This window comes from Pholis gunnellus (genome assembly GCF_910591455.1).
Source record: "Pholis gunnellus genome assembly, chromosome: 2".
Taxonomy (NCBI): domain Eukaryota; kingdom Metazoa; phylum Chordata; class Actinopteri; order Perciformes; family Pholidae; genus Pholis; species Pholis gunnellus.
This window is the reverse complement of record NC_136536.1, coordinates 5,359,541-5,431,629: the sequence shown is the minus strand read 5'-3', so window position 1 is coordinate 5,431,629 and position 72,089 is coordinate 5,359,541. Positions and strand designations below refer to the sequence as shown.

General features: G+C 42.1%; 4 protein-coding genes across 4 annotated transcripts; 2 read left to right on the top strand and 2 right to left on the bottom strand.

Annotated features, from left to right (window-relative positions):
• Positions 1 to 23,607: 23,607 nt before the first annotated feature.
• Positions 23,608 to 26,575, top strand: LOC306707897 (uncharacterized protein; the record flags this gene model as incomplete). The annotated part of the gene is made up of 6 exons (XM_079175548.1): positions 23,608 to 24,098; positions 24,201 to 24,339; positions 24,438 to 24,576; positions 24,675 to 24,861; positions 26,001 to 26,142; positions 26,450 to 26,575. 6 exons carry the CDS (start codon positions 23,608 to 23,610, stop codon positions 26,573 to 26,575), a joined length of 1,224 nt encoding a protein of 407 aa, XP_079031674.1.
• Positions 26,576 to 28,114: 1,539 nt separating this feature from the next.
• col9a3 (collagen, type IX, alpha 3) lies at positions 28,115 to 42,827 on the bottom strand (the record flags this gene model as incomplete). Its single annotated transcript, XM_079175534.1, has 32 exons — positions 28,115 to 28,299; positions 28,522 to 28,599; positions 29,300 to 29,482; positions 29,575 to 29,629; positions 29,756 to 29,902; positions 30,558 to 30,590; positions 31,034 to 31,078; positions 31,225 to 31,260; positions 31,979 to 32,050; positions 32,144 to 32,197; positions 32,838 to 32,891; positions 33,019 to 33,072; positions 33,164 to 33,208; positions 33,337 to 33,390; positions 33,500 to 33,553; positions 33,638 to 33,691; positions 33,778 to 33,831; positions 33,959 to 34,012; positions 34,131 to 34,184; positions 34,272 to 34,325; positions 34,444 to 34,497; positions 34,627 to 34,683; positions 34,777 to 34,818; positions 34,955 to 35,008; positions 35,936 to 35,989; positions 36,172 to 36,195; positions 36,615 to 36,650; positions 39,400 to 39,453; positions 39,607 to 39,678; positions 40,498 to 40,533; positions 41,815 to 41,883; positions 42,762 to 42,827. The coding sequence occupies 32 exons, from the start codon at positions 42,825 to 42,827 to the stop codon at positions 28,115 to 28,117; spliced, it is 2,037 nt and encodes a 678-aa protein (XP_079031660.1).
• Positions 42,828 to 44,417: 1,590 nt separating this feature from the next.
• On the bottom strand, positions 44,418 to 49,662 carry ogfr (opioid growth factor receptor). The gene is made up of 7 exons (XM_079182873.1): positions 49,373 to 49,662; positions 48,757 to 48,822; positions 48,572 to 48,653; positions 48,409 to 48,487; positions 47,550 to 47,616; positions 46,952 to 47,100; positions 44,418 to 46,859 (listed from the first exon to the last, which is right to left on the bottom strand). The coding sequence occupies exons 1-7, from the start codon at positions 49,499 to 49,501 to the stop codon at positions 45,761 to 45,763; spliced, it is 1,671 nt and encodes a 556-aa protein (XP_079038999.1). The 5' UTR covers positions 49,502 to 49,662; the 3' UTR covers positions 44,418 to 45,760.
• Positions 49,663 to 56,108: 6,446 nt separating this feature from the next.
• Positions 56,109 to 57,635, top strand: kcnk15 (potassium channel, subfamily K, member 15; the record flags this gene model as incomplete). Its single annotated transcript, XM_079182895.1, has 2 exons — positions 56,109 to 56,397; positions 56,626 to 57,635. The coding sequence occupies exons 1-2, from the start codon at positions 56,115 to 56,117 to the stop codon at positions 57,633 to 57,635; spliced, it is 1,293 nt and encodes a 430-aa protein (XP_079039021.1). The 5' UTR covers positions 56,109 to 56,114.
• Between the last annotated feature and the right edge of the window lie 14,454 nt (positions 57,636 to 72,089).

Below are 72,089 nucleotides of genomic sequence, written 5' to 3'. Positions count from 1 at the left end.
CTCTTTTTAAACCCCCTTTACTGCTGTTCCTCCATCACACGCCCCCAAAGCTTTCATGTCCTTTGCATATTTACCACGGTCTAATCATGTCAATACCCCAACGTTTAATTGTGAAACACGAGCACCCTCTACTGGCCAAACAAGTAATGTGCAACCAAAGAGAAAACACTGCTGACACTCACAGTTTCTGAGAGAATATGCCGTCGCTGTATTTATAAATGCTTGTTCCTTGTCCAATTTAACAACAGAGATGTAGAATAGTACAGATGATGTAACCTCAAATATTCTCCAGCGTTCTCAATCCAAAGTATTAGTGTTGTTGTATAACTGTGTTGTATTTAACACAGATATATGATTAAATAGCCACAATCTCTGGTGGCATTTCTGGAGTGATGTGTGCTCCTAGAGTAGAAAAAAATCCACTCAACATATCACCTTCCAGTCATACACACGGCTTGAATACACACAGTCCATATTCTCCCTCAAAACCTCACGTGACTCAAAGCACTAACCAAGTACCAACCTCTCAGCCTGACAGATTACACTGAGTGACATCTTAGTGCAGCAGCTTGACATGTACACAAACTCTCCATCTCCCCACAACAGTGAGACCCGACATCCTGTTTCTAATTCATCCCGACAGCCGATTGTCCCTGAGGAAAATAAATCCCCTCTAAACCACGGAGCATGTTTTTATTTTGGCACTCATGATGTCATGAAAGGACTAATCATAGCTCCCCCTTTTAAGACCCCGTTGTCCTTCAGTGAGCCCTCCAGTGATGAACTGTCTCATGTGTCACATGTTAACTCGCATGTAAACGGGCGGAACGATGGAGGAAGCGAAACAAAAGATTCTGTGTTGTTTTTTTTTAAAGAGGGAGATTCCCACATTTTTGTCTCCAGACACATTATGAAGTACTTTACAGTGAGATTTAGTCTCATGTGAAACACTAGTGTAGACTGTAATGTAAACAAAAGTTGTTAAAGGTTAAACCCTAATCTTTTTCGTGGGAGTTTGATGAGAAGGTTGATGCTGCTCTCCATTGTCTGTCTGTTAAACACAAAGCCTAAAGAGAGCTGCAGCAATGAACCCTAAAACCCGGTCACGATTCCATCGTCTTGAAGTCATTTGATTTTTTTTTTTTTTTATGGTTTTTTTGGCCTGAAATATGGTCTGTGGTTAACACATGTTTTATGAGATTTTAATGTTTTGTTCCACAATATAAAATAGTAAATATCCCACTCATGGCTTTTTAAGCTTATACGTGGCTAACAAGTAGCTGCTCCACTTTTATCTTGGGGGTGGTGACGTGAAGTCATGTGACTGTGGTGTAGTTAAACATATTATGGCGCAAGTATTAACACTTCACAAATCATAAAAGTGGTGTTCACTTGTGAAGGTTATCTTTCTGAAACACACTTGTTTGCCACAGAGCTTATTTTCAGCAATGATCCAAAAATCCAGTAAAAAATGTCGAGGGAACCAGTGTGACGCTAACTTCTGGAGACATTGCATTTGAAGACAGACATCAAACAACAGAACACACAAAACAAGAACAAACAAACATATCTGACATTCCACAGACACCCGACGCCACCGTGAAGCGCTGAACTATTGGTCTGTTGGAGCTTCGGCATTTCATGAATAGTGAACTACCTAATATCTGTGTAGGGCTTCATTTTAGGCCGTGCTGTTGGAGCGACTCTATGGACGGCATCTCGATCACTCCACCACTTTGTTCCTGACTGAAATATATTTAACAACTATTGGATGGATTACCACACGTTTTTTACACTCATGGTCCTCAGATGATGAATTCCACCGACTCTGGTGATCCCTTGCATTTTCCTCTAGTGTAACCATGAGGTTGACATTTCTGTTTTTTAGTGAAATGACCCAACTATTGGTTGGGTTCCCATGACATGTGACACACACAAAATCATGATCCTCTTCAGGGTGAATTGTATTAACGTTTGATTCCTTAACCTTTCATCGAGAGCAGTGGCCCTCTTTTGGTCCTCTATATACCTTCTGTTGAAACAACTGTCCTCGCATTCGCACCTAACAAATCTCTTGGTATATGAAGTGTAAAATAACATCACACCCAAGATTTCGGTTATGTAATTAGAGCAGTTATACTCATTAACTAAACTAATTCTTTCCACAATATTTGCAAATGTTACAGCCAAAGGCAGATGTTAAATATTAATAATATCACACACAATGGTGCATAATACCATTTGTAAATAGTTTTGTATGTTTTTGAAATGAGAAATTCAGTCGGTGTCTTAATTATTTAAGGACAGAATACTTGTCTAATGTGCTACGTCAGCTGCCTCAATACATCACATACGACTGCTCTTATTGTCTTTCCAGCTGTTTTCATCACTGCAACATATCACAAGCACTGAGCCATGAAACATGAGGCTTAAAGGTGCACTGTGTAAGATGTAGCTACATGCTAATAGGGAAACGCATTTCCTCAGTCTGTCTGGGTCCATTGAATCTAAATTTACAGTCATCGGTTATTAAAAAATATTCTGAGAGACGGTCAAAATAACATTCTTCCTGCGTAGCGTCAGTCTATAGTTTTACGTTTGAGCTTGCTTTGCTCATTTTTAGCAGTGTAAAAGAAGGGGCTAGCTGGTTAGCATGCTCTTTTCAGTAAATATCGTTGCAGCACAACACAGATGTCTTTGACATAACGTCAATAATTGTAAACTCTTCACATTCAGTTGACAATATATAATTAAAAAAAAACGTTTTACACAAGAATTCTGTCCAGATTGCACCTTTTTAGACGAGCTGTGAAAATAAATTAATTTTAATTCTTATAGGTCCAATCAGTTTGCCTGACAGCCTAGTTTATGACACTGGTCCTTGTTTACTGATGGTCCATTCAGAAATGATGAAGTGTGTACATCCAGTATGTTCACAGGTAGAGACCCATGACGACAACCACTCGCGAGTTTGAGTTGGTCAAATGAAATAAGTTGAAGTGTGACGTTGTGCAAAGGGAGGCTCGTTAAAGTCGATATTACAGATCAGTCTTTTGATTTGCTGTTGTTAGTATCTATTGACAAGCACACTGATGTGACATTTAGTTTTGCTGAACAAATCTGAGAAGTGAGCAGTGATTCAGAGGTCTGAAACCAGGAGAAGTACCTACAGTCATCACAAGGAACTTCCTATTTTAAATGTCAGAGAACGGACGTTATTACATCTTTATCACCAGCGTCTGAGAAAACGTCCGCAAGCCCGTAATCCCAAAGCTTCAGAGTCATAAGTGGTGACGACATGAGAGTTATTTTTGTGAGTCTCCTCCTAAAAATACATTCCAGGAAAGTAGAAACATCTTGAAACTTCAAATTGCTTCTAATGTGAACAGTTGTTCAGAGAGAGACGAGGGCTTTTATGGAGCTGATTCAATTGAAGTGGCGACAGGGGAGATGTTTTATGGAAAAGAGAACAGCACCACTGCAAACACGAGTCTGGGGATGTTTTTAGTTGATCGTGATCTCATTACGGATACAACACTAATTAGTTTAACGCTACTATTTACTCAACTGAGTTTTTAGGCCATAATGTGATTTAATGGATGTGTACATCTGGCAGCACAAGAAAACAGCAGTAAAATGTGAATGTTTAACAGGGAGGAGTCAGTCGGAAGTGTATAACAATATACATTGAGGGTAGTAACACTATAAATGTGAAGCTTCTTCATCAATCATAAAGTTATATGACGATAAGAGGTAGGACCGGATCCCCGGAGTCAGGACGCTGCTGGTGGTGGAGTAAAGCCCAGCAGGTGGTTGATGGAAACTGTCAGGTGAATCTCCTGGAGGTGATGGTGGTGGTGGCGAGATGCTGCGCTGCACAGTGGCAGCTCTGATAGAACGACGGAATACATTTTGATATTTAAAGAACAGCAGCCAAGGACCGATTGGCTCCAAGAGAGATGGTTGGCTGGGACATGTTGTGAGTGAAGTGACTGAGAAGATTAGAATTAAAGGAAACGTCACTCACAGAGGAACAAAGGCAAGATGGGAAAGAAAATATATTCTTTTACCTTTCAATGAAGCTTCATTAAGAACACCCGGAATAAAGAATTGCATGCATATAAATGATTTAGTTTGACTTGTTGAGTTGATCTAAATGTTAATTAAGAAGGATTTTACCTGATTATGCACCGTATAGTTTCATGGGTTGTGTAGTCTTAAAGATTTGTGCTGAGATTTACCTTCATTGACAAATGATGGTGTCTCAAAGAGTGCATCATACCTAGAACCCAGACATACTCACTGAGACAAATGCTCTTGTTGCTTCCTCACACACACACACACACACACACAAACAATAGCTTAATAGCGTACAAATAAAGATTCTTCATTCTTTCTTTCCCTCATAGATACAGAAAGTGCCTCCCTTAAATATTTGTCGCTTCCTTCTTTCATTAGTTAATTTATATCCGTTTTAGATTCATTCATAGTTCGTCTCCCTGTCTGTCGGTGTCTAAAGGCAGCAAGTGTCTACAGATGATCCTCTGAACCAGGATCATTCACTTCCTGTTTTCCAATCTTGTAAAAGGATGTGTCCTTGTTTCTCTTTTGAACAATGCATTTTTTTTTTTTTGCTATGGCACTGCTTCAGCGTATTAGTCTGTTCGGTGTGCTATGAAGTGCTAAGAAGGCAGATCTGCACATATTCCTTCTATGATAATCATCTGAGCACCGTCATTAAAAAAGGTTCGGAGTGGGAACTGCACACCACGGATGCGACTTGCTTACTGCATCTCCATGAGGCTCAGCCTCACACCTCTACGCTCATGTTCTCCCTGTGTTTGTGTGGGTTTTCGGTGGGCGCTCTGATTTTGAGTAACACTACTCCACATTATCTCACCCTCCAGGTGTGACTGTTCACTGCTCCTAAACAGTTCTCATGGATCAGATACAGAGGATGAATTTAAAAGGATAAACAGTGTCACTTCGCTTAATGCCTAATCTTAGCTCAGGGTATCTCACCCTGCAGTGTTCATCTTCTCCATGCTGGCTTTTTTTTTTAAGCAGCCGTCCATCTCCTGACCTCAAATCCTCAAACACTTGATCATGTAATGGATGAGGCTGATAATCCATTACACACAACTTCTGCAGGGCTCACTGTGGTTGCACAGATGCGATGCTTGAGGTCAGCTTGAATTTCAGTGTATCTAAGCTTCTCACTTACTTATTGTGCTTTCTAATGCTGTCCAGTAAAACCAGATCTAATTCTGTGTGGGACTTTGTTCACTCACACTAGAAACCAGACATTAAAGACCTTTAATATTTCAAAATACATATTAGTATCTTCATGGTTAAATATGGTGGTCAGACAACCAATATTTTACTGTATTTACATTCATAGATATGTAGAGGAGAACATTTGTGTCAGTCAAACTTGTTATCACCACTTTCCTCTCCCTAAACAGAGTTGGGAAAATGCATTTCTCACGTCTGGGTTGACAAACAGCAAAAAACTAATTGTTCTCGTCAAAGTTACTACACGGAATTTTCTTTTTCATGTCATTCTTGGCGGTCCCTGTGGATGAAAGCGGTAGTGTTTCTGAGCACCAGATTCCATTCAGACAACCTCTTATCTTTACTGCAGTAGGGGTCTGACCGTCCTGGTTCTGGTTCTCCCGTGCCTCTCTTTCCCTCCAGCAATACGTCCGGGGTCTCCAGCAGCGTGGTGTCTCTGGTGTTAGCTCCCAGTGGGGACTGGCAGAGCAGCGAAGCGAATCTCCTGGCCGGAGGAGGAGGAGACACTGCTGCCGGGCATGAAGCTCTCCTCCCCCTGCCGGAGCTTACGAGCGCAGGTCGAAGGCTGCAGCGAAGCCCGATCTAGGTCTGCCCTCGGTGGGCTGGTCCCCCGCTGAGGGGCCCCAATGGAGTCTGAGCTGAAGGAGTTCCTGGTGAAGCTGCATGACCACAGAATCCGACCAGGTGGCACCGATGACGAGCATTAGGAATAACTGTATAGAAACAGCCAATCTTCTTGTTGATGGTCTTGTTTACTTATGAAGGTCATCTAGAGGAATCCGTATTAAATTCACAGTAACTTTAAGATGGATGGCTCTAGAAATAACAGGATTGTCTGTTTCTCTGCTATTTACATGTGGAGTTATTAAGATATTAGCCGGAGACTTAGCAAGAATATGTTGTCCATATTTGCGATTTCAAATCAAGGCATCTTCTTGACTCACACCTGTTTTATCTTCTGCATACAAATACAAATGATAACTACTGCCATATTAATCAAAAGTTTGAAAGCATCATGTACTATTTGCCTTTGTGGATACAATTCAAATATGTAGTCAATGTGAAGTGCATTCACAGGTCTTAAACTATCATTATGTAACATACTGGTTCTGCCTCAGTAATCACATATTTAATGCTCATCATTCATATCCTCCAAAATATCACTAAAAACAAAGTCACATAAAGCCAACAATGTCTTGAGAGACTTTACAGAGTCTGCCAGAGAACTGTGCATCACTGGAGGAGACCAGGAATAACTCCAAACCACATGTTTGTGCCTTCACTGCAGACGTGTTGCTCTCTGAGATTGTTCCATGTGGGATGATGATTTTAAATGCTCGCCCTGAAACTCTTCTCTGAGTGATGGTCTGTCAACTGTCGGCAGGTCAAGCATGCATTAATTACATGAAAACCCATCTACAGCTAATTCTATTTATAATAGGCAGGTTCAAAGAAGCCCATTTAATGACAGGTTTTCTTATTAAAGGGGATGCAAAAGATGCTTAACCGGTTATATCAAGGAAGTCTTGATTTCATTTTAAATAAATGGAGAATTTAAAACGCAATCTAAGTGTAGTTTAGGTTCTCATACATTTCCCTTCCATGACCAGACAAGTTGCAGTCACAAAAACTTGAATGAATATCCAGGAATCTATTTAATATCAGTACAAACACAAAGCAGAACTCAAACACCTATTGATCAGCATCTCAAATAGCAAGTATGCATGAAAGGATTTAGTGAGCAGGAAGCTTAACTGTGTCTTGACTTGTTTTTTCCAAATAAAGAAACATAACTGCACAAACATTAATTTGATCAATTATGACGTGAAGCAGATTAATAGTTTTAAAAGAATTGTCTTTTGTAAATCCAGTGTGTTGAATCTTCAATGCATTAAATCTCGGCATTCATTCAGTGTAACAAATAACGAAGAAGTGTCAAGAATGTGGTTCATTCTTGTTACTGTAAAAACAAAATATAAGTATGTGTCATAGTATTCATAAGGTTGAGCTTCCTGATTACAAGGACACATTATAATTATAAATGAAAATTCTGTAAATATCTTTGATGTGTTAAAGGCCAGAGAAGTAGGATTTGAATTATCCAGTAAAGAACAGGAAGGCACACCAGTATTAATATTCAAGTTAAAAAGTTAAGTTGACTTGTAAAAGTTAAGTACATTATAAACCGAGGATCAATGTGTGCTTAATGACAGTTTTTCGGTTTTAAACACCAGAAAATAATATTTAACTTGACAAGAAAAAGGACAGCTACGTTTCCTTTGGTCATTGTAATGGAAGTGTGTTATAATACAATAAATTAATATGCTTTAGTTCATTCATCCGTGATTTATGTAAACTGTATGTTTGCAGATGGAAAATCAGCATTTTGTGTATATCTCTGCTGATCATAATTCCAAATACAAGGTCTGTTTACACAACATTTATGATACAGACAAACATGTAAATTCACTTTTTTTTTTTAATTTAAAAACTCTTTTCGATTACATCCCTGTGCCATATTGTGCACCTATTTACTATGCAAAACAATTTATTAAGATTCAGTTTTTTCATATTTTTTTGATTCCGATCATCTTTTCTTACTGTAAATCATAATATTTGTGCTTACATAAGGTAGTACCAACCAATTTCAACCAATAATATGATATTCATCCATTAATCTGCAACTATTAACAACAAGGGAGGTCTGTGTGCAGCGCTACAATCTAAACGCGCCCACATTTCAGCCGTAAATACAAAGGATTAGATTGAACTCCCTGTTGTAACTGTACACCGCTCTTAAATTCAGTTTCACTGGGAAATAGGGCACAGTACAAAAGATAAATATGTTCTAACTTCTGTTTCACTCAGAATGTAACTAATACTTACTCATGTAGTGTGATGTGTGAGTCCTGCATAGGGAAAATGGATAGCCGATTCGATTAATACGTGTTTTAACTTTCAACTGATTTGCATATGTTGTGACATGTTGATTTATGTCAGTTAGTAGATTCATATTCACAAAATGCCCTGCTGTTCTTTTTTTCTAACAGCTATAAAGGACAGTAAACAGGAAGAGGCTGACAGTGATGCTGCTACTCCATTGAAAGAATCTCCAGAGGACACTTCAATAGATGCAGCTCCCTCCACCCAGCCTGCATCTGAGCCAGCCCTACCACCGAGCCACTCTCAAGGAAAGGAGCCAATCGACCGTGGTGTGCCTGAGCAGCAATCGGATCCCTCTATACCACCCAAAGCAGCAAAATCTTGTCCGTCTCCAGCTACTCCATCCACCTCAGCGACCAGACATCACGAAACAGGCGCTCTTATGGTCACGAAGACTACATACGTCATACCGAAGAAGCAGCCTGCACCCCAGCCTTCGTCCAGCCACGTGTCATCCTCAGCATCGGGCCAGAAGCCTTCGTCAGCCCCCACGCTGCTGAACGAAACCAGAAATCTGCTGGTGCCACCTGCACCAAGTGCTCCCTCCTCCAGACCCTCTCAGCCCAATAACCAGATCAGACAGAGCATCCAGCGCTCCCTCTCCAGCATCCTGTCTAAAAGGTGAGATCCGTCTTTTTATTTACACATAATACACTCTCTTGATGGATCTGATTTGCAAATTGCAAATGAGCACTATGAATAGTTAAAGTGATGGTTGCAGGAGCCAAAATAGTGAATTCTAATAGTTTTAATGAGTAACTGCACACTTCAACTTGTTTTTTAAGCCATAGACTAAAAGATATGATCTTACTGTGATGAAACATATTAAAAAAAAATGCATGTCATGGTTGAAACTGGCCAAAATCAAATTCAGTGCCCCATGCCATATTTCTATTTTCGAAGCTGCTGCAGCTGTCATATTTGTCAACGTTGCTTCATACGGGAGTGGGCGTGGTTTCCTGACACGATATGATAGACTCCAGGAATAATTTCTTTTGCACTTATACAACAGTTAAAGTGTAAAAATTGCATCTTGATTTGTTAGAGCAGTGATGCACAACAAATTCATCGACTAACTGCCTTTTTGTTTGTAAAGGTTATCTGATTGTGACGATTTGGAGATGTCCGAGAGTGAAATCGCAAAGCTTGTCGCGAGCATTGAGATGGAGATGTTCGACATATTTCGCAACACAGACAGCAAATACATGAACAAGTACAGAACTATAATGTTCAACCTGAAAGACCCAAGAAACAAGGTTTGTTTGAAGTTGTTCTGCGGCCTTCCTTACTTTTCATTTAAATACTACTCACAACAATGCAGAAATTGTACAAGTTATTTAAGTAATCTCATAGTTAATTATGTTTTAAGCAAACTGACAGTCCAGCTATGGGTTCTCTCTAGGGTTTGTTGTGTCGGGTTGTACGTGGAGAGATCAGTCCCTTCAGACTGGCTAGGATGAGCCAGAAGGATATGCAGGCTACCAAAGCATCAGAGCCAAGTGCAAAAGAAGCAACAGAGGTAAAGTGTAATAGATGTAAAATACAACTACCAACACAAAATCAGATATTATGCTTGAACTTGAAGGTTGAAGGAGTGTTTGTTCTAGAGGTGATTATCTTTCTCCATGGTGTATCTAGGTTAAGGATGCTGCTGCTAAATCGACAAGTTTGCTGCAGAAGCCTGAAGCAGTGAAGGTTGATTTGCCCAGTTTGAATCCTGCTAGACCCAATAGAAGCACGGTGGGTACTTGTTTCATTTGCATTCAATTGGTGTAATATAAAAAATGATGTATGATCATTATTTTCTGTCTCCTGCTTCACATAAAGACTTCCCATGAAAGGCCATGGATATGATACCATTGTGGGTTAATTCTGTGTGTGTGTGTTTGTGTCTGTCTAGGTTGCTTTCCAGGAACAGAAGAAAAGTCTTCCTGCTCCCGCGCTCAAGACCAGAACAAGCCAGCTAAGCCAGGGAAGTGCTATACCAGATATTCTCACCTGTATGCTGAAGGACACAACGTCGGAGCACAAAGCTCACCTCTTCGACCTGAAATGCAAGATATGCACAGGTGATTTAAAAAAGATGTTTTAAAATAGCTGTGTAATAGACATTATTATCCAGTTGCCAACTATTGCTACCTTTAGTGTTTTTTAATAGATTCTTATTTCTTCCCAAAGGCCAAATGCTCGTTGGGGAGGAAGAGGAACCCACAAAGAAAAAGCCTAAGCTTTCTGAAACAAGAGATAAATATGAACCCCTTTGGAGAAAGACTGCAGGAGATGACTCCCCTCTGCGGGCGCCACCTGACTCACCTGACATGGATTCGCCAACATTGTCCCTAATTGACCCGTCATCCCGCCTTATCATTGACGCTCCACCACTAACTATTGTAGAATCCCCTGCTTCCCCAATAATGGACTCTCCAGCCTCCCCTACTTTAGACTCCCCTGCTTCCCCTGTCATGGAGTCCCCCGCATCACCAACTCCAGACACTCCTAAGACTACTATACGAAAGAGAGCATACACACCCGTTGTGATCCCTGCTGTCTCCACAGTAACTATCACAAGGCGTGACCCCCGCACTGCAGCAAGCAGGTTCTCTGCTTTGTCTAGTGGCACTTCTGGTCCCAGTAACACAACCCGTAACCAATCAGTCTCTTATGCCCCTCTTAAAGAGACTATCTCGGCATCTCCCTCAGCACCAGCCCCCTCTCCGCGACCCACAAGACCATTACCTAAATCTATCTTAATGAAGCCATCTTCCTCTGTGGATCCCAGACTCTATGGCACATCCTCAAGGTATATGAAGAACTGTAGAATAGAATAACAATGTTATTCTGTTTTAAGTGGTATACATTTGTGCATAATGTGTGGATATGATTGTCATTGTGCTGTTGTGTTTTGTGTCTCAGGACCGTGATCTCTGAATCCCCAGCTGAGGGCGAGACTTCTCAGTTCTTGGCGAAGCAAGACATCGTGTGGAAAGGCTTCCTGAACATGCTCTCTGTGGCCAAGTTTGTCACCAAGGGATATCTGATTTCAGGACCTGCTGAAAACCTCAAAATGGTATAGTACCGCACAATAATAACTTTTACTGTATCAAAAAGATCTGTCATTGAATTGACTAAGATATAAGAATGTTCTTTCTCTTGTGTGTAGGATCTACCTGATACCATACAAATTGGAGGACGAATCCTGCCTCAAACAGTGTGGGACTATGTTGCAAAACTAAAGAGCTCTCTTACAAAGGCAAGCAGTAGATTTAGTATTTCTTTATGTGTCTTGTACTATAATATTGGACATCTAATCAATATTTTACATCTTCTTTTTTTTGTTTTTTGCTTATTAGGAGTTATGTGTGATCCGTTTTCACCCTGCAACAGAGGAGGAAGAGGTGGCCTATGTCTCCCTGTTTTCCTATTTCAGCAGCAGAGGACGTTATGGTGTGGTCGCCAATGGCAGCCGTTCCATCAAGGATGTATACCTTGTCCCACTCAGTGCAAAGGAATCAATCCCATCCATGCTACAACCTTTCGACGGACCAGGTGTGCTAATGATTTGACTACCGCTTATAGTTATGATATGATAGATTTATGCATTATTGGGCCTGGGCGAGTATCTATGTCAACACATCCAAGGCCCAAGAATAACCACTGCAAATTCTCACCAAATTATTTTATCCCATTTTATTAATTTGGATTTGTTTAAGGGGGTCAGAGTGAGGGAGGAGGACGGGAGAGTTGTTTCATCTACTGGAATAAAATAGACAGATGTTATCCCTTGTAAAACACCACCGCTCTCTTCCATCTCTTATGATAGAGTAACCCATTACCTTCTACGAAATAAAAATATTTGATTATTATGCCAATATTTTATCAGTGCTTTGTTATTGTATAGACCGTGTTCAGTAGAATAGGCACAGTCCTGGGCCACATAGGTTTAAGCACATTTGTCTGAGCCACTACAAGGTCTTGAGAACTTAGAATTTTAGTAAAACATTTGCACCCTCTTTTTTGTCTAAATAAGGGGCTATCTTGCAGGATGGGCACAAGTCGTTTTACCTCTAAGAAAAGAGTACAACAATATATAATGAAAACCCTAATATTTTTTATCAACAAACTGTAGCATATGAGCATTGTGTTATTGCCAGAATGCATCCAGTTATTACTCAAGCAAACAGCTGACAGTACAGACACCAGCTGGTAGAGGTGTTTACCAAGAAACAGTTTTATTTTATAAATGTGTCAATTATGAGATTATGGTTCGTTTTGGTGTCAGCTGAGCATGTAGACGGTTTTCATCTTAATTATTAGTCGTTCTGAGTTTCTGTAATTATTGATAAATCAATTAGTGGTCCCAACCCATATATTTTGTGTATCTAAATAATTATCGAACATTTTTGACAATACTTGCCAGTCAAGCATTTAGACAAAAGGGAATTGTCATTGTTAACTTTAGACTTGTTCTAATTATTTATTTATTCATATATTTCTTTATGTCTTTATTTCACAGGGCTTGAAAAAAACAGGCCCAACCTTCTCCTGGGTCTGGCAGTCATCCAGAAGGCGAAACGTCCAGGAAGCTTGCCTCAGGAAATTGAAGAGAAGAGACCAAAAGTGAATATGTCCAAAGACCCTATGTGGATTCCAAAACCCCCAGTCCTCTATGGTTCTGACAAATTGGAAATATTCCAACCATACGATCCAGAGACTCCTGCTAGCAAAACACCTCCTGGCACACCACCTTGCCCTGGATCACCATCGGACTCGTCCTCTTCTGGCTCAGTGACCATGCCACCTTTTTTGACTTCCACTAGAAAACACCCTCCTGTTTCTACCTCAGCTGCTGTTGCTGCCACTCAGTCCACCATCTCTGACAAGAATCCCTCAACAACATCCGGTAATAAGACACCGTTGCAGACTATCTTAAAGAGTTTGTTTGGCAATAATGACTCTGTGGTCTCTTCTGACAGAAGTTCTACAACAACAAAAACAGCTAGTGTTAAGAAGGTCCCAGTGTTTTCTCAGGTGTCTGGATCAATGGTGGATCCAATTGTCCAACAGTATGGACAGAAATCCAAAGTGAAAAAACTGGAAGAAGAAGAACAAAATGAATTTGACCGACCATATGACCCAGAAGAGGAGTATGATCCAGCAATGGGATATGGACAGGTTGCCCCTAAGAGCATAGCCACAATTAAGGCAGATGGCCCTGCAACATCAGGCTTTGTAGATGATGGTGTGGCCTATGATCCAGAGGATGAGACCATCTTTGCAGATATTCAAAGTGATGTTGTAACAAAGCCACCCGTTCCAACTCAAACGTCAGATTCTCCATCATGCCCAACCACAATTTCTACCCAGATTGTAACGCCAACTCCAGCACAAACCTCCACCCCAGCTGAAGTAATTCAGAACATTCCTACAGGCACTGTGGTGGTCTCAGCTGCAACACTAACTGAACAACAGCGGATGCTTGAGGAGCTGAATAAGCAGATTGAAGAGCAAAAACTTCAGTTGAAGGAGCAGGAAGAAGCACTACGTCAACAGAGAGAGGCTGTGGGTATGTTCATGGCTCACTTTTCTGTTTCTGATTCCCTGATGTCTCCCCCACAAAAATCTTTGCCTATCAGTCAACTGTCAGGATCAACAGACAAGACCAGCAACCTTACAGAGACTGTGGACAGTTCAAATGTGGATTCACAAACTGTTAAGCTAGAAGACTCAACTGCCATCCCTAATTTAGAAAATGATACAGATACTGTTGCAGAGCAAGATGAAACACAGGACAATGTTAAGGAAAATGACAATTATTCCTCTGCTGGAGAGATTGAAGATTCTGATGTAGCTTATGATCCTGAGGACGAAACACTTTTTAATGAAATGCAAGATGATGTATTTCAAGGAGGCAGTTTAAAGACTTGTGATTCATCTTTGTCTAGATCAGGACATAGTTCCGGCCGCAAGGGCACTCTTAATTCATACCACAGCAGAAAGCGAAGGCTATCACCAAAGAAGCGAAGTCATCGTGAAAGAGACAGCCATAGAAGTCCTTCAACAAGATCACAGCAGCGTTCTCCTTCACATTCCCGGAGACGTAGGCAAGGGGATAGACACAGAAGAACTGAAAGGGAAAGGTCAAGGCATAGAGCTAGAGAGCAGTCTGAACGCCAGGGTCGGCACCGTAAAGAGCATACTACACGCCGCCATTCTCATGGCCGTAGAAGATCTCCATCTTCTCCTAGAAAAAAAGATTCAGGGTCCCTTTCACCAAGGCAGAGCAGAGGACCTTCCCCACAAGTCCTTGAGAAATCAACTGCTTTAAATGTTCTATGTAATGCTCCAGACTCTTCAGACTCTGTTGTTGGACAACTTACAGAGAGTAACAAATCATCATTTACCTCGGTTACTATTAAAAATGACCCTGATGGACATAAAAGTAATCTTGTCGAGAGCGCTGGTAAAGGCTTTTCTCCCTGTACAAATGAACTTCGTCACAATGTGAAGCTTGAAACTTCAGAACCACCACAATCCCAGGAGCCTCAAAAAACTTCAGTCAGTGGCCATGATGACACAGGTAGTGGTTCTTCTACACACGTCGCTAAACCCTCTCAACAGGAGACTCTGTTTATGAACAAAATCGACAGTGCAGTCCCTTTAAGAGAAATTGATCCACCCATTCGAGATTCTCCTCATAGCCCTGATCCAGAACCCCAATTTTTGAAACCTAGCATCATAGCAAATAGTAACTCTGTAAAAATTGAGGAAATCGGAGATCCTTTGATGAATATCAGCGTTTCAACGCAACATGTTAAAGTTGAAAATGATTATCTGCCTGATGGAGGTCAAACAACAATGTCCAATATGCTGTGGCCTTCTGTTGGAGGTCTAAATCTTAAAGGCCCAGGTGTCAGAGAAAAGGATATGATAGAGGCAGACAAACGAATAGAAGGGGAAATTCCAGGTTTAAAGCATCAAGATGTTCTGCGTCAAGGGGGAGGACTTTCAAACCAAGCTACAGGCACAGATGTTCAGGGCTCAGGAACTGAAATAGACCCTCTACGAAAGCATCCAGCACCTGGTAAAGGTGGTCCAGGTATCAGGAATGCAGGATTAGATGTGAAAGAACTTGGACATAGGACTCCACAGATAGATTGTAGAGAAACAGGAATTGGATTCCCAGGACCTGATATGAGACATCCAGGCATGCAAGGAATAAGTCCCAACATTTGGGGACCTGGATCACATACACGAGACCTATATAGTATGCAAGGTGTGAACCCAGAAATAAAAGGCCCAGGCCCTGATATGAGACTCAGCGATACAGAAATGAGAGGACAAATTCTTTTAACAGCTGTCACACAGGCTCCAGATATTATAGGAAGAGGTAGCAGCCAAAAAGATAGGGGTGAAAGTCCACATACTGGAGGTATGAGATCTGCTATGAGGGCTGGTGGTGTAAGAGATCCAAGTCCAGATACAAGGAGACCAGGTCCATCTTTTAGGGGTTCAGGAAGAGTTCAAAGGCAATCGAGGCATGATGGCAGTCCAGTTTTAGAGGAAAGGGGCCCTTCGAAAAGGTATTTTCAGGCTCATGGAAGAGATGCAGTCTTGAGCAGGACGGGTGGTGTTCGAGAGAGGAGTTTAGATTCAAATGCAACTACAGGTTCAGAGGGTAGAGTTCTAAGAGCAACGACAAATGAAAGGTGGGGCTTACAAAGAGGGCAAGATTTACCCATGAGAGAACCAGGGCCAACCATAAAAAATGAAAGTGGTGGACAAGACAATAGTGGATCTAGAGAAATATTCAAGGAGCCACGGCCTGATATTAGGGCTGAAAGGAGTGTGCATGGCACTGACCGGAGAGAATCAGAAACTATGCATGAATTAAGAAGGCCAGAAAGCAGTTATATGCCACCTGGTCAAGATATGGATAGTGTGGGTAGCTCAGAAACAAGGAGTGGTGGCTTTCCAAACATTGCAAATCCAGATTGGAGAGTCACAGTACCCGGTGTTGGTCCTGATATGAGGGGCCAGAGGAGTCAAAATATAGGCCTGGGTCCACATATGAGGGGTCCAGATTGGAGTGGCCCAGGATCAGACACAAGAGATGATTGGAGAGGATCAGGTCCAGTCAGAGGGAAGCCATTTGAAGAAGAACTGAAAATTCATCAGCCTGATAGAAGAGATGCTAGAGACCTAGCCTTTAGAGAACCAGGGTCTGAAATGAGTGGCCCAAACATGGAGGACCTCAGGCATGACAGGAGGAGAGCAAGAAGTGCGGATTTCATGGGACAAGAGCCTGAAAGGAGAGGTCCAACTAGGGGCAATTTAGGACCTGGTATGCAAGGACCAGGTGGTCCAGACATTTTGGGACCAGGACTTGAAAAGAGAGGGCTAGCTATGGAGGGTCCAGGGCCTAACAATAGAGGACCTGGGGGTCCACATTTCAGAGGACCAGGACCTGAGAGAAAAGGTCCAGCTATGGAGGGTCAAGGACCTGACATGAGAGTACTGGCAGGTCCAGATTTCAATGAATCATGGCCTGAAAGGAGAGGACCTGATATTGTTGGTCCAGGGCCTGAAAGGAGAGGTCCAGCTTTGGAGGGTCCTGGGCCTGGTCCAGATTTCAGTGAAGCGGGACCTGAAACAGGATTTTTATCTATGGAGGGTCCTGGTCCTTACAGGAGAGCACCTGGAGTTCCAGATTTCAGGGGACAGGGGCCTGAAAATAGAGGTAATGCTATGGAGGGTATTGGGCCTGACAGGACAGGACCTGGAGGTCCAGATTTCAGAGGACCAGGGGCTGAAAGCGGAGGCTTTTCTATGGAGGGGCCTGAGAGGAGAGGACCCCGAGGTCCAGATTTCAGGGGTCCAGGGCCTGAGAGGAGAGGAGCCGGAGGTCCAGATTTCAGGGGTCCAGGGCCTGAAAGCAGAGGCTTGTATATGGAGGGTCCTGGGCCTGACAGGAGACGACCTGGAGGTCCAGATTTCAGAGGACCGGGACCTGAAAGAAGAAGTCCAGCTATGGAGGGTCCAGGGCCTGTCAGAAGACGACCTGGAGGTCATGATTTAAGGGGACCAGGGCCTGAGAGGGGAGGTAAGGCTACAGAGGGTCCAGGGCCTGAAAGGAGAGGACCTGGAGTTCCAGATTTCAGGGGACCAGAGCCTGAGAGGAGAGGACCTGGAGTTCCAGATTTCAGGGGACCAGAGCCTGAGAGGAGAGGTCCACCTATGGATTGTCCAGGGCCTGACAGGAGAGGTCCTGGAGGTCCAGATTTCAGGGGACCAGGGCCTGAGAGGAGAGGTCCAGCTATGGAGGGTCCTGGGCCTGAAAGGAGAGGACCTGGAGTTCCAGATTTCAGGGGACCAGAGCCTGAGAGGAGAGGTCCAGCTATGGAGGGTCCAGGGCCTGAAAGGAGAGGACCTGGAGTTCCAGATTTCAGGGAACCAGAGCCTGAGAGGAGAGGTCCAGCTATGGAGGGTCCAGGGCCTGACAGGAGAGGTCCTGGAGGTCCAGATTTCAGGGGACCAGGGCCTGAGAGGAGAGGTCCAGCTATGGAGGCCCCAGGACCTAACAGGAGAGGACCTATAGGTCCAGATTTCAGAGGATCACGGCCCGAGAGGAGAAGTTTATCTATGGAGCGTACTGGGCCTGATAGTAGGGAATCTGGGTGTCCAGATTTCAGAGGACCAGGACTTGAAAGTAGAGGTCCAGCTATGGAGGCCCCAGGACCTAACAGATCCACAGGTCCAGATTTCAGTGGACCAGGACCTGATAGAGAACGTCCTGCTATGGGTGGTTTCTGGCCTACCAGGGGAGAATCAGAAGTTCCACATTTTAGTGGGCCAGGACATGAAAGTAGGGGTCCCCCTATGGACAGTCAAGAACCAGACAGGAGAGGACCAGGAGGTCCTGGTTTCCAGGGACCAGGGCCTGACAGAAGAGATCTAGCTATGGATGGAATAGGGCCTGACAGAAGAGGACCAAGAGGTCCAGAATTTAGAGGGCCTGGGTATGAAAGTAGAGGTCCCTCTATGAAGAGTCAGGGACCTGACAGGAGAGGTCTCGGAGATCAAAACACTGATATGCATGGTGCTGACAGGAGGGGACCATATGTCAGAGGTCCAGGGACTGAGTTTACTGGAATGGAGCCTGAAAGAACTGGTCCAGGCATAGAAGGTCCAGGGCCTGGTGGAAGAGGACAGAGAGGACCACACATCAGGGGTCCAGGGCCAGAAAGTGGACAACAAAATATTGAGGGCCCAGGGCCTGACAGGAGAGGTCCAGTTATCAGGGGACCAAGGCCGGAAGGACCTGGTTCCAGTATGGAGGGTCCAGGGCCCAACAGGAGAGTGCCAGGAGGTCCAGACATGAGGAGACCAGGGATTCAGTATTCAGATATAAACAGAGAGGGCCCAGGAGCTGACAGGAGAGGTCCAGAAGGCCCACATTTTAGAGGGCCTGAGCCAGGAAGAAGACCTCCAAATGTGGAGGGCCCAGAGTCTGATTGGCATGGTCCACACATCAGGGGGGTGAGGCCTGAAAGAACTGTTATGGATGGTCCCGGGCCTGATGGGAAACATCCAAGAGGTCCAGATTTTAGAGGACTAGGTTGTGAAAGTAGATGTCCAGACATTGAGGGCCCTGGGCCTGGCAGACAAGAACCTGTAGGCTCAGGCTTCAGGGAGCCTGAGAGAAGAGGCCCGGACATAGAGGGCCTAGGACCAGAATGCAGAAGATCTGGTGGTCCAGACTTTAGAGGCCCAGGCATCAGACAAAAAGGTCCAAATTCAGAAGGTGTAAGGCAAAGAAGAGATGACTGGGTAGGGCCTGACTTTGGCGGGTCAGAACCTATCCAAGAGAGCCAAGATATTGCTGGCCAAGGAGCCGATAGAAGAGGACGAAACTTGAGGGGTTCAAGGCCTATAAGGAGAGGCATTAGAGGACTACGGCCAGATATAAGCAGTCTAAATCGGGGAGACCGATGGAAAGGGCCAGACGTTAGGGGCTCTCCACTTGATAGGAGAGGCACCGACACAGAGGAACAATGGTCTGATGGAAGAGGGCCCAATATGGAGTCTGTAGGAAATGAAAGAGAATGCTCAGGAGATGATTGGAAAAGACATGGCAACAGAGGTCCAGGCCCCATACAGGAAGGTCCCGGTGAGCAGGTTCCAGAACATAGTAGTCAAAGTTCTTGTGGAGAATGGAGAGGCCCTGAAAGTAGAGGGCCAAGGTCCATACAGGAAAGACCAAATATGCCATTTCCAGGGCCTTTGAGAGGTCCAGGAGATGATTGGAGTGGTCCTGTTTCCAGGGGCCCTGGGCCTGTCCAGGGTGACCAAGAAATAGTTTGCCCAGGGCCTGGTAGGGGAGGACCTGGAAATGGATGGAGAGAGCCAGAAAGAGGGGGTGCTGGACCAAATAGAAGGGGACATGGACCATTTTTCAGTGGGGAAAGAGTTCCAGACAATCGAGGTCAAGGCTGTGATAGTAGAGGTCCAAATATGGGAGAACCAGGACCAGATATGAGAGGAGAGCATATTGAGAATGACTGGATCCAGCCAAATTTCAGGGGTAATATGAGGCCAGACATGGAAGGACGTGGGGCTCCAAACTTGATGAATTCATGCCCAAACAGGAGAGATTTTGAACTGGAAGGTCTCGATAGAAGAGGCCCCAGAGGTCCAGATTCAAGGCGTTCAGGGCCTGAAAACAGAATTTCAAACATTGACGGTCCTGGGACTGATGAAAGGTTTTCAGATTGTGGGGAATTAGGATCTGAAATGCAAGGTGTAGACGTGGAAATCCATAGAACAGGTAGACTAGGATTTGAGCATGATTTTAGGAGGGGAAAAAGACGTCCTGATATGAGAAGATTAGGGCCTGGTAAAACAGATATTAGGGGAGCACCTTTAACTTCAGATACAAGACATGGGCTTGGGAGGTGGGATACAAACACTGAGCGTCCTAGGTCTGATAGAAGATTTCCAGATATGGGCCCAGGGTTAGAATTTGAGCCAGCCATGAAGGATGACATGCAAGGGTCAAATATAAGGGGCCCAGGATGTGATAGCAGAGGGCCAGACATGACAGCATCACCTCATTTCAATAGTCCTCATCTAGTTGACAGATCCCAAGGCCCTAGGGATCCACATTCTGCAACATACAATGGACCCCTAGGTCCAACTCAGCATGCAGTAAAGCTCCAGAGACACAGAGCTGCCTTGCTTCCCACTCCAACAGAAGGTATCATACGCTATCCGAATCATATGAGCAACAATCCTGATGTCCTTAGCCCAAAACGGAAAAAAATGAGTCACCCAACAGACAGGACGTGGAGTAAAGGTAGACCAGTGAGTCGAGAGCGAGAGTTGATCAGAGGGCAAAGACAGGAGCAGGAGAAAAGTCCTGCTGGTAAAATAAGCAGAGCTGAAGATGAAAACAAAGGGGATGGAGAACAAAAAAAGGAAGTGGGCAATGAAACTGGTAAACAAGATACATGTGTAGAAATGAAAACCAATGAGAGTATGGACAGTGATGGAAATAAAAGCAATGTCCAGTCAAGTTAGACACAGGCTAAAATCATAACGCATGGACCCCTCAGGACAGTAAGGCTGTCGAAACTAGACCTGCAAAAAGTGTCTTAGTATCATCACATTGAATACTACAGTATAACACAAACTGAATGTATTTTTTCTTAAGGTTTGTCCATGTCTTGTTGAAATTTCAAAAAGACCTACAGGCAAAGCCATGCGGAAGATCAGACATTGTAGCTTGATATGAAAATGCTCTGAGGTATTTGAGTTTATGTTTTAGTTTGTCTAGCATTCAAAGGAGATGCATTTGTTTTGTTTTGTTTTTATTGGATTATGACTAAATGCTAAACTAAAATCAATCACTTCAACTCGATGTGCATTTCTAATTGGAAGTGTTTTGTACAGAGAATGTACAGTTTGTTTTGTTTCTTTGATATTTAACATAGCCATAATGTCAGTACAGTAGCCTTGATCTGGCTTTTATGTTATTCTGCTGATAAAACATGGCTTGTTTCATTGTTATTTTAGAATGTAAGAGGTCAATAAATTGATATACCTTTTTTAAAATTTGTATTAAGTCTGATTTTGTTTGTATGGAATTGATCGATTGCTTCACAATAGTGCCTAAAGCTTTTATTTGGAAAAAACAAGTCAATTTTGTCAAACAATGTAATAATTTTGTTAAATTTGTAAAATTACTTCATATTTGCCTGGTATGTAGTGGAGTAGAAATACAAAGTAGCATGACATATTTACTGTGTACTCTAGTACAAGTACAGTAATTTAGTAAACATTCTACCATTGAATATAGCGATTTGAATGGTCAATATTGTAAGACACAAAAACAAGCACATTTACTGTTATAGGAGACACTCCGGTTTCTCTTTAACTCACATTATGGCATGATCCCCTTGTGCTCTGGAAAGAGTCATGGTGTTTCCACAATAACATGGGGATGACCTAATTAACACACAAACACTACCTTGTAATTTGTTGTCAGGTTTCTTAAGGGCTCATGATGAGACAAGCAGGTGGAGATAGACAATGGGTTGGCAAAAGAGAGAGAAGGAAGAAGAGAAAGTCAAATCATGCTCATAGAGGACTGAATCTGCCTGAGGCAGTATTGCATCTTATCTTCCACAGCCACCTGCAAAGCTCATGTTTGACCAGAAGAGGGCGACATCATTCTTCAGTCCTTCATCAGGCATCACAGCATCCACCAAGGAGTTGATGTTGATCTAGCTGTACTTAAGTCAAAATTTGAGGTATTTTATTATTTTTTCTCAGCCTACTTTGAACTCTAACCTTGTACACAATTAATGATAATTTCCAGATTCCTATACATACATACTGTCTGATTCAACACATGTTATTGGTTAATATTGTCTCTTTGTGCTATATGTCTCTTTTATTGTCATGAAAATTACATGGTGTCCTGAGTGGGATCAAGTGTAGACCAAGTTACCACAAAGTATTTTGTAGAAGAGCCCTTTTATTATTTTTGCTCCTGTAAAATGACAAATTTAACTGAAACAAAATCACCCTTTAATAGTAGTTTTCTAGTTCAGTAGACCATACTGTAATAATAAAATAATCCTTTATTAGTCCTGCAGTGGGGACATTTACAGGATTACAGCAGCATAGTGGATAGTGCAAACAAGAGACATAGCAAAAAAAACAAGATCAAAACAAGTATTATAAATAAGTAATACAACAGTAAAGAATATTAAATAAATAAAAAAGTAAAAAATCCACAATAACTAAAATGTTATATATACAGACAGAATAGTTGTTATAATTGTTGTGTTGCAATATTATATATACAGACAGAATAATTGTAGTATTTCACAGTGTATTATATTTATTATGTATTTGTATTATACAATTTAGAAGCTTCTGCCAGTTGTTGGGATATTTGCAAAGATAGTTTGATGTATAGTAATCATGTCTTTGTTTTTAACAGTACTATAACTAAGTATTATACTTAGTCATACTTTAGGAAAGGTTATTATTACTCATGTATTCATGCGTAAGCAGCATGTTATAAATGGGGGGGAAACTACTTTATGCATCGTTTGATTCACAACGCTGCATATTATTTTGTAAGGAGTAAAAGAAGGATATTTTATTTTGAAATGTAGTGGAGTGGAGACATTAGCATATGATGGAACTGGAAATAGTAAAACTTGTCAACCTAAGGTGACTCAGTGTAACGACGTCCGGTGGTTGGACGTCAGTTATCTTCTTCTATGGTCATCACCGGCGGCCATCAAAGTAAGTTTAAGACCCAAAAGAATAAGGCCCATAGAATAAGATTAATAATAGCTGCATCTTATTTAGAGTCCAACTAGTATATATTGAACATACTTAATAATTGAAAATGTTTACTATTTACTATTTAACGTTAGCGTAGATTACGCCAACGTCTTTTCAAATTTACGAACGTTAGCTTAAAGTCACGAGCTAACGTTAGCTTTGGTAATTAGCTACGGGCTAACTGACATCTTGGAGTTGGCGATGACGTAAGTTGTTTCGTCTACTTTGAACAACTATTTTTTTACATTTTTAATAATGTTAATATTAATATAATGTGTTCTAGTTGATTAACATGGAGTGAAGCTACATAGCTTGTTCTAGTGTCAGTGTACGAAGAGTAATATAAACATATATACTGTATACATATACATATACATATACATAATATACATGTTGTTTTCCTTGATCTCCAGCCCGTCTCTAGAGTGAAAGATGTCATCCTTTCCCTCAGCGTGTACAACCCTCCATGTATCCCCTTCATCCAGAGAACACACCTGTGACCTCGGCGGGATGATTCTGAGCCACGGCGGATGTGTGACGATTGATCACGGGCAGATGCTGGGACCTGAGCTCGGTCTGGTGGAGATGTCCGAGGTTGATTACACACACCTCCAGCACCTCATCCAGGCACAAATGGAGGTACACGTTGCCCCTCCAGAGTTACCCGCTGCCAGATCTCACCCAGCTACGGTGATGGTTAAAGACGCCACAGTGAGTTCCCCCATCGTGACCACTCAAGCCATCGACCTGTCCACTTCAACGGATGAACACTACCAGGTGATGTCAGGAGAAAAGACACCGGCTTCTCACGGAGAGGTCCCGGGTTTCGTGCTGGCCAGAGTCCGAGGTGAAGACAGCCCGACTGAACTACGTGCCAACAGCAGCACGTACTCGCAGACGCGATCCAGATCGGCTGCCAGGGTTTGCTTGGAGAAAAGGTTTAACGCCCTGTCTGCTGACACCCCAAGACAGCAAGATATTCAGTCTGCAGTTCTCAGCAAGTAGGCGTCACTCTCATAGTCTACTGCTATTTGTTAGTAAATATAGCCCCAATAACGCTCATTTTTATGGAATTTGCAAAAATCTCTGTTGTTGTGTTTCAGTTTCTTGACAATGCTTCAGCAGTCTGCAGAGGCTCAAGAGGCCATCATACACGTGACCACTGACAGAGCCAATCCTTTTGAGGTTTCCAGCCCATATGCAGGGGAGGTATATAACCCAGTCACCAACATGTGTGAACAAGTATGACGACAAACTAAATATGCACCGTCGTACAGCTTGTATAGGAAGCACAGGTAGAATTCATTGTTCAATCCTCTATTTTCCTGTTTCAACCTCAGGTGATTGGCCATAATATGGTTGAACCTAACAAGCATCAGGGTTTAATCATCCCCAAGTTCTCATTTAACTTCCGCCCGGAAAGGGTTGTTACGAAAGCTCACTATACAACAGAGGAGCAGCAGTTGGTGAACACAGGAAGTAATAATCAGTACTCTAAATCCACTCTTTCTTTCATGCGTTTTTGTTGTTGTTGCTTTGTGTCTTAATTTAGTCTTCTACACTCGTGTTTTTCAAAGATGGTGTGGCGACACCGGCTGCCTTCAGGAAGCACGGTGGCACCCACACCTCCCGACCCAGCAAGGCTGCTTCGGCTGCCCCGGAATCAGCCGGAGAATCAGGGAGCAGCACCTCGAAAAGGACCCGATCTCATCTGTCACTGATCCAGCGCAGGGAGGTACACAACAGTAAAGAGAGGAAACGCAGGTGAGTCACAGTCTGTGACATGGCCTTATGAAATCATAATCCATAAATATGAATGTAATTTTTAATCAGAATTTGATGTTTTCTCTCTGGGTCATAGTCACAGTCATGTATATTCTCTTGGGAGTGTGAAATAATGTTAGTACAACAAGTGTTTGTATCTAGCTTAGCTGTCACTTCAGAGTTAATTACTCCCTCGTTCACTCACTGTACACTGTACACTCAATAGTTTTATTCTATGGCACACTGACTTGTAAATTAAGATTTGGACAATTGTCATAGGTTTCATATATATATATATATATATATATATATATATATATATATATATATATATATATATTGTTTATGGTAGCCTCTGTTCTCTGCTCATCATGGTACAGTCTTGAGTCCCCCCCCTACTATAAAGGCTATTGGATGCACTCACTTCCTGTTTGTTACTTTGAACTCTTGACTCTCTCAATAAAAAGTCATAATATGGTAAGTCATTAAAAAATCTTAGTACATGTCATAAAATGTCAAACATTGCTGAAAAAGTCAGTATAGTGTGTCAAAAAAAAAGATAAATAAGACAAAGTATAGTCTATGTTAGGATCAGTAATGGGCGGCCCCAGACACAGACTGGAGTGTGGAAGAATGAAGGGTTTATTGTAGAGTGATGAGGACGGTGAGAGACTGAGCTCTGCTGAGCTGATGAGAGCCGAGCTGCTACGATAGCTCGAGGTCACGGTAACGAGCTGGTGAGTCAGAGGATAATGATTCTGGAGACACGAGGAAACGGGTCAAGTTCAAGTAACTCAAACCGCATAAAGAAATAACTCGTACGCATAAAACAGAGCGGCCAAGAGCGACGAACAACCAGTGAGGATGCAACAAGGATATGGAGAAGAGTTATGAGTAATGTCATAAAAAGTAATCGCTTAGTATGTCATAAATACTCATATATGTCATTTAAGTCAAGGGAAAGTATGCTATAAAAACATTGCACTTTAATAGTTAAGTGCATATATAGACTGGTATAGACAGGGCGTCTACACCTTTATTTATCTTATTTTATACTTCTGTCTTTCTCTGCTTGTAAAGACTGACTTGTGTACACGATAAGGTGCTATTCACAAAAACTTGTCTTTGCTTGTGCACAGGAAGATGATTCGTTTGTACTGTGATGAGCTGAACATGCTGGTGCCGTTTTGTGAGTCGGATACAGACAAAGTGACCACCCTGCAGTGGACCACCGCCTTCCTCAGATACATCAAGAAAACATACGGAGACACCCTCAAAGAAGTGAGCTTTGTGTTCAGTTTGGCTTCGTCCTGCAACGGAATCATTTGAGACTTGAAACCCGGGGCTGCCCTTGCTGCCTGAGTAATAAGTAATGCAGATAAACTTTATTATTTTTACTGTGATGGCTCATCCAGCGTTGCAGTCTGTGGTTTTACATGCTAAAAATCTTTGCAGCGAAGTGAAACAATCCACCACATTATGCTGACCGTGTGCACCACCACCACCACCACCAAGGTCTAGATAGACAGACTTAAAATAATAAGGTATCGGTACTATCTGTCATTAGCCACTATCGTTTGCTTTACAGGAGTTCCAGAAGGCATTCGCTGATGGGAAAGGACGCTTTCTTAAATCCAGCCCTTCTTCAGGCCCGGACCCAATCCACCGGGAGAAGGAGGACACACTGAGCATCCCTCTGGCGGTAGAGCAATGACCCTCTCACTACTTTATCGAACACATCAGCCAGATATCTGAGTACATTTGAACTAAGCCTGGGTTGTCCCAATGATTGCCTGGCTATGGGTGAGGTCAATGTGTTGTCACATTTTAACTGACAAAAAGCATCCTTTTCAGAGGAACTCTGCTTCTGACTACAAATATTTAGACGTCTCAGACCACGGAGTGCTCAAACATGGCTGGTGTTCTCCAGCTGCATCTCTAAACCGCACTGCATCAGGCTGGTGTTTGAAGTGCCATGCCATTTCTTCTTCTGCTGATATATTACCCCCCCCCCCACACACACACACACACAATGTTTTAAAAAAAGGTTTTCCTAGAGCCATACACGGGTGGCACTGTTTCCCTTTGAGACCAGCTGAGCTAGTGCTCTAATGATTTGATTCCATCTCTTCAGCTATCATACATTTTTTATTATAAGTACACCTTTTATATGCTTGATTCAAATTTTGTTATTTAATGTTTGCAAATGCACTGCAATGCTTAAGTGTTGCTACTTTATGAATGAATGGGATTACTTGATTTTCATGCTTTAGCGTATTACTCTGACATACAGACTGTTCATTGATATGTTGATATGTAGAGAAGAGTAATGTTTTACTGAAAAGTGGCTTTATTTGTTCTTTCTTACAACATGTCGCTGTAGCATCTTACTGTACATACAACAGTCACCCACAAATAATAAATAGTATTTAAGGTCATGTATATTTAATAGTTACAGCACCGGTAGTACATAGTGGATGTGATCAATGTAGTTTAAAATAAGGAAGAAAAAAAAGAAAATATACTCTGCTCCTAAGATTATTAAATTTATTTTACAATGTCTGATTTATGCATCCACATGTTTTATTTTGTTTTTGATTCTCAAATCTAGAGAATCATCTTCACGTGTAATAGAAAAAACAAAGAAGCTGTAAAAAAACTATAAAAAGTTTTTTGCATTAATCTACACAATTTCTGGGCACCTTGGTATTTGTTTTTTATTACTTTTACAATACATACACAGCTCCTCAACGGAGGCTTTTTGCCTCCGTCGTCTATTTCCATATCTTACACTGTAAGCTCGTATGTTGAGGTAACACCTCTGATTCATGCACATTCACCGTTGTTTTTAGGATGTTAACCAAGGTCACCGGGGCATGGGAACAACATGTACAAAGTTTTTATACACCAAAGGACTCGTTCATTTTCCAGTTGTTTGTAGGTCAAGTCTTGTTATGTGATACTGTAGTATATGGAGCAATGCAGTTGATCTCTTGGACTCTTCTGTCTGTTCATTTCTGGATGTCTTCTTCACGTGTTTGTCTCTCAGTTGCTCTGGTTTTCATGTCACTCCTGGGATGTTCCTCTATTCCTCTCAAAATGTCACCTGTTTGATGTTACTCTTCCCATCTTGTGATACATGTATTTAAATAAAGAGGACATTTTTGGGACCACTCTTCTTTCCTTCCTTCCCTCACTTATCACCCTCCCTCCTTTTGAGGGGTGGATGGCATCAGGTTGCAGGAAGTCACGTTTAATAGTTTTTGGGGTTGGAGGATTTCCCAGCGGGCGATGCTCCCTGGCAGGCTGTTGTGTCACAGATTCCAGGAGGTCCCTGGTGCCCCGTCCTACCCACCCTGCCGGACTCTCCAGGCTCACCTGGGTCTCCTGGAGATCCGTCACGCCCGTCTTTGACAATTCCAAGTACTCCCGGTAGACCTGTGGACAGCGTACAGGGAGTGAGCAGAAGGCAGAGAGCCGCGGTTCTTTCAACAGGTTTGTAACAGATTCATATTTTAACAGCAGAAGAATATGAGTCTTATTGGATAGGTTTGACAAGTCAAAATGTCTGCCACGAGTAAGGTCTATAAGTAGAGTATAGTAACTTTAAATCTGCTAGTGTCCAACGTTCAAGCTGTAATCAGAGTGAACTCCACATACCTTGGTATCCTTGGTCTCCAGTGGGCCCATCAACAGCTTTGCCAATGGATCCCTTATCACCTTGCTCACCAACATTACCTGTTGTGAAGACATTTTCCATCAGTGGTGGAAACTAACTTGTTGCATTTATTACTAAAGCACTGTACTTTACCTTTACTTGACTACTTCCATGTTATGCTACTTTATGCTTTTACTCTGCTACATTTCAGAAGGAGATATTACATTTTTATTAGAATAAACATGATAAACTTTCAGAGTACTGTGCACTGTTTTAGGGTTAAACCAGTGGTTCCCAAAAGGTTCCACCAAAGGGTGAGTCACTCTCTAAAGGTTTACGTTAAAATAAATGTTCAAGGCCCAAAGAGATGGAATCATCCAAACAATGAGAGACGAAATAATACAAATTTATAAAGTACAACCTTTCTTTTTCTACCGCAGTAATCATCTCACAACCCCTCAGATTAATCTTGAGTAGATGAAACTACCTCGCTGTATGTAAAACATGCACCGATGTGTCGGTATTAATCTAATAATGCCATGTTATATCTGTCACGGAACAGAGTTCTGTTATTTTTGATGCTTGCACCTGCATCTGCACTTTTGAGTCGTTATTTTAAATACACAGCTTTTACTTGCAGGAGAGTACATTTACTTAAAATGAGGATCTTCCTCCTCCATTGATTTTTTATAATTACATCACAACATTGTACAACTAAAAAGTTATTTTTGTGCTCCTTTCAACGGATCTAAAGTCAGTACTGGTTCCACTTGTCAGTACCTCTGGGACCTGGGTCTCCGAGTTCTCCTGACAGGCCTCTGTACCCTGGTGGTCCACGTTGACCTGGATGCCCATAGGAGCCAGCGACTCCCGTCTTTCCTGGAGTCCCTGCAGGGCCGGGGCGGCCCACCATTCCAGGGGCCAGGGGTCTCCGAAGGTTAGCCGCCAGCTGTGCAATCTGGTCTGCGTGGTTGAAAAACACCAGAAGGTCAATTATGCAGCTCACCTTTTATTCAACACCACAGAAAAAAAAAAGATTGATGAAGACGTCTCACCATCGATCATCGAGCCACACAGCTCTCTGATGTGCTGCTCACTCGTCAGTTTACCCTGAAACACAAGTGAATAAGACATATTCAAAGTGTAGGCTCATACAGGCAGTTCATTAGAAAACATGAATATGTGTCAATCAATCACAAGATTTTTACAGATTAGAATAAATAGAAAAACACTCACCGGTACACCCGTCTTTCCTGCAATTCCGGGCATGCCCTGCTCCCCTTGGAAGCCCATTATTCCTGTTTTTCCTGGAAGCCCTCTCGCCCCAAGCTCTCCTTGTGGACCCGACACGCCCTTAGGTCCAAGTTCACCCTGCTTTCCTGCCTGTAATCAACAAGAACTATCCGTTAAATAACTCATTACATTTTTTTTTGCAAAAATGAAGAAATCAATTTTCTTCCAAAACCGAAGCTAAAAACATCCAAAAGCCTCGTGATCTGATCGTTTAACAAACACGACGCGGGGGCGGCTTCATACGGCGTCGTGATGCTTGATGATTACTCCAACGAGCAAACATTAAATGAGACTGCGAGAGTGCGGCTCATGAGTGCTGAATCTCTAATTACATAAATTGTGCTGAAGCTTAATGTGACTCGTCTCTCCCTCATGGCGGCGGCGGCGAACAGGCCAATAAAGCCAGTGCAGCAATACCTAACTCTAATTAATCCAATTAAACCTGGAATGTGAAGCAGAATCATGTGCAGTGACTCTGACAAGTGGGCAGCAGCGTGGAGCGGGGCTCCATTTTTAAAGTTAAGTGAGGGAGTTGACACAGAGGGAGTTTGGAACAAACTTGTGCTGCTAATTAAACCCACTCACAACATTTGATCCAACTCTGTTCTGTGTTAATGGAAGAACATCTACTGTGTCTACAGAAGTGATGTAAAGGGAGCGGATCTATTCAGAGTATCAAACACTGCAGAAGTGTCGGAGGACACACAAGTAACAAAACGTAAATGAATACATTGATGTGACTCACCGCTCCTTTTTGTCCAACTGGGCCGAAAGGACCCTGTAAAATACAGACGTGTTTAGTTTAACACAATGTTTCACAGCTTAAACTTTATTCCTACAGGTTCCTGCAATGCAAAGAGTGGACGAAGCGATACAAGTGATATAATAAGATACGTAAGAGACAATCAAAATAACACGGACAAGACGCAAACACATTTTAAACATAAGTTAATTTAGAAAATGTAAATAATGGCCAAAAACACAGTTTATTCAAAAGACAGACCAAACTAGATTTTACACTTTACAATCTAAACACGTACAAGTATCTGAAAACTGACAGGAGACCGGCGTAAAGATGTGTAATGTGTTCTCTCCTCCTGGTTCTACTCAGCAGTCGAGCAGCAGAGTTCTGAATCAATTATGAAACTAATTGCTGCTGACAAAGTAATGAGTCCCCGGGTCACCAATACTGACTAATGTGACATTTAAGAAGATACTTACAGGTTCTCCGTTCTCTCCTGGTAGGCCATCACTTCCTGCCACACCCTAAAGAGACAACAGATGATCTGAATGATTTGATTCAATCTCACAACTTCACTATTACAGACTTCAAAAAGCTGGATGAGCTGCATTCAGTGGAGATCACACTGTAGTTAAACTTGACCAGCTTGAACATTAACTTCAATATTTACCATGTCTCCTTTAGCTCCATAAGCTCCAACGGGACCCTAAAGGGTTGAAAAAGGAGAGAGAGAGGGAGAATAAATGAGATCCATGTAGAGATATTTGTGGAAGGCCGGCTGTGAATGAAGGGGGATGAAGGGAAGTGAGGTGGGCTGGTTAGAGGGGAACCAGCAGCGGTATAAAGACCGGCTTTGTTCTGGCCCCAGATTCTGAACAGGAGGCCTATTTGTGTCTGAGCTCTCTGCTGGCTGCAGTTTGAGTTCATACCACCAAGACTGTGGTGGGACGGCCCGCGTATTGACACACGCTACTGGATAGTTGTCTCTGTGCGAAGACATGCGTTAAAGTTTCATGTTTGCATTTGAAGGAGTGGCCCTTAATGGCGATTTATATTTTTTTTTACCTGATTTTGTCGTCGTTCATTTCTACATACTGTATGAAAGCTGGAACCATTAGTCAATTAATATATTCATCAATTATACAGATTCGTTTTGAGTCATTTTTTATGGAAAGATTCCATCTTCTCAAATCTGAATATTTGTCTTGAGTTCTTAGTCTTACTCCAGATTAAAGGCTTTGCTACTTGCTAGCATAAAATAGGCCACATGACTAATGGATTCATTGAGAAAATAACTAGCAGCAATAATAACCAAGAGAATGTGTTTATCATCATATGAAACCCTTATACAGTATCATGGATCGTGTTGGATGACGTTCAGCCCCGGGGGACACATTTCATATTGTCACATACGTCAGACTCACCCTTTCACCAAACTCTCCACGGATACCTGTTGGACCCGGAAGACCTGGATCCCCCAAGGCTCCGTTTACCCCCTGCAGTACACGACACACACACACACACACACAGTGAGTAAACTGAAAAGTGAAGAAAAAACTGATAGTGGTTGGTGATGTCATGCTACTGACCTGGAAGCCTTTGACTCCCTGAGGTCCAGCGATGCCCGTCGGCCCGATGCCTCCCTGTTAGGGAACAGACATCGTCATGAAACCCTACTAGGAAGAGCTGACAACAAACTGGAACGTAATGGCAGGTCAGAGACGCAGAACTCAAAGAAAGCGGGCGTGATGGTTTGTGTAAAGCACGAGTCGTTATGCAGTGTGGTGTGTGTGTGTGAGAGACGTCTGTTCATTTCTATGCTGTTTTATCTGTTTTTCTTCCCCTCACCGCTGGGTCGTATGTGAAAAACAAAGACCTCTCTGTTTATAAATTCCTCCTTTATTAATACCCGGCCCTTCATTGCTACCTCCACCTGAATCAGACGCAGTAGCATATCATTAACTTTGAGGGGCAGGATCGTATTATTCAGCTATTCTAGTTTCATCTCGTGCCGTGTGCTGCTATGTTTCTGCTTTACACTTCAGTCTTGATGCATTCAAATACCCGCACCAGTGCACGTTAAAGTGTTGGAAACTGAGTCTGTAAAGTGGTTGAATTTAACAGACCATCCGTGTAGAGGAAAGTCTAATAATTTGTCTTCTAAATGTGTCAGAGATGATTTTGAATCGCCCTGTAACAGATGCTTTTGAAGCTACATACGCACCGCAGCAATGTGACAACAGATACACGTTGCCTTAGTTTACAGTGGAAGCATTAACTTACAGCCACTCCTCTGGGTCCGGCTATCCCCCTGTCTCCCGGGACGCCGATATCACCCTGAGGGAGGAGACGAAAGACGGCAAGTCAGGAAAGTTCAGAGTCCAGACTCGACATTAAGTGACATGACAGAGAGGCTGTGACCCCCACACCCCCCCCCCCCAAAAAAAGCCCATCAGATACATACAGGAATACCTGGCTCTCCATAGGGTCCTTTCTCCCCATCCTTCCCTGAATCACCCTGATTTAAAAGAGAGGAGAAGATGAAAGTTGTCCTCCGTGGTCCTAAGATCATCTTGACGGTTAAAATTGTATTTTCTTGTAATACTCACAACTTGTCCTTTATCCCCCTTCGTACCAGCCTTTCCTTGTAGACCCTGGAATAGACAATATAAAGAGTGTTACAATCAAACTGCCACTTAGACTGGAGAATCAAGGGACCGGAGGATTTAAATAACATCCTTTATTATCAATTGAACACCCAAGTCTATTTCAAAACACTCACAGGAAGTCCGTTTGGTCCTTTCTCTCCAACTACCCCATGGCGTCCAGCATCACCCTATCAACACAGACAACACTGTCACCTCGACATCAGCTCTACTCACACAATCACATGACGGGCCCTCAACACATTAAAGCCCAAAACATGCAGAAAGAAAAGACCTTACCTTCTCCCCATCTAACCCTGGTGTACCATCTTTGCCATCTCTGCCAGGGATACCCTGTAGAGGACGTTACACGTGAGCTGATGTATATTAAAACGTGTTTCATTCATGTAAATAATGTATAATCAGATATGCACTTACAGGCTCCCCTTTGGGTCCAGATCCTCCGGGACCTCCTTTGGGGCCAATTTTACCCTGTGGTTGAAAGACACATCAGGATGTCATTTATACATCTCATACAGACTCGTGAAACTAATAACGAATTAAAGTGTTTTACTCACAATTCCTCCTTTGGGTCCTCTGAATCCCTGCGGTCCTTTTTCTCCCACGTCACCCTGGAGACATCAGATGAAACACACACAGCTATTCATTGATGGGACCAGCCGTCTATTCGGGGTGTAAACGACCACCAAACACTTGTTTTATTTATTTATTTCAAGTGAGAGAAAAGGAGAGACTCACTGTCTTTCCAATGATGCCAGCAATGCCATGTTTGCCTCTGTAACCAGGCAGGCCCTACGGACAAAGGAAGGTGAAAGGAAACCAACTGTCAGTGCACAGATTCAAACGTCTGCACTGTGAGGGATAAAGAGCTGAACGAGGAAGGAGCGGTCATGGTCTGAACGTTGCTTACTCTGTCTCCTACAGATCCCATTGGGCCTTGTAAACCTCTGAGACCACGTGGGCCCTGAAACACAGCATCAGAGCATCATGAAGGCACTTCAAAACATTTGTAACAAAAGTAACACAAGTTGTGAATCTTTGTGTAACTCACCTGCAGACCCACAGTCCCGGGAGTACCTGGTGGGCCGGATGGACCAGCGTCACCCTAGAGACGGAGCAGGAAACCAAATTACAGAAAGTAATAAAACCAATATGTTGCACATACTAGGTTTATTCTATTCTTAATAAAAAAAAATATCAATGTCACATTAAAAAGAACTCACCTTCTCTCCATTTTTCCCAAGCTCTCCCTTGTCTCCTTTATGTCCCGTGTGACCCTACATGAGCAGAGATACAGACACGAGGCGTGTGCATGAGGATATGTGCTGTGGGTGACATCAGCTCTGCACATTCCCAGAAGCATATAATTCAAATCAAACAAGGACCACGACGGACGCTACGTTTACCTTGAATCCCGGCATCCCGGAAGGACCAGAGGGACCAGGGGGGCAGATAGCAGGACACTGCAGAGGACAGAACAACACATTAAGGACTCTAACTACCGGTGTACCTGAAGGGGACACATCTTCAGTTCACTGTCATTACGCTGCACTTACCAGAAGGTCCCCGCTGAGATCCTGAAGAGTACCAGGAAGACCCTGATGGAGGAGGAAATGACAACACGCCATGAATCCACAGACATTCAACAAGAGATCTGCTGGGTGGTGGTGGGAAAATACAGTCATTGTACCAGCAGCACCGGTTATCAAGCAACATAAGGAGAGCTGCACTCACCGGCGGTCCGTCAGCGCCAGAAGGTCCGGGAAGTCCTGGAAGACCCTCAGCACCCTGAGAAACGGACCAATAGCAGCGAGGTTAGAAGCATCGTCGGCACGTTGGCGTAAAATAAGTGATGAGAGTTTTGTTTTTCTGATTGTAACAACTCAGCTAAGTGAAGTCATGTGGTCACAGTTATTACAATCAGCTGTGATTGTAGAGTAACACTTCAAGGATCCTTCCACTCCAAAAAAAAAATGTTGTTTTTTGCTTATTGTCACTTCACTTGCAGAAGGATGTACGTGCAGAGTTTGACGCTCAACGTCTGTTTTGTAATCAGTCTGATGAAGGGGGAATGTCTCTCTGTGCTCACTTTAAATCGGAGTTTAATCCTACGAGCAAGATTTTTAGTGACATCGCAGCCAGTTTGTAAGTCAGTCACGGTCCAACATGCAGCTTAAACGTTTCAGGTGTGAACCTGAACCCTCCAGCACACTGAGACTTTTCAATGAGTGAGGAGACTCTTGTTGAGACTGTGTGTCTTGTGACACTTCAGACTTTTGAATCGGAAAATATGAGCATGTTGCATATTTTTTTATGAGGCAACTGAACTTGTTATTCCAAGCAGAGTATCTCACAAAACATGTGTGGAGGGGATTTTTACCCACTCAAATTACAGCTCACTTTAACGTGGTAGACAGTAGAAGTTCAACAATCCTTAATTTGACCACTTGCTCTGTATACTACAATGACAACAAGTCCAATACTGACCCAAACTACAACAGCTGGATTTCAATCCGCATCAGATTTACTGTTTCTAAATCAGAGGCTTGTGTATGAATTTCGCTGCCATTTCCTTGTTTTCACGTAATGACTTAAGTTTTGTGTGGCCATCTGGGTATTGAATCAAACCAGCATAAAATAGAGAATAATTATTTGACTATCTCGTTTGGATCAGAGGACAGGAAGTCTAATTGGAGAGATCAGACGGATACTCACCGCTGAACCTAGTGGTCCGACTCCGCCTGGCAACCCGTTGGTTCCAGGTAGTCCCTGGAAAAAAAGGACAGCGCTCAATCAGAGGCGATAGCGACGATGTAATGCGTACACACACACAGACTCTCTCAGGATGATAAACAAAGCTACAGTGATATGTGGGAAATGATACAAACACATCACAGTCTCCATCTTGCTGCACATTAGAGTGATATAAGAGGACAGTGCTGTGTACTCACTGCAGCTCCTGTTCTCCCTCTGCCCTACGGAAGACACAGGAAGGCAAATTAAGTCACAAACACCGAGGGGATGATTCGATTTGCTCACAACATCAATAACCACCATGTGATGTATCACTCTGTTAAATCCTCTTTGAAAGTTTGTCCCAGGGTTGTTGCTGTGAGGTGGATATATGCACTTCTACAGTCCGGTTATAGTCTGAGTATTCCTCTGACAATATGTGACACTGCTGCTGTCAAAGGTGTCGTCTTTATGTCAGCTGAGGGATTAGTAACTGCCTTCTGTACGTACGGCATCAGTGGAGGATGAAGTCTTTCAGGGTATTATAGTCAATGTAATAATAATGGCTGCACATCAGAGGACTGGAGGAAGGACTGCCGTGTACCTCTGTGAGGTTTCTGAGGTGTGACATGGTATTCACATGGTATGTGGGGGTACTTACAGGAGGTCCAGCTGGCCCAGCAGGTCCAGGGTCACCCTGCAGGGAGCAAGTCACAATGCCACAATCAACCTCACGGACATAATGAAAGCAAAGAGTTACCATCGCCCAAACCCAATGAGACTTAAACCCTGAACCCTCGGGGACTTTGTGGAGACGTTGATTACACCACACGTTATGTGCAATCAAGGGGTTTTAGTTTTTTTTTTTTTTAACTGCTGATTTTAACGTCTTCAAGGCTCTTGCCTTACGAGACAAGAAGTAATTGTCAAATAATCAATCTACTCGTTTTTGTCAAAATTAAAAGAAACGGTTGATGAGTAAACCAGGTGTGTAAGTTAATAGATTGTATGCCTGCATTCCTCAGATTTCATGTACAATCTTAAATCTTTAAGTTGATGTTTCTATGTAAATATGATGCCAGACTGAACATCTCTTTGTTCACCTATTTCTTTTTTTATACCTCTAGGCTTCCCTCTGATAACTCCGTGTACAACATCACAACGCTATGAATTGTGGATAATTTCCTCAGGCAAAGTGTGCAGAAATGCAGACTTATGGAAAGTGTGTATAAAGGGCTGAGAGCCCTCAAACACGTGTGGATTTGACCGTGGGGCCGCCCTGAAACCCCATCGGACTTTGCAGGAACAAGCCTCAGTCTGTGAGTGTGGAGCTTGGGATTGGGCCCTTGAGACCCATGTATGAACCCTTTGAAGGTAATTGTTAGAAAATCCCCTCCCACTCTGACGGTCCTCTGCCTGCCTCTCTGCTTCCTGGATGGGCGGAGCCTCAGAGTCAATAAAGGCAGCCAGCTCACCTGTGGCCAACTCCATCGAGAACAAAGAAGCCTGCTGGTCCCTCCATTAGGTTATCTGTGTATATGATGTGTGAGTTTGCTCTGGCTTAAATGTATTTATAGCAGCTTCAGTTGTTTAGCATTTCTTTGCTGCACTGATGACGTTTCAGTTGTAAAGTTATTTCTTCATCCCTAGGTTTGTTTTCGATGTTAAATTGCCTTTGTTGGATTGTTGATAATTAGAGTTTGGAATTGTGATGTCTAGATTAATATCCTTTGTTATCCTTTCTCTTCTGTTGTCAGATAAACCAGTTGAACTATCCCACAATAAAACGGACTGGATTTCCTGCCTTCGCTCATCTGTCCTAACAGACAAGCCACGGGGTCGGTAACAATCCTGGAACCAGACTGTCCCAAGGGGATTTCAGTATCAAACTAAACTAAATATTCCTTAATACTGCTTATCCATGTGTTGATGTAGACATTTAGATTTGTATTTCTTTCTTATGACTGAAATTTTGGTTAATTAAAATTAAAATAAATTAAAATAAATTAAGATTTTTGCTGTTTCAAACTAATAACAGATCCTAAGTTTGTTTTTGTTCTGCATGGTCTTAGCCTACTAATGGGGGGCTGTTATTAACAGCTCCTTTTCAGTTATTGTGATGGTGGCAACGATAAGGCTTTGTGTATGAATGTGTGTGAATGTGTGTGTGTGAATGTGTGTGTGTGTGTGTGGTGTTTGACACAATTGCTCGTCACAGTCCATCTAGACACAATGAGGAGCGTTGTTGCAATGTTTTGCAAAAGTTGTCTTATGGTGAGTCAATGGGAGAGACACTGCTATCAAATATGTTCTTTGGCAAATAAATTAATACAAATTATAATCAATTGATGAAATAAAAAATATGATATGTAGTTATTTGGACAAGACATTTCTGCCGTCAGGAGAAAGTGGAAAATCACAAATACGTTGCAACTTATCATTAAAGTGATTGAGATGAGAAAATGATCTTTGTCATTAATGATTATTTATGACTCCGCTTGTGTCGTTTGGTATTTCGTCTCCTGCTCTGACTCTTTGTTCACCTCCCTCACAGCTGTATTTGTGTTGTCTGAGAGGTGAAAGGGCAGAAAAACAAGCGTGACACAGTGATGCTACTTCTTCACTGCATTCCTCGGCGTGCAAAAAAGACAACACAGCGCACCGGCACACAAACCTACCGACGTGGGGCAGCTGGAAACGTTCAGCAGATGTGCCTCTAATTATAGAGAAATCTGTATTGTTGTAAAAAACGACCCGTCGTCATCACTGATTACTGCGGCACACCAGCTTGTGCTCCGTCTCAGACTCCACCAGTTTGATCCCGTTTGTCTTTAGCACTCTGAACCAGCCATGGCGCTGGAGTAATCTCAGTAATTAGGGACACTGGTTGACGCAGGCGTCCTCATTAGGGTTGGCTAATTAGTTGAATTGCTAGGAGGGGTGTGTGTGTGTGTGTGTGTGTGTGTGTGTGTGTGTGCAGCATTATCAATCTTTATTCCTTCATAGCTTATATTTAATGTGTCGTTGTGCAGATGTACGTGTGGTAATTCTGTCTTCTCTTGTGTCTCTCAGAGGATGTAAACGCGTTTCCCTCGGCATCGGGGCAACAGATCATCATCCTCTCAGGTTGGTGGGAAAACTGTGTGCATTCCAGGTCGGATTAGGGAAGCGGCAAGAAATTAAATCCCTCATTAAAAATACTCCCAAGAGAGTGAGCCGGCTAGACGAATCCATGCTGACAGAGGAAACGCTGGCCTTGTCCCTGTTAGACCCCCTCTAAAGATCTTCAGCACCCAAATCAACATGCAGTGTTTCTGCATTTGTGTCTTACTAGTGGTTGATTAATAGGGGGGGGGGGGGGGCAGTTTGCAGTACGGTCATCAAATTCAACCGGGTGCATCTTTAAGCGTATCCCGGAAAGATCAAAAAGACTAAGACACACTTACTGCTTCCCCCGAGGGTCCATCCTTCCCAGCAGGACCATCAGGACCAGTCAAACCCTGCAGAGAAAGCACATGACACCATTGCCTCATGCTCTGCTGGTATTTTAAAAGGTCAATCAACTTCACTTTCATAACACTCTGTTTTAAGCATTGATCCCTGACATTCCTTGACAAAGACGGGTGTGTACGAATTGTCACTGTGTTACTTACGTCCACCCCTGGAAGTCCTGGCAGGCCTGGTTTTCCTGCTCCCCCTGGTATTCCTGATTTCCCTTTGGGACCCTACACAGATAGAGATTCATGAAGTAGTGCACAATAGATCAACTATCTACGCAACAGACAGATTCTAACAGTTCTCATTTACATTTTTTTAAGGATAGAGGGGAGTGCTGAACTGAGTCCTTTGAGACAAATCGTATCTTTGGATCATATCGGGGACTGTACCAAAATCATTAAGGGGGGGGGGGGGGGGCGAGGGCAGAACAGAGGAAGGGGTACTCTGATTTAATTCGTCAGTTTTTTGGGGGAGAGCTTGGAAGGGTCTTTGGTTTTATTCTAGTCCTAAATTTACATTTTCTTTCAGGCATTCTTTGAACTATAGTTAAAAAGAATCTTTATATCATAATTATTTTGTGCAAAAGAAAGCTCTTTGTATCAGGATTCTATTATTTAATACACTGGTGGCACACAATAGAAATTGCATTAAGATTTTAACGTTTCCGTTTCGGAACACTGTTAAACAAGTTGTACCAATCGAACACTCTTATATTATTCTGACATGTTGTGTGGAGGTTATTGCAGCTCTTTTTCTTAAGCCAAGTTATTTTATGTTGCACCTTTCAAATGAATCAAATGCAATTCAAAGTGCTCTACAAATGATTTACATGACAATGGAGAGAAGATTTAAAAGACTAATGCTCACGTTATTGAGTTAAGAAAAATAATACAACACTGAATAAATAATGAAGTCAAAAGAAGGGTTCAAAGAAAACAAAACACTGGGGAGGGCCTTGCTTTTTTTACTAAATAAAACATTCATCAGTGGCTCAATTATTTTCATACAGTCTAAATAAAACTGACTTGACTTGTTGGAAAACTTACTATTTTCCCTCGTAGTCCAGCAGGTCCAGGTTTGCCCTGTCAATGACAATGAAAGAAATGAGGTATTATAGCCTGATAAAAGGTGCATTTAGTTATTGGCTGTACACTGCCACACAGGCCCAAATACTTCCAGAGTACTTTATTCAACTTCAATACCAAAAATAATATCAAGTAACTGAAGCGTTGAGTTTGTGATCTGATGTGCCGTTTCGCCTTTGCAGCGACTGGGGGAAGAACAAACATGACATAACCGACCCGAATCACCGATGCTGACTGGTCACACGAGAAAAGCTCCCGTTTGGTTTGTACAGGGGGGCTGGAGGTGCGAGGTGAAACTCGAGATGGTCTCACCGGGTTGGGGAATGTATCAATGGGCCCTCTGTGAGCCTGAGCTTCACTGGAGTCACTAAAATAATCACAACTTTAGAATTCCTGACATGGATGTACAACATTTACAACCTTTTTTTTTTTTAAGTAACAGAAACGTTTGACAAAAGCCAGACATGAATATAAAGAATATAAAAGGGAATTACTTTGTTACCAACGTTTTTATTTTCCCCTGGCTTCCCAGTAATCCAATTTCCTCTTATAACTTGTGCAAATAGTCATTTTTTTTTTTTACCATAACATCATATCCTACATACCAGGTAAACCCCTTAATCAGTTGGTTCAGTAAGTCTGGCGGCTTCAATTTCAGTGGCCTGTTCTTGTATTTGACATTTTATAAGTTAATGATCAGATAAAGAAGTCAAGGTTGTCACAGTATGAATATAATAAGCTTAATTAGAGGTTTAATAGGAAGGGAAAAGTCACTGTACAGTGTTTCACCTACAGAACTCCATTTATTCGACACACTTAAACCCTGCCTACCTGACATCCACCATTATCAATTCATACTTGGAGGAGGGGCTTTGGGAGGAGTCAGTGTGATAAAAACGAACATCTAGAAACATTTCAGCCACATGTATGCACAAAGAAAACTCTTTCTACCTCAGACAACTGGGTGTGAATTTGAATTTAAAGTACAACAAAAAAAGATGACCAAACTACCACTATAGAGACTGTGGCACAAATTAAAAAGTATTATAATTCATGGTGGTCTTGATCTGTAATGTAACACACCATTTCTCTTAAAAAGATGAGGAAACTAAATCAGTTAATTACTCACAGAGAGAAAATCTCCATTCAACTGAGATGCTAACATTGTTTTCTTATCTACTTACTGGAGTGGATTATATCTGAAAAAGGCAAAAAAAAGAATTATGAGGCACATTCATTTTAAAGTAGAAAGAAGTTGTTTGAGTCCGGTCAACTCACATCAGTGCCATCCTTTCCCGGTTGCCCTACGGGTCCTAGGGGCCCAGGAGCTCCTCTGGGGCCCGGCCTCTGAAACACAACATTTAACAACATCAGGCATCTGTCCCTGTATTATGCATCCTCTGTTCCTTCACCACCACTACTCCATATCCTACAGGAGGTTTTGTGGTGTGACATAAACTGAAATAAAGTAAAGAGTGATGACAAATGTCTGGTATATTTTGGCAGCGGCCGTATGATAATGAAACAAATGTGTTAGATTTTAATTAGGACACAACTAAAAAGTTCTAAATATATAACTAGACCTAAAATAAATTCAACTGCAACTCCATGAAATCTCCTGATGCAAACAGGCGTGCGTAAAGGCGCTTTTAAGCCCCCTTAGGCACACGAAGCTTAATTGAGATAATTAGAAAGCGCAAATCAGTGGCTAATTCATAGTTCATCTAAACAAAATAAACACAATTCACTGAGGACTTTCCAAACGAGCTCCTGCTTATTGGAGCCTGAGCGAACAGAGGTGGCATTGTGCGCGGTGGCGCTGATCTCCAATCCGTGCATTCCACAGGTTCAGAGGAAAACATAACCCCGACTTCACCAAGCAGTGCGAAACGCACAGCCACCTGCGCACAATTAGGCTGCTGTGGGAGAGTAAAAATAGGCCTACAGGAGCGGAGAGACAGAATACTGGTCCACGTTCAGACAGTGAGAGAAGAATCAGGAGCACTCGAGTGTGAAATATCAGAGACAGCATCAGGTTGTTCAAGGTGGAGAAGAGAGGGACTGTCATCAGCACAGCGGACATGCTCTAATACCAACAGATGGACCCGCAGTGGACACAACTTTGTTTGCAATAGTTAAGTTAATTCACATTAAACGCTACCAGCAAAAAAAAAAAAGCTCAGCACCATTGATAGGAGATGCAGGCGGCGGTTGACAAGCCTTACCTGAGCAGAGGATGATGTCAAAAGCTGGCACAGTAAGAGCACCCAAAGCGCAGAGAACACCGCCATGGCTCCTCCGCTCGCCCTCACAAACCCGAGTCTATGCGGAAAAAAGGTCAAATCCCCGGTTCCCGGTCCTCTCTCACGTCCCCCCCAGCGTCCGCAACGGAGCCTTTCCTTTACCTCACGGCGCGCAGCTCCTGAATGGCTTTCCCTTTCGGATCCAGATAAACCCGAGCCTCCAGTCGAAGGGGCTGAACTCAATGTGGCGCACTGTACACAGGGGTGAGGAGGAGTGTGGGAGGGAGGGAGGCAGCAGCAGGCAGAGGAGAAACAATTTCGGACAGGGAGAAAGTGGGTTGAGCTAAAAAAAAACAACGTTTAGAAGTATCCGGGGGTTCCTGCTTTTAACCAATTAGAAAGTGACCTAAAATACTATTTTTCCATGTGTGCAGAGTTCTGAAAAGTTATTTAATGGCTTTGTCATTGTGCAGAAGTAATTACTTAAAGGGGTGCTCCGGCACATTTAATAGGCTACACACTTTTATAAGGTTTGGCACATAAAAAAAAAAGGATGGTAAAAACTGAAGCAACACAGGCCAAGAAATCCTGCCCTGAATCTGTCAAGCTCCAAAAATACTGGACTCTACATTTCCCACAATGCAACTCAGCGGCAAGTCTTCATTTTTTTTGTCGGACAACCAGGAAGTTAGCATCGTTCCCTTGACAAAAAGCAAAAAAACCTGGATTTTTCCATTGGCTTTTCGATTATTCCAGAAAATAAACTCTGTGGCAAAGACACGTTTATGATACTTACGTTTCTATTCAGTGAGAAAATCTATATAAATCAATAATGGACACCACTTTTATGATTTTTTGAAGCGTATGTGCAATCGCCACAAGTAAAAAGCTTACTTTAGGTTGTAGACAAACACCACAAGTCGCATGACTTTAACTTTGTCACCAGTAATGCTGCAATGGAGGTCACAGCAATGTGGCACCGCACACAGCGAAGGACCATTTCATCATTCTGTACTTTATGTAGTTTTATATTGAGTTTTTGTGTTGTAAAACGTGTGCTGTAACAATGTTGGAGCTGCCATTTCCATTCAGTTGATTCGTGCGTCTGTGTGAGCGGCGCTAGTTTACTCCTACGGTCTATTTTAACAGAGTTCCCATTGATCCTTGAAAACTGAATTTTCAGAAATGTTTTCCCACCAGTTTTTCTTTTCCTTCTAGTTGTTAAATTAAAGATGGTAACTTTAAACTCTGTTTCTCTTAGAGGCTGATGGAGGCTGGCAGGAACAACGCAGCCGAGAACAAGCTCAAACTCCAGCAGCAGTATTTCTTACCGTCCTTACTCAGCCTCCACTCCAAACGGATCCAAGGTGCTGAACAAATCGCGTTGCGTCAATATCTCTAAATTCATCTTCTTTCTTCTTCCCTCGGTTGTGAGTCATGTAACTTCACTGACGCTCGGTCTGCTTGCTGGGGTAAAAACAGAAGATATTTCTGACTGTACGCTGCTGGGATTTCAAATAATAGTCTCAGCAGCAGGAGCTGACATCTACCACAGAGTTATTCTGACGATTGCTATTTACTCGACTATAACTGAACAGATTCATTTCATGAAAACTTCAAAAAAATAGTTGAACTTTATTCCGCTTTAACAGCCAGTTGGGAGGGGGAAAGTCATATATAAACAATTCAGCACTTTTGTAAAGTAATTACCATTTCATTATGTAAATATCATAGCTTTAATAATTAATAGTGAAATTTAAGTGCAAATATAAAAAGATGCATCAACGTACTCGCCCTGGCTTTTACATGTTTACGGACTTCACTCATGTCAAATTAACATACGGCGGACTTTAAATCATAGCCAACGCTTTATCAGACATATTGTACAATCAACCAGTCTTATCACGTCGCTGGCAAGGCTTTGTTGTTAAAACGTCTACTTGCCAAGTCTCCATGAGAGCATACGGATTGTGCAACATTATTGAGATTATAACTTAAGTGACATTCAGCGGGATCCAGCAGAAACACAAACCAGTACAGCTTATTTTTTTACTCATAAACAGCCCAAAGAGGAAAAAAAAAGCTCTTCCAATTAATTATTTTTCAGTGCAAAACAAGTATTAAATTGTGAAAGTATAAAGGTGTTAAAAATACTGATCCATCATTTTCTTGATATACATAATAATAATCGCGCTTGCAGAGATATTAAATATCACAACTACGTCAAAAGGGAAGTCTCATATTTAGGTTTTCTTTTTGTCGACAAATCCCATGAAAAGAAATGAATTTATGATACTCACAAGCATCGCCTGTGTATCTCAAATCAATCACTGAGCAACAATGGCTATCATGCCCCATCATCACAATAACATAATCATTAATAATATAAACACACGCTGTAGTTCATTTTCACTCAATCACACATGCTGCTGAAAAAAAGTCCAACAAAAAACACTTCTTACTCCCGTTTAGTAGCATTTCAGAAAAACTAGTCACTTCCTGTGAAAGGATCAAGACTTAAACAACTATGTGGTCAATATTTGAGGATTCACGTGTTCAATAAGAATCAATGGGATTTGGAGCTGAGAGTCACGGATAGAATAAAGAAGCCAGAAAGCATTGAGGGCTCAGCTAACGCACTGTGGGTTGTGGGGAGACTACACGGCTGGCACACGCTAGCTACTAATGCTAACAAGTTAGCCTCCTGTTGGTTTTGATCGTTTTCATGGGACTTGTTGACAAGAACAAAAAAATATAGAATATCATCAGACGTCTCCTTTAATCTTGTCTGATGGCCACGAGGAAACCGACTAACATCCCGTCCCACATTTAGCAAATTAATGAACTCATACTCGTCCAAAGTGAAAACAACAAATATAGTAGAAATAAGGCCCAGGAAGTCTTTTTAAGTCATACTCTGTCCCTATAGTACATTTCATTTAAGCTCAAATTTATGTATTTTCTTCTGTCATCCAGTTTATTCATGAACTCTTCACATTTTGGTCCGAGCTTGAGGGGTTTGATTCCATATCGACGTCCTCCGACTCCTTCCCGTTTGTCTGTTTGTCTTTGTCGGTGCTCGTTGCCGACCCATTTGCTGCCGACCCATTTGCTGCCGACCCATTTGCCTTCGACGTTTCCTCCTCTTCCTTTTTATCTGGCACTTGTTTAAAATCAGTCCTTGGGATTTTTTCCTCTCTTCCAGAAGAAAGAGTGGGCGAATGTTTCGAAGTCTTAGGGGGCGTCTGCACCGAGGGGCTCGTCTGACCGGCGGCTTTATCGGCGCCAGCCTTCTCCTCCATCGGCCCGCTAGCGGAGTCCCCGGCGGAGCCGTTGCTTTGCAGCTCCTTGTCGTCTTCTCTCTTCTTCTTCGGTGGTTTTTCAGTGTCTATGTCTGCATCCGTTTGCATATTGTCGTCTGGTTCCTGGGTGGTGTCCTTGGAGTCGTTGGTAGATGCGTCCTCGCTGTCCGCACAGGGCTCGTTCTTTGCCGTCGCAGAGTCGGGACCGGACGACTGATCCATTTCATCGGCCTCGTCTGTAGAGTCGTTTCCGTTCCCCAAACTTTCATTAGACTCTGCGTTTCCATTTCCGACAGTCTCCGCTTCTGGTTTGGTCTCGGCCTCAGACAGTTTGTTTTTGTCTTTACTTGCCGTCTTATCAGTTCCTTTCTGAGCCTTCGAAACATTATCCAGTCCGTCCTCTTTTTGTTGCACAACCGCCTCTCCATCTTTGCCTTTACTCCGTGAATACGCCTCATCTTTCCCATCTCCATTCCCAACCGTGTCAGATCTCTTCTCTGCCTTCCTGAGTTGTTTCTGAATCTTTCTGGGACACCACACAAACTTGTCCTTTGGCTCAAAATTAAAGTAGGCGAAGCGCACGAGCTCCTGGCGTTTCTGCTTGTCCAGGACAGCAAACAGGAAGTAGTCGAGCACGCTGCGCTTAACGCTGCTCAGGGTCTTCTTAACTAGAGTCTCTTCCAGAAAGAAGCGCACCAGAGGGGCCTGGTAGTGCTCAAAGCCCAGCTCCCCGAGGCTCTTCAGGATGCGAGTGATGCGCAGGTTGTTGTGCATATTCCTGCGGGAGGCGAAACAGTTGAAGCTGCGATTACAAACCGACATGTACACATACAGACGTTGCATGTATGAGACAACTTTTTAAATATTCACCGCTCCAGGTTTCCAAATCGCTCCTTCCAATTATCTGCTCGTTTGAGTTCGCCCGTCTCCTTGTTGACCAAACGCATGCCATAGAAGCCCAACATGAGTTCATAGGACTCGACTAGTCTCTTTTTAGCCTCCTCGTTCTTCTTGAAGGCCTGGTGAGCACAAGCAGTGGAGGTAAAAATATGACCAAATCACAAGTAACACGGGTCAAACATTTGAATTTTGGTTAAGTTACGGGTAGAAGAGGAAAATATGGGTTGTGTGTCTTTATGAAAAGAGCTGAATGTTCTAGAACAGGTTTCCTAAAGGTCGATAAGTGTTTGCTTGATAACCAATCCTGCAGTTTCTAAGACTAGTACTAATGTTAGTAGAAATCTTTTACATAATACAATGCAATATTTCTAATAACTAATATATCAGATACGCAGCGGTCAACCTGTTTATGTACTTTTTGGAGCATTTGTCTTAGTTTTGATAATCCTCTGAAGCTTTTCTAGCATAATGCATCTCTAGCCACAGCATCTGAAATACACATTCAACTCACTGCGTGACATCTGATTTCAACAGATATATCATTTCTTGTTTCATGTTGTGCACTGACCTCGATCTCTTTCTTGGTGAGTTCTGAAGCCATGTAATTAACCCCCGGCTCTCGCAGTGGAAACAACCTGATGATGGCAGATGATTTAAAAGAGAAAAAAAACAGAAAATCAATTAACTTCTAATGAAGATGACTTCAGCTGAGTGTTCTTCTGACTGTGTGCTATTCAGTCACTAAAAGTTCTTTGAAAGCTAGTACGTTAATAAATTGTCTTACTGGCGCACAGTTTGCAAACTACTATTTACTGTTTCAACTCCTTGCTTAAAGTTACTACAAGGAACTTTCATTTTGCGTTGATTTTGGCGGCTCCTGTGGACATACGTGGTAGTGTTTCTGAGTGCCAGAGTCCCTTTAGAAAACCTCATTTTACTGCAGTGGTTCTGGTTCTCTCGTGCCTCACTTCCCTCCAGATTGCCCATCAATACAGCCTGGGCAAGCAGCAGCACGGTGCCAGTGTTGGCTCCCAGCAGGGAGGCCGGAGGAGGAGACGCTGCTGGCGGCAGCGAAGCCGGATCATCGATGGCGGGCCGGCTGGTGCCAGAGACCTCGTTAAAGTCTGAGCTGAATACGTTTGTGGTGAAACCGGCAGGACTTCATCTAATTTTGCACAGAAGCCGGCCCGATGGCACCGATGACGAGCATTAAGAATAACAATCGAAAGAGCCAATCTTCCCGCTGATGGTCTCGTTTATGTATGTAGGTCATATAGAGGCATTGGTTTTAAATTGAGACCGTTTCATGAAGTTCCTCACAGTAACTTTAAGAGTGTGCCGCATGCTTCCGACTGCGAGGTCACCAGAATATGATGACACACACACACACACACACACACACACACCACGGGGTAAACAATACATACCACTGAATGTACGAGTGAACTCTCTCCAGTCGTTTGTAGTCATTCTTCCACTCTTTAAGAAATGATTCAATGTAGATATCTGCACCAAGCGATAAAGAAAGCATCGTGTCACTGAACAGACTTTACCGAACATTGAAAATGTAAGAATATCTTGATATGTTACCATCAGGAGCGGAGGGGAACTTATTTAGATAAAACTGCAAATTGCTCATTTTGTCTTCTGTGCACTCGTCATCCGTAAGATTCTAACATAAAGACAAAAACACACACATATATATATATATATATAGTTTGACGTTTCTCAGTGATGCTGGACTAGCTGTATTTGGTTACATTGCTGTGACTTACTGGATATCCTCTCCTGTAGGTCTGCATGTCCTTTGCTGCCCTCATGTTTCTGGGCGTGTGATGCCACTGCAAATAAAATCGAAAGTGAAATTAACCTGCATCGGTCTCAACGCTGTATACAATTTGATGATTTGGATAAAATCATTATTTAGAATTAACGCATCCTAGTTCAAAAAGAACTATGCCAAGCAGTGTCGTCATTGCTAATGATACCACGACACGTAATGTAGTAGAAAAGCCGGAATAATGCGATACAGTAACGTTACAAGTTGACCTATAAAAAGGCCAAGCTAATCTATTTCACACTCCCGGAAAAATGGGTTTAACACTTAATTCAAAAAGGCCTATTTTGGCTGTATATTACACAGTATATATAGTAATCGCTATAAGCAGCCCGACGTAAATATAACGATATATAGCGACTTATAACCCCTCAAAGTAAGCTAACATCAGAGGCTAGCTAGGCTAGTTAGCAAGCCTGCAGCACAGAGAGGCAATACAGCTATCGTTAGCTTTACAGCCAGGTGAGTTACAAGTCAACATATTCCAACGCCATGACATGATTTTAGTTGTGGTTTGCCTGAGTAATAGTAATAATAATAATACAAGCACGTACAGTTAAAGTCCAGCCAGATTTGTTTTTGTCTTGACATGACCGACGCGTTTGGCTCTCTCCGGCCGGGTCGTCTCCATCGCTCTCCGTGTCCCACGTCGAGTCGTAGTCACACACACAGTCGTCCTCCATGATTATTACAATAATAATGTGACTTAGCTAAAGGCTAAATAAACGTGTAACCCGTGTTAGCGCTGTTTGACGAACATGAATCACATGTTCAGGTTAGGCGAGGACGTTCCCTGACCATCATCCGTGTCTCTGGTCTACCATCGTCAGACAGTCTGCAGTACTGGTGCTGCCTTCAAGTACCCCCACTCTGAGTAGCGATTATGGGACTTCACGTAACTTGGCACAAATAGCGTTTGCGGTTAGCTTAATCGGAAACGAAGTTCGTCTTTAATTGTCGCTTTTGTCTGTTTAAGAGAAAAATAAGCCTTAAACAGTAGTTTTGAGTTGCTGCCTCACGTGACCACCATCTAGGTACAGTTTAGGATAAGGTAAAACAGGAAGTTATAGATGATATTAATGCTAAATGCGATTATCAACACTTAAGGAAACAATGTATTCCTTTATTTTTGGCTTTCACGCCCTATTTTAGAAGCGGGTGTCATTTGTCACTTAATTAAGTTGTTAGTGTGCTTTCTAATACAAAATAATTAGAGTTTCCGACAGAACCGGAAGAAAGCACACTTGCTGTATTGGATGGTTGATGGCGATAAAAACTGCAAACCAAAGCCGTGTAAAGAGAGAGTCGCGTCAACGGAGGTTCAAATGCATGATCGTCACGTGAATTAACGGAGACTTCAGGTAGTTCCAGGAAGTACTTGGCGGGCAATTTGAATGCGTAGATATTGGTAGAATCGGTATAAACATTTCTAATACTCAATAAATAAATTGATTAACAATATTGATTTACAATATTCATATATAGCAAGGATAATATGTATTTAGTAATATACATTTTTGTGTCTTTTCAAAGTAAAATTAGCTATTTAATTACCTGCATTGTTGACATATTTTAGGCTAAATGTTATTTATAATTTAGATATAACTTAATATTGTTTCTAGACCAGCAACAGCAAAGTCACGATATAAAGTTATTAATATCTCACTGGAAACAAATCTAAAATGTAAATAAAATAAATGATTTTCCCGAGTTAAGTTTATAAAAGTCTACTTTTGTCGAAAAAATCTTTTTTTTTCATAATTTCCTAAATTCCAAGGTGACGTTAGGAATATTTTACACAGTAAAGCAACAAATCCTCTCATTGGAGAAGCGGGATCAAGAGAATGTTTGGTAATTTTGCTTGAAAAATGACCTCCACCATTATTAAACCAATCAACCAATTATTGAAATAGCTGCTGGTAAATGTTCTGTGGATTCACTCGTCGATTAATCCACTAATCATATCAGATCTATTTACCATGACGTCAGTGTTCCAGAGCAGCAGGGTTGGAAAAAACGCATGCACTGTTCAGTTGCATGTAAACTGATTTAACTACATACTGTAATTAATAAATATTGGTTATTTTTGCTGAGGGAGACCTGTGACAGCCATGAGACACATTTTACTCAATTCTTCTAAGTTGGTGGAAGAAGTCTTCAGATCCTCTACTTGAGTATAAGTACTAATATCACACTGAAAGTCCTGCATTCAAAAACTGACATGAGTAAAAGTATTATCAGCAAAATATACTTAAAATATGAAAAGTAGAAGTATTCATTGTGCAGTGAAATGTTCCCTGTCAGTGTTTTACTATAGTGTATTGTTTTGGATTAATTTTACAGCTGCATTAATGTTTATGTTGCATTTTGCTACTGTAGATGTCTAAGGTTGTGCTAATATTCTAACTCCTTTAAATAGTCTTGGTTAATCTCAGTTTTGTGACGATGCATTTCCCAGCGCATCCAAGAGGGTTTTTCAATATTGTTTTTAATCTTGAGAAGTAAGAGAATGTTCTCAAACCATAGAGGAACGCTTCCTCCTTCAGGCTAACACAAACATTCACGTTCAAAATCACCAACTTTGCTATCAGACAAATGTTGTGGAATAAATAATACAATATATTCTTCTGAGATGTAGTGGAGTAGAAGTATGAAGTTGCATAAAATGGAAATACTCAAGTAAAGTACCTTGAATTTATACTTAAGTACAGTACAGAAGTACATGTACTTAGTTACATTCCACAACTGCAGATCGACCATCTGACCTTGTGTCATTGACATCTATAGACACTCTGCATCCGCTCACACACAATCTCACATGCTCTCTCTCTCTCTCTCTCTCTCTCTGATACACACTTACAGTCCAAACACAGTCCAATGTATCTGCTAATCCAGTCTGAGTTCTGTCTAATATCTGGACCAGCAGCACAAAGGACTGAAGGGTGTAAACATGTAATTTGTCCGTGATGTCCATCCTCTCACAGTAATTGGACTGATGCATTTATACAAGGGAGTATTTCACCATTAGAAGATATAAATAGAACTGTTTATTATCACAGGGGGATTCAATTTTGAATTGGTCGCTGGTGTGGGTTTCTATTTTTGGTCTTTTTAGTTACTGTGGAAACCAGCGGGCCCTGCAGGCATCCAGTATAAGCCGTTCCTATTTAATGCCTCTGCTTTATAAAATGGATTCCCCGTTGCCTTGTTCTCAGCGAGTTCAATACAGAAGGAAAGATTTGTTAATATACAAAGGGATTATAATAATTAACCAAGTCTGGCTGTGTCTGTAGGAGATTTGACAAGAATTTAGTAACATTAACACTTTCTACTACCTGCCCCCTTGTAACGTTGAGCTTCCTGCTTCCTGTAGTTTATTACATTTAAATTACCTGCCATTTCATTTTAGACTGAATTAGTTTTACTTGAATATGCATACATTTAATTAGATGCATTCAATTTAATGCATAAATTCAGAGTGGGGCGATTGTAACCAGGGTCTGGTTGCAATTATAACACTGACAAAAATAAAATAAGTCATATTTACCGACTGTAACCCAACATATACTCACAAACATACACGCACACACACACACAGAAACACACACAGACACACACACACCTACACACACACACACACACACACACACACACACACACACACACACACATATATATGTACGTATGCATACTTATACATATACATGTGTATACATATGTGTGTATCATTTTATGTATCCAAATGTTCAAAAACTTTTAAATTGTGGTATCATTTTTCTGATATGTGTCCTAAATGATCAAATCCGTCATTATTGTCATTATCGTCATCCAGATTAAAGCCCTTGCAGTTGAATTCCCCACTGTCCATGTCTCTGTGTCTTCAAGTCCTCGTCCTCTTGTCTCTGACAACAGGTTTGCCTCCTCATAAGGCACCTCTCGGTTTCAAGCTGCTTCCTCATCTGGTACTCATATTGTCCCTGTACATGTCCGTGTCAAAGCACAGCTGCTGTTCTCTGCTAATGACCACCTTTCCATTCTAAAAGCTTTTACAGAGGAGCTAAATTTCTATGAGCCCTCTTCCAGGATTTTTCCAGATTTGCACCCCCCCCCTGCAGAATTGGCAGATGGATTTTATTTGTGCCTTCAAGCAAAAGGTCCTCTTGTCTTTGCATGTTGCCATCATTTTTAAAACGTTTTATTTATTTTTTTACCATCTGCATATTCTGAGACACCGAGTAGATGTTTTTTGATTTCATAAGATAAAAAGGGGACAAATGCTTTTTGTTGACAGCGTCTAATGTTGCATGAGAGTAAAAATATAAAAGGATTCATAGGATTAATACTAATCTGGTAGTTAAAACACATCATAACTCACAAGCAATAAAAGTTACAACACGCACAGTACAGACGACAATAACGAACATGGTCTCAGTGTGGGTGGTGTTTACGAATGAAGCAGAGTTGTGGCATTTGGTATGAAAGACTTTTTGTGAATGTTTTTGGTTGCGGCGGTGGATCTGTAGCGTTTTCCAGAGGGCAGTTTTATGAATTCTTTTAAAAAGAGGATGAACAGGATCAGATACAAGGTCTTTGTTTCACCTGCGTCATACATCCCATTATTTTCATTCTATCGCAATCATTTTATTTTAAATCTTAGCCCCCAGGCGCCCCATTAAAAGTTAAAACACGTTCAAGAACACTTCTGCAAACGTTCTCTAAAACATTCTTGCTCATGTCTCATGAATCACATTTCCTGATTAGATACAAGCACTGCATTGCTTTAATAAAAAATATGTTCTGTGATGGCTGTAAAACGTGCAATCAAAAAAGGTTCCTAAATATTCACACTATTGCTGTTTCAACAGGCAAGGTGGGAAAATAATGACAGGCATTTTGGTGACTCACTTTCGTGAATAGATTTTAATTATTTTCGAGATGAGATTTAATGAGCACTTAGAACCGGATAAATATATATTTTTTGGTTTGAGCTAAAAAAAAAAAAAACACATCTTGTCGCTTCACAAAGGGAAAGCTTCTACTGACTCACCAGCTGTCAATCAGCAACCGTGAGAAAGATAATAATAATATAACAAATGTAGACTGTAACAGAGGAAAAACATTAATATTCATGTGCCAGAATTTAATAATGTACATATGACATTTAAAGAAAATGAGGCATTACGACCGAAGAAAGTGGACACTGGAAGGCATTTCCATAATCCACTTCATTTGTTTCCATTGTTCCTCGTTAAATGACACGGTGATATGTGAGCGTGATAATGAAATGTAATTGAGAGAGCAGAGAGAACAGAGAGAGCCCAAACTAAATCAATGAAGCATCTCTCAGAGTCTAAATACTTATCCTGAAGCCCAGGCCTGATGGGGATTGATGGGCCTCCTCACTTTGTTCCAGGTCCTTGGGCTTTGAAAAGGATGTGAATACACGCTGTGCAGATTGATGGGTGGCTGTTGGGTGGCTGTTGGGTGCTTCAGGTTCCTCTCTTATCAGCGAAGATGTAATTGCTTTATGGAGAGCTGGTTTGACTCACGTCAGGGAGGCAAGCGTGCTGATTTAGCTACTTAACACAAAAACAGGGCCACTGAGAGCAGGTTGCTCTGTTTCTAGAGGAACAAAAGAACACAAAGTGATCCACCCGCAGCACGCTGCTGCTGCTTCTACTGACGCTCCTGTTACGTTTGCAGACAACCGTGTGACGTTTCTGTTCTTTCCTTCCACGCTTGACTAGAAAATCCAGCTTGAATGATTGATACTGGATGTTGCGACATAATTCACCGATCGAGGGCCCGGATCGTTGCGCTTAACGTATTTATCTCCGGCCTCACTGACAGTTCAAGTCTGTGCTTCTGGTGTGAGTAACCGTGGCAACCGGCATCACCTGCAGTAAGTTTCCAGAAGCATGTGTAGCGATGTGGTTTATTCAACAACTGTACCAGCATGCATCAGTGTGTGCAGGGACACACACACACACACACACACGCACACACACACACACACACACACACACACACACACACACACACACACACACACACACACACACACATACATGTACAGAGGTATCCATGAACATGAAGTCATTGACATGTTTCCAAAATGACAACATTGAAGACATGCATGATTCAAGGAGACAGAACAGTAAATGTGTTAGGTACTAATGTAATGTATGTAATAATCTACTTTGATGTTAGGGCACCGAAAATGTTGTCAAAGTAACACAATTAGCATATTTTTTTAACTGCTCACTTCTATTGATTCCTTTTCTAATGTCAGCTTGTAAATGCATGTACATGTACGTTCATGTATTCATCTCCCTTTAATAGCCTTTTTTATTTGTATTCTTTCTATTTTATACAAAATGATCTCCTTGAGTTTGTCTTGATTTTCCACTTGATAATTACTTTATTATTATTATTATTATGTTATTATTCTGAGGCTGTAAAAGGATGATAATTCACATGAGATGACATCATTACATTACTTATTAAACAGCGTATTGTCTCAGCTAAAACTGTTCTTGCTTCATAATCCATTTCACATGAAGGCCTACTCATTATTATTGACTGTTGATTTGGTCAAACTCATTTTAGTTTTCATTGTGTTATTTATTTTTTGGGATGTTTTCAGAAGGCAAACACAATCCTTTTTCATCCATTTATGTTTTGGTGTTTTGTTAGTGGTGCAAATAAACCTTAACTAACAAAGCAATTTAGTTCTCATCATGTTACTAAACCCGAGAACATGTTTTAGGAGCTTTGTAAAGCCTTGTGCCTGAAACCCTGGTTGTCCGTGTTTCTCAGCCTCTGGCTGTCTCCACTTTTAGATGCGCAGTTTCAAGGCCAGATGTGAGATCCCGCTGGTCGCTGTCCGTGGTGCTGAACCCCCCCCCCCCCCCCCTCCTGTTAGATTGGTATCTACTGAGTGGGGACTTCACTTGTTGCACACAGCTGGGATAAGACTGAACATTGCTGCAAAAGCGTACGAAGTGTCTTATTCATACATTTCATACAGCTTTTTTTATTATTATTTTTGACTGGTTTGCGCATGCGAGGAGGCAAGCTGAGGCCACTTGCTGATGACCGTGTTGAGAGCATCGATCGCTCTCAAAGCGCGCAGCAGGATATGCGCGTTTTTACATAAACCTGGTGACACAGATATCCTGGTTTTATTTTCTCCCGCTTCTACGCTTCACGCAACGGGCAGTAACAGCAATGTGGGAACGGTACCACCTGTAACTGTGCGCCGATCTGCTGCCGACTTTCACGCCGACGCCGAGGATGAAGAAGCAAAACGTCCGGACCCTGTCGCTCATCCTCTGCATGTTCTCCTACTTGCTGGTCGGCGCCGCGGTGTTTGACGCGCTGGAGTCCGAGTCGGAGAGCTCCCGCAGACGCATCTTGGAGCAGAAGCGCAACGAGATGAAGAAGAAGTACCGCTTCTCCGAGCACGACTACTGCGAAATCGAACGAGTGGTGCTACAAGCTGAGCCCCATCGCGCCGGGAGACAATGGAAATTTGCTGGCTCTTTTTACTTTGCCATAACAGTCATCACCACCATTGGTAAGTTGATGTCATGCTTCTATCTTTAGACATGAGGGGTACTGTTTGACTCTGTTGCTATAGTATTTACAGTGTAGCATATTCCTCTAAATGAATGCAACATTTAAGGCTTGTTTTGCAGACTAAATCATGAATTAAAGAAATAGATCCACATTTCAGCATCCAAGCGTTGCCACAGTATGCGTTGTGGGTTATGCGCCTTCTCATTTTCCATCCCTCTGCATTAAGGTTATGGTCATGCAGCACCAGGCACAGATGCCGGAAAGGTCTTCTGCATGTTCTACGCTGTACTGGGAATTCCTCTCACTCTGGTCATGTTCCAGAGCCTGGGAGAAAGGATGAACACGTTTGTCCGCTATCTCCTACATAAGGTGAAGCAGTGCCTGGGCTGTCGACGCACTGAGGTGTCCATGGAGAACATGGTCCTGGTGGGCTTCCTCTCCTGCATTGGAACCCTGTGTGTCGGGGCCGCAGCCTTCTCCCACTTTGAGCGATGGAGCTTCTTCCATGCTTACTACTACTGCTTCATCACACTCACCACTATCGGCTTCGGGGACTTTGTGGCCCTGCAGAAAAAGGAGGACCTCCAGGAGAAAACGCCCTACGTGGCGTTCAGCTTCATGTACATCCTGGTGGGGCTGACTGTTATCGGGGCCTTCCTGAACTTGGTGGTGCTTCGCTTCCTCACCATGAACACCGAGGATGAGCGGAGGGACGCTCAAGAGAGGGCGTCGCTGAAGAGGGACCGGGGCCTTTTGGATGGGTCTCTGGGTCTCCGTGTTGTAGGGGAACAGAGCAGAGGCGGCCACAGAGAGAGGAACAGGAGCAATGCGGTGCACGGTCGCAGCCACAGCACGCTCTTCCTCCCGATGGAGGAAGGAACCAGCTGCACCAACCTCATCGCTTCCCCAGCGGACGATCGGGAAAGGCAAGGAAGCCCCTGCGGACACAGGCTGCATTTTCAGATCAAGGCAGGCAGACGCCAGCCAGAGACAAGCCTAAGCTCCCTCTGCTCCTGTGTGTGCTACCGTTTGGGGATTTGTGATAGTCCTCTTATGTCCCACGGTGAGCACCACGGCTGCCATATCAATTCTGTTTACGACAACTCAGTCTCCTACAGGATCCAGGGCTGCTCGCTGGGCTCCAGGGACAACACTGGACTCTCTTCCCCAGGAAGCACGCTTTCACCGGGGCATAGTTTCCGTGAGTTCCCTCGTTCAAGGAGAAAGTCTGTGTAAAGAGCACTGTAGACTGTAAACAGCATTTTCAATGACACTGTATTTTGTGTTACACCTTGTGCATGTCAGAAGACACTGATTCTGTTCAATGAATAAGTTGTCAGTTGTGGCTGTTAAAGATAATTTTATTTGTTAAGCAAGGATGATATTTCTTATCCTCTTTTACCATGACATTATCTATGTTCGTGATTCTGCTGTGTTCCTCGCATGAAGGCGAAAGTGCATGCTAAAGAGAATGTACAGCACAAAATGTGGATGCATGTGCGATGTACAGATGTAAACAGTTGGGCTTTTTAAAAGTATTTTGGATATAGTGCTTATTAATGACTGTATAACTGTTCAGTGAAGGTATGTGAATGATCCTCGGTGGACTCTGCTCCTGCTTCCAACAAAATCCAACACTTTTCATGCCATAGCTAGAAGATGTCAGCTTAGTTTTATATCAAAAAAAGCCTTAAATAACGTTCACCAAGCTAATGAGATAAGTGGCTTCTTAGCGCAGTGAATTTAATAATTTAATAAATCCTTTTATTACTTATAATGGGGGAGTCAGAATAACTTTTCTCTGCATTGTTCAGCATTAATGCACTCTAATATAAAGAGATTATGATTGTTACATGACTGATTCTAAAATAATGGATGTAGCACGTTACAGATACTATGTAGCAGGTTGCAAATAAACTTCCCCAAATCCTGGAAATATTGTCACTTTCTAGCCAGGGAGGTGTTATTTCCATGTAGACAAGGTTTGTAGTCAGATTCAATGTGAGTCTCTTACAGTATTGTTTTATTAAACCAAAGGAAAGGAAAATTCAGTGTCTGAGGGTTTTTATTTGAATCAAAGTTTGCTGAACGACTGAACAACTCACTTGAATGAGGTTCATTTCTTTTGTTTTCATTCGTCGTCCTCTGTTCTATTTGTGTTTTTTATCAACAGGAACAGTGGCACAGAGGACAAATGGAGAACGTGAAACTACCTTTGGTGATGGTATTATATTGACTAACTGGTTTACAGTTGAAGGTAAACCCAGCAAGCATTGATATGGTGATTTGCACGTCAAGAGACTTTGAGAGGTGGAGGTTAAAATGGTCAAAATCAGGTTGAAAAGTGAATGTTTTAGACATCTAGGTTACAGATAACTGTTGTTTCCATAGCATACTTTAATACGTAGGTAAGACCTGCTTCACACTAAATTATGGTCATTGAGATCCACATTTCAACCTAATCTTGAGCTCATTTTAACATAGCAGTAAGTATTTAAGTACATTTACTCAAGTATTGTACTTTTGAGATACTTGCACCTTACATAAGTATATATTTCATGTGTTCTTTAAACGTCTGCTTCCCTTTTTAAACTTCTACTTCCTTAAAATTCTGAGGTAAATATTGTACTTTATACTTGCATGTGTCTGACAGCTTACATTGCTTTACATTGTAGCCCGGTGTGACCATGTGCGTCGGTGTCAGACGCCGAGAGGCGTGCAAAAAGCATCTGTATTCGACACCCTGGGAAGGAGAACAGGCTCCAAGGGACGGGATGTCAGTGTTGACGACTTTCTCACTAGATTGAGTGACTTTTTGGAGCTGGTGCTGCTAGTTACATTCATTGAAAAAGAGTTGGCAACACTGGACTGTTTTTTATGGTTGGATCATTTTAAAAGTCTTTCTTACTCTTGCTGGTTTTTCAAGATTAGAAACCCGAGGTAACCCTAGCTTTACGCGCATTGTGTTGTTTATAACACTGATGTGACATATCCAATGCAGGACTTTTACTCATAAGGGAGTATTTTTATATTGCATGCTGTGACTCGTTGAGTCCTGGGTTCCAAGAACCTTTGTTGCTTTACCTCTTCTAATACTCCTGTCTGTTTGAGCTATGAAGTTCATAATAGAATGTCCGTAAACAACAAAAAGAAGAAAACACCTACTTTCTCGAGTGCTGCACACAATATTTCAAGTCGTTCAACATCGCACCTTTTTTTCTGTCACAAGATGGAATCACTTCATGTGTCTTAACGTCTGCACATTGCCTCCAATCACTATTTTTAAAATCAGTTTTTGGTTAGAAATGAGGAACAGAAACCATGAAGGCTTTACATAAGTGTCCCCAAGCATACATTTCACGCCATCTGTTGATCTGCTGGAATAGTAAGCTGCTTTACATATAAATGTGAAACTGATTGGGCAATAGAATCTGAAATGGTGATTGGTTATGAAACGCCATCTGCTCTGGTTGCATGCATAGAACGGTTTCCTCTGTTCCTTACATTGTCACATCACAGGCTGTAATTCTGAACCGTGGTGTGCAACAAGTGTTTGTCCACTTTCAAATATACAGGATTTTCATCATTCTGTATGATTTCATGACAGAGACAAAGGAAGAGAATTATGATACAATAACTTTGACGAGGGGGCCCTCTACAGGTGATAACTCTCTTCGGGGAAGTTAGAGGAAAAGGAAAGTCACAAAGAGCCATGTGAAACATTTAGCCACTAGAGGGCAGTATATATCCACACAGCAGCAGCAAGCTGGCTGATGTTCATCCCTGTGTTCATCTGTAAAAGTGTGCTTTGATTTCATTCTGACAATGTGAACGGCATTATAGCAACCATGCTCTGCTATTATGTTTATGGAAATTGTGTTTTTGCCTGTGACCCCTTTTCGGCACATCGAGTTGTCGGAATTAACCGTCCCCAAAAGTGTAAACCTGGGACCTCGTGGTGTCAGGGGCCTGTTGATCTCTAGTCCAGGTCAATACCAAACTAGTTCACACATGTTTACTGTATGAACTCTCACAACTAAGGAGGTGATCGCTCCATGCATGCTTGTGTTCAGCAGCAGAGAGCACTGAGAGTGATCACATGCCCACAATGTGATCTAACATGAGCCTGATACACATCTTTGGTATTGATCCTAGCGAATCCACCATCGATACCAGAAACAAAGCTTAGTATCGATACTTTAGGTATTGATCTGACCAGCAGTAGAAATACATACATTTAACTTTTTCTCTGACATACAGTACCTGAGTATGAAACATCATCTTATTGGTGTCCAATGACTCCCATCCTCTTAACTAGCATGTATCGCTGTGTGAAATAGAGAGTTAATGGAAAATACAGATGTTTTGGATGATTCCTCAGGGTGCACTGCTGTACTGTATGCTTACATTATCCACATATCCTTTTCTCATTGGCCTTGTTGCAATATTCTCATTAAATAATCAATATCTGTCAAATCAACATTTGTAGCTATCATTTCTAATACAAATTATGCTACATTGTTCGTATTAAATACATCGATTCAAATATTCATTTTCCGGGAACCAGTTATCAAGCGAACTGCCTGAGTGGTACAAGGAAATTATTGGCAGACCAACCAGGACGCAATTAGCTTACATTGATGGATCACAGCAGAGATGGACACACTTTTATAAGATAGATGAGGCTTAAGATATAAGATGTAGGCATAAACAGCAAATTACACAGCATGGTGTCCTATGGATGGCCAGTTCACTTCTCAGTCTCACTGGATGGATGATGTTCGGGTTAAAAAGGATGATATTATCATTGCAGCATTTTTCCGTTGTATCCAGAGAGGAGTCGAATCTATGCAGGTAGACGGATGAAACAGAGAGGCGATCTTTCTTTCCCAAGACATTAGCGTATCATAGACCCATGAAAATCCCCATTGGGGACAGAAGAACCCCTTCATCTTATGTAGCCATTTCATTATCTGCCCAAACAATTTGAGGTTTTGTGAGGGATTTTGTTGTGCCCAGGGACATGGATCAAAGTAAAGTGCTATATCTCCTGCTAAAATGAATGATCTTGAAAGGGATCATCAAATAGAGACTCATCAAAATGGGAGCTGGTGCGAGTACTCTGTGGAGAGATAATTATACTCTTCTGAGAGCTACTGAAAATTAATTTTGGTATATAAAAATGTAGTCTGCAGGGAAGGAACATAGAGTCTCCTGTTTTTCACCTTACATCTGTTGGTATTACTTGTTTTTCCTGTAAAAGTGAATAAATAGTATTTCACATGTCACTTTTCTGTCTGTGATTGTGTTTATTTTTTCCCACATGTATACCCATATATATAGAATATGTCTCGGGATGACAAAAGACATCTCGTGTGTCAAAGATAATGGGTCAATTTCAAAGCGTCTGTTCCATTTAGCAACTGATGTCTGTAAGAAAGCATGCATCAGAAGCTTTAAGACTAAATCAACAGACTCCTCTCTGGTTTCTTTATCCTACTGAGAAATCTGAAATATCTACTGAAAGATATTTTGGAAAACAAGTAGAATATTATCTATTTACTGTTTTGGGATGAAGCCCTGAACTTAATTGAAACAAGTCCCATTAAGAGAATGTTACCCCTTAAAAAACCCATTAACGTTGCAGTTTATCCAATAAAATACACCCTAGACGGCACTTTACCATATACCACCCACCTTTGCAGCATTTTTGTGAACATGGGGGCTATTTCTACATGTGATTAATCGTGTAATAACTTGAAAGCTTGATAAATGTGTCCCATTCTGCACTTTCCTGACTTTCCTCTGTAGCCATGGAGAGAGAGAGAGAGAGAGAGAGAGAGAGAGAGAGAGAGAGAGAGAGAGAGAGACAGAGAGAGAGAGAGACAGAGAGATGTAATTTGACTCGGCTAAGAACCTTTTAACTCCTAAATTGCTCTTTATATGTAATTCCTAGATGTTTGAGTACAGGCAACAAGCCGCAGAAAAAATGCTCTCCTTTGACAGCAAGTCACAGAAGTACACGTGAGTCAGAGTAGCTAAAAGCAAAAAGTGCATTGATGGTTGAAGGAGGATGCATAAGTCGTGCAGCATTTGTAGTCCCCACTGGGAGGCACTGACACACTAAATGGCTGCACAATGCGCCTCCTATGTTTGCCCAGCTGTAGCTCTTTGGACATCACCCCTCAACTCCCTCCCCATCCTCTTCTGATCTGAGTATGAGACAGAGGTACACGATGATGAATAACAATTAGTATCTCTCTGAACAGATACTAAAGAAGAGGCCAATATCAATGTGAGATTTTTATATGGAAAATCTTTCATTTGTTCATTTCAGTATAAAAAAAATGTTGACTGAGCATGCTGTAGCGCTGCTCAAACAGCACAATAATTAAACACTTACTTCAAACTGATATGTGAGCAAATAAATTGGACATTGACACACACACACACACACACACACACACACACACACACACACACACACACACACACACACACACACACACACACACACACTAGGACAAAATAATCACATCCATTCTGCTGAATTCTCTCCAGGAAAGTCATTAATGGTTTTAAATGAGGACGAGCTGCCACTGATACAACTGATCTGTGTGTGAAATGGAATTAGGTGGCTGAGGATGACAAGTGGAATCTTTTATAGCCAATACTCATTGCTCATTGTGACAGTGTAAATGATGCTTTTTTGTCTTCTGGTCGGTGGCTAACAAATGACACTGACAGCACACATTTTCCTCTTCCCATTGACATATAATCAATTTAACTGTTGTAATCATCCATACAATCACTGGCACATAATCTTCTCATCACAAATTGGTATCTAACAGAGGAGTGAGTGTCCCCGGGTGAGGAAAGAAACAAAGTAGTGCAATTACTCAAGTACTGCAATACCTTACTTGAGTATTTCCATTTTAAACATAGGCTACTTTATAGCCTATACTTCTACTTCATTACCTGTACATTTCAGAGGTGTATCTTGTCGCCATTTGTTTTTTTTGCAACCAAAAGTGAGGGTGGAGCTAAGTACAACTGAATGAGAAATACAACATTTTCAGGCGACCAAAAAGGTTTAGGAATGTTAATGAACTGAGAACACACTGTGATAGTTTGAAGTTGGAAGATGAAAACACTGGTCATAAAAACAAGACTCTATGCCGGTCTGTCACGTGATGCCATTGGGCCCTATCTCCTCAGGTTTAGGAAACAACTCTACTTCTTTAGGTTCAAGAAAAGATGATGTTTTTACTTAAAATAAATCCTTTCTGAGAGAAAGCCCTCTAACGCAAACTTCTCTTCAGCAAAGATTAGCTCAACATTCGAGGCAACGAGTACTGGCCAATCACAGCACAGTAGGGCGGGACGGGGCGGAACACTTTTCGCGTCATCAACAGGTGCGCGCTGGCTGACATGCTGAACGGTAACTTGTTCCAGGTGGAACTGTGGTGACTTCTGTGTTTGTTTGTTTGTTTTTACCTTCACCGAGGCCTCTCTGCTGTTTTTGACAATAAGCCCTGATGTGACTGCAGAGCCTCATTCAGCTCTAACACCTTTGTAAACTTTGAGGAGAGCAATGGCACCAGAGCAGCATCCAGAGAGGCCGGAGAGGAGAGGACTACAGGAATGGGTATGTTGTGCTTTGAGAAGTCAAACCTGGAGCTGATAGAGGAGAACTTCGCCGTGCACCAGAGCAGAATGACATTAAGATAGGTGAGTAACGATATGAATCAGTATGTGCACTACACTTTGTGCTAAAACTCTGCAGCTCTTCTTTGTTTATTTTGTGTGCGTTGCAGCTGAAGTTTATATTGTTTATACATGTCTTGTCTGCTTTGGTGATGGTTTTTATTATGCTGTTGATTCAATAATATTGCTTGTTGTTGCACCCGCCATGGTGTCCATATTTTTATTTACTGTCGGCTGTTTTTGCTTAATTGTGAGCTGTATCTCATCTCTGGTGTCTTCTCGTGAGGCTACACTGAGGAAGGCGGTTGTTACTATAATTGATAATCAGTTGTGTGCACAGGCTGCAAAGCGCTGTCTATAAAAAAAGGAATATATGGTTTGTTTGGACATTGGGGCTCAGTGGTGTGACGTGTATTGCTGACGTGTTAATTGCACCTTGTTTGTAGCCTAAATGTGTTGTTTAATTTATTATATATATCATATAACATCTTCATCAACATCATACATTTTTCCCTCTCTTCCCTCCACCCCTCTTTTACCTTTTTTAAGATGTAAGGCAGTGATATTGTGAATGACCTACATTTTACTTTCATCTAAGTACATCTTTTCACAAGTACTTTTACATGTAGGTGTACTTGACTAAAATAACCGTACTTGTGCTCTTGTTAAATAATGTAGCACTCCATCCATCCCTGGTCATTGCTACTTTTAGCCTTATAGAAGATCATGATACTTCTTTCACTCTGAATATCTGCTGGTCATCTGATCAGTTGAATCATCCCTGTAGGCACGCATGCGTGTCTCACACACACACACACACACACACCACACACCACACAACACACACACACACACACCCCAACAGGACTTCTAACAATCGATCAGAGCTGCTGACGTTCCCCTTTTCAGTGCCTCATGTTGGTCTCGGAGCAATTAGCCTGCCTGCATCCCAGTAAGTACACAGCAGTTTGTGGCTAATCTTCCTCGCTTTTCACCCCCTATCTTTCCCTTTTTATTGATTCTTTTTTTTTTTTATCTTCCATTGGACATGTTTCTTTTTCATTTTCCTCAGAGTTTGACTGTCTGACACACATAACTGGAGGTGTGACAGGCTTTACAGCTCTTACACTAAAACCCTTTATTTGCCTGTAAAGGGCTGTCGTTGGGAAGCCGTTAATGGATGTGGGCAACTGAGGCTTTCAAGTCTGTGTGCGCGAGTGTGTTGGTATGTATGTGGTGTGTACATGCGGTTTGTGTAGGTGTGTGTCACAAAGATGTTTCTTTTACAGCGCTGTCATCGCCCCAGAGAAATGAGCCATATATACAGTATAATTGTATGCATGACATGTCTGTGACAGTGTGAGCTTCTTTAGAGAGTATCAACACAATAATGTAATCCAACACAGCAGTCGTATAGATCCCAAAAGTAAAAGTTCATAATGTTCACTTTATATTCACAAGGTCTCAGAGAGCTGCTGATTCAACTTGAGCTTAAGGTTACTTGTGTTGTACTCAGATGGCAACCTCTGCTTCAGAAAAGTGAAGCCCGAGTGCTGAAGTGCCTCAAACCATTGTTTCTCAAGGCCATCAGGGGGCGACTCCTCTGGTTGCAAAAACAAGCCTGGTTGTATAGAAGTCTGTGAGGAAATGACCCTACTTCTCACTCGATTTATTACGTCAGTAAACTTTGTGAAGATGAGTTTACGGTCTCAATCGCTAGTTTCATGTCTTCTTCAATACAGCATTATGTTCATTTAGTAAATGATGGTCCATTTAGAGTAAATACGCAATGAAGCAGGGTATGCTTAGGGTGTGTGATTTCAGTTCATGAAAGTTAAGTGTAACCGTCTTTCTTATTCGACGTTGTACTTGTAATTAGTTTTACTATATCGTGTCTTTTCTGGTTGCAAAAAGCCAAGACGTCAACGGCCATAAACCAAGATGGCGATGGCCGAAATGCAGAACTCGAGGCTTCAAAACGGCAGTCCAAAAAAAACAATGGGCGACGCCCACTTGATGTTGTTCCTCCACATATGAAACTGGGGTGAACGAAATGCCCACAAATAAGATTTGCAGAGGGATTAATGACTGTCGTCCGTCGGGAGCAAAAGAGGAAGTTGGGTGACATTATCATTGAGCCACCTGCCAATAGAGGAGATCAGGGTGGCTGGATGGGTTAGCCGAAACAATTATCCATTTTGTTGATTAGTGAATCGACTGGAAGTTTATCTGCAGATAGTTTAATAACTGGTTAAGCTAATCATTGATGTTGATTTTCAAGCAATAATGCAAAACATTTTAGGGTTCCAGCTTCTTAAAGGGCCAGTTTTTAGAGGGGATCTATAGATGGAATATGATATTATAAAATATGTTTTCTTCAGGATTTGCTGCTTTTCTCTGTTTTTTATCATTGTAAATTGAATATCTTTGGGATTTGACATATAAAGATAACATTACTTTGCCCTCTTGGACATTGTAACATTTTTCTTGTAACGATGATCTATATACTGGAAAATTAACTGCCAGAATAAAATGGTTAATTTTGAGAACCATTTTAATGTTGAGTTTAGTGAGTGCAAGTCATAATACTACACCGTACCGCATGACGAGGTATTTCTGTGTTTGTGCTGGTGTGCTGTAAAGCTACAGAGAGATTTGCTCAGTGAAAACCTGGAGCCTGTGGATAAACGGCTAACTCTTTAAAATATTTAAATAAGGGCCCAGCTGGACTCTTTAGTCACAATATAACTTAATTAATTGGAAAGAACTGGACATGGACTGCATTTAGTTATAAAACTTAGCCCAAAGTAATCAATGCATCTTGTTCTATTTCTTGTTTGAACTCGCAGCCAAAAGACTAATGACACAGTCGCCGTACAGCAGTTGAGTAAACACGACCGAGTCTCCCTGCTGGCTGCTGCATGCGGTGACCTGGGAGTGAAGGAGCTCAGTCGTGCTGACTCGGTGAATCTGAACACCACAGAGGCTGGCTTGTCACAGTGCCAACCATTCGATTTGTTTAGAGACACAATATGGCCATCTTGGCTGTGTGCTGGAGAAGTCGCTAGGGGAGCCGGTATACTTGCCAGCCAACTTTCTCTTGTCGCTCGTTCTCTCTCATTTTCCACTGCGAGGCCACACTCTGCAGGGAGTGTTTGAAGAAGGAAATGTGCTTTCATGGAAGATTCAAAGCTGTGATCAAACATGCGATGTTCTCTGAAATAATTCAACATTTTGACACTTTCATTATCTCCTGCTTGATTTATGGCTTTCAGCCTCACAATATAGTCATGTTGCCCCCCCCCCCCCCCCCACAGTTCTCTAAAATATGATTGTTTTTAATACACATTATTTAACTCTTTGATGCAAAAGATCTTAATGAGTAAGCCTGTTTGAATTATTTCTGCGATGACAAATATAAGCCATTATCATTTTTACATAATGACTGCATTAATCGCGCTGATGACAGGGTTATCATGAGCCTGATCTGTCATCCTTCTCTTCACCGCAACAATAGCAGCTAATAGCAACTGTCGGAAGAATACAACGCTCATATTAATGTGGAAGTGATAATTTAGCTCCAGCCGAACTTCCCCTTTCTGAGAGCTTTCCACTGCACAGCAACAGAGATAAAGGATGGAAACATTTAGCCGCTCACGATTAGTCAGCGTTGATTCAGATATAAGTCTGTCTCAAAAGATGAGCTGGTATCTGTTGAGAAAAATCGATTGACTCAACATCTTAATAAAGGAACTTGTCACCTTGTACAACAGTTTGACTCGTATGCGACCTTTTCACGCAGCGAGCTTTCCTCGTTACGTACACAGCGGCACGTTGTATTTAATTTTGTCTAGATAACTCATCCAATGACATGCAGCTCAGGTTAATTGATGACTCTAAATGGACCGTAGATGAGAGCGTGAATGGTTGTCTGTCTATATAAACGTCGGCCCTGTGATAGTCTGGCGACCTGTCCAGGGTGTACCCTGCCTTCGGCCAATGTCAGCTGGGATCGGCTCCAGTCCCCCCGCGACCCTGAACAGAATAAGTGGGGAGGGATGGATGGATGGATAATTCATCTTCTTGTTAGTATTTGAATGTGTGCTGCCCCCCCCCCCCCCCTCCTCTCACCTTTAGTGTTAAAGGATTAGTACACCCAATTCATAAAACATATTCAGCCAGTTCCTCATAGCAGCCATGCCTCACTGTCAACAGCTTTTACTGGGACTGTTTTCAAGTTGAACCTGTCCACAGAGATGTCTCCCCAAGGAAAGAAGTTTGAGCACCCCTGATGTTTTTCTAAAAAGACGATATACATATATTTGTTCTGATGAAACTAAAAGCAAGTGCTGTGGTTTTCCACTTGGGAGGCTGTGGAATCGGGGGAATTTGAGGGGGGGTGGGGGGAATGAAGAAGGAAATCTATACTGAAAATGGAGGAAAGAAACATTGAATCCAAATCTTGGAAGAATTGGAGGAGTAAACTTTCTATTTACCAGGAGTGTGTTCTTCCAGGATAATTGCCGGGGAGCAAGAAGGTGTGTCAAGTGTGACCTAATTAGCTGCAGCACAGACTTTAACGCTGCAGACTCTCTCTCAAGTGAATCGCAATCGACGGGAATACAGAACTGAACTACCTGTATGAATCAGTGGAGAAAACATGCAGCTTGTGCTTTTATTCTTAAGTTTTTAAAATAATGTGCTGGTAAAATGGCATTAACGGAGATCATAATGATGTTATAGATCTCAGTGAGATAAATGGCAAGTCGGGGTAATGGGGTACAGTTGATCAATACAATAGGAAGCCGGCTTCATCGTTAGTTACACTGCTTTTTCCCCCCCCTCTCTATTTCCCTCCATGCAGCTCATCATAATCTGCTTTAATTTATTTGTTTGTACTCATCTCTTGTTCATCTTTTAATAGTATCATTAAAATGTCATACTTGTTGTCTTGGCACTGAGGTTGAAACTTTTCCCCTGCAACGGGCTCACTATTGAACATTCACTGGTAATTCAACGGTAATGAACTGTTCTGTGACCTGTGGTGTGTGAGTAATTGATTCTGAAAGTGGTGTTTGTAGGCACGATGTGTGTCTACAGGGCGAGCAGGCACTGTGTAAAAGGCAGCTGTTGTCACGGCTCCGGAGAGTGTCGTTGCGGCTCCGGCCTATAGATGGTGATGCTGCACTTCCTGTTGTTGAGCGGACACACCGTGAGCTGTCTGTGCCCGGGCTCTGGGTGATCAAACCTCCCAAAAATATAGAAACAACTGTGATCACAAGCTGCAGGCGTCGACCTGCTAGGGATTAAGGTTTGTTTTGTTGTGTTCTGGGATTATTATGTTGGCTTGGTATCTTTATTTAGTTGTTGGACGTCATCTTCAGGCTGAGTCTCAATCTGTTGCTATTGCTCTCATACAATGTTTCCACCTATTTCCTGGTGTTATGGCAGAATTGAACTTTTTAGTAATATTTTGACTTACTGATTGGTCCACCGGAACTGCAATTGTCCAATTATAGCTTAAAATCTGTAACTAGGCTCGACAGGCCTTTGGACTTTTCAACATGTTGAAGCTCATGGGGCTGTAGTATGTCTTTGGAGGGTGTGGTCTTAAGCTTCCACGACCAAAAGCACAACAACAAAAGTATAATGTTTGGACTAAACCGTGTGTCTGTCTGCTCTAATGTAAGCTGATAGCATTAGCATGCCAGGGTAACTAGCTAACTACCTTCTGTACAACACTATTTCTAAAGTGAAACCAGTAGCTAACTGCATTATGTAGTTACAGGTTACAAAAAAACCTCCACTGCGTAAGAACCAAGGTGCTAGTATGCCAGAGTTCAGTGACAGAAGAGAAACTCTGTCCTGCTCTTTGTTTGGTTTGAGGAAGTTTGGACTCCAGCAACTTCAGTCAAACTTGGGTTGGATAACATTACGTCTGCCAAACACCAAGAAAAATGTAATCTTACAACTGTGTTGCTTGTCCTAGAATGATATTCAACATTAAGCTTTCCAACCTCCCAAGGGTTCGAATGAATGACATTTCAATTATTTTCTATTGATAATATTAGACGGATTACAAGGGGATCTATCCCAATGCTCCTTTATTTCCATGTCTTCTATGGATCATCAGTTGGTGAGGATTGCTGCTGTCTGCCTCTTCCAGCCATGTATAGTAGTAGAATTGCCTCTTTCTCTTTTGTGTCTACATTTTTGGTTTCTAATTTTTTTTCGTTGTGAACTGCGTACGTGCTCGACCGGAACGGAAAGCTTCACAGGCATAGCAACAGTAACTAAGGGGGTTGGGGCTCAGCGACTGGTCAATCGCTACCTCCGCACGCTCTCCACGGCCGTTGTCCTTTTCACAAACTTAATTTTCCTGTCTGTCTTCCCCTCTAAATGTGCAGTGCAGAGTAGCCGCTGCATTAACCTCCCATTCACCTCCCAGGCTCATCTCTTTCATTGGCCCTTCACTGTAATGGCCGTAGCGAGGTTTTGCCTTGAGCACAGATGGTGAACAACATGAAACTATGGGGACCATCCAGGCTTATGGCCAACTGCTGCTCTTTGTGTGGGCAGGTAAACTGTTTGGAGAGTGATGTGGAATGACAACAGGCCACACGAACACAAAAATCTCTTGATGGTCGGATCATTGAATAACGGTGTTTGTTTTCGAATTGCCTCTTGCTGAAAATTGTTTTAGAAACTAAAAAAAAAAAAAAAAAAGCCTAATTGGCAAGAGAGCTTGTGATTCCAGCTGTAGCTGTCCAGTATTTATTCTGCAATCTGTGTTGTGTTCAGGTACGTGAAAAGGGGCTGAAATGGATTTGATTGCTCGTGCTTTTAGAAGACATGCAATTCACCACACATTCTGCCGAGGTTATCGTGACCGTCAGCTTCCTTTCATTCTATTCTCTCTTTGGGAACACTGGGACATATTGTAGTGCATCTGGACCCTGTTTGGATTGCTCCATGATTGCAACTCCACCGAGTGTCAATGAAACCCTGAAAACCTACTCTTCACTGTCCGAGCTGAGATGAGGAAGTTGAAATGGTCAGTGGTGGATCAGTGGTGAAAATGAAGGGCAGGTGCCCTCCAAAGGGGTTTTATACATGCGTATGTTGTGATATAAAACAGTGAGAATCTGAAGTGAAGGGAAAGTTGTTTGTGGAGAAAATCTCTTGAGCTGTGTATAAACAGTACAGAGCAGCCAACCTCCCTAGCACTTAATGAATGCTTGACTGAGTGGAGCAATTACAGGGGATGGCTCCATTAAGCCATTTACATTTGCTCAAAGTTAGATTGCCTTTAATTTGCTCTATTTGGAAAGCTTGAGAAAAATAAAGGCATGTTTATTATTGAAATAAGCCAGCTGCATGCAGATGTACAGAAACTGAAAACCTCTGTGGTGGCAATGTGTTGGCTGTACCGTACGTCCCTCGGTGAATACTGTTGGTTGACTGACTCGAATAGTTGACGTGGCAGCAGTTGAACCCCATTAAAAGTTTTAATCCCTTAAATATAATGCTTTATTTATGATGTTAGGAACCAGTAAAGCGCTCTTATAGATCTAGCTGTTTTCTTTGGGGATACTTTCTTGCTCAAAAATTCGCCGCAAGGAAAACTGTTGATGGTGAGGTTTTTGGATGATCCTCAGTAATCGGGATGTTGCTTTTTAAAAGTTGAGTTTTTCAAATTGAAGTGTTTCTTTCTTTTTCTTTATGCTTTGAGCCACAAAAATGAAGTTCTGTTCACCTCCATCATATTGAGGTCATAGCAGAAGTTTCAGCAGCAAACATCTGAAACCCTCAGTGCATTAAAGGAAAACTATCTGCATGGCTCGACAGTGAGAAAATGTGTTTTTTGTGATTTGGTTAAAGTAGGGGTTGAAACAAATATGCACACATTATGCGAATATGCACTGCACGGATACAAACAATTATATCTGCATTTTTGCAGCACTGTGGCCCAGTCAAATTGAA

Coding starts and splice junctions, on each gene's coding strand:
- ogfr (XM_079182873.1), bottom strand. CDS start 49,501: ATGGAGGACGACTGTGTGTGTGACTACGACTCGACGTGGGACACGGAG. Junction 48,488..48,571: donor GTTCCCCTCCGCTCCTGATG/GTAACATATCAA, acceptor CGCTTGGTGCAG/ATATCTACATTGAATCATTT. Junction 47,617..48,408: donor GTTCACTCGTACATTCAGTG/GTATGTATTGTT, acceptor TGCCATCATCAG/GTTGTTTCCACTGCGAGAGC.